The sequence below is a fragment of the Chanodichthys erythropterus genome, chromosome 12 (assembly GCF_024489055.1).
Source record: "Chanodichthys erythropterus isolate Z2021 chromosome 12, ASM2448905v1, whole genome shotgun sequence".
In the NCBI taxonomy this organism is placed as follows: Eukaryota; Metazoa; Chordata; class Actinopteri; order Cypriniformes; family Xenocyprididae; genus Chanodichthys; species Chanodichthys erythropterus.
In genome coordinates this window covers 6,240,799-6,312,887 of record NC_090232.1, presented here as the reverse complement: position 1 = coordinate 6,312,887, position 72,089 = coordinate 6,240,799, and the positions used below count along the sequence as shown (strand labels likewise).

At 37.1% G+C, this 72,089-nt stretch overlaps 3 protein-coding genes across 3 annotated transcripts; 1 reads left to right on the top strand and 2 right to left on the bottom strand.

Annotated features, from left to right (window-relative positions):
* Positions 1-16,541: 16,541 nt before the first annotated feature.
* LOC137032854 (uncharacterized) lies at positions 16,542-24,309 on the bottom strand. The gene is made up of 9 exons (XM_067404829.1): positions 23,770-24,309; positions 21,804-21,966; positions 20,865-21,057; positions 20,697-20,765; positions 20,403-20,501; positions 17,586-17,714; positions 17,219-17,435; positions 16,960-17,091; positions 16,542-16,774 (listed from the first exon to the last, which is right to left on the bottom strand). Exons 1-9 carry the CDS (start codon positions 23,876-23,878, stop codon positions 16,554-16,556), a joined length of 1,332 nt encoding a protein of 443 aa, XP_067260930.1. The 5' UTR covers positions 23,879-24,309; the 3' UTR covers positions 16,542-16,553.
* Positions 24,310-42,825: 18,516 nt separating this feature from the next.
* Positions 42,826-44,712, top strand: LOC137033180 (transcription factor Adf-1-like). Its single transcript, XM_067405375.1, has 3 exons — positions 42,826-43,257; positions 43,568-43,749; positions 43,933-44,712. Exons 1-3 carry the CDS (start codon positions 43,107-43,109, stop codon positions 44,407-44,409), a joined length of 810 nt encoding a protein of 269 aa, XP_067261476.1. The 5' UTR covers positions 42,826-43,106; the 3' UTR covers positions 44,410-44,712.
* A 43-nt stretch (positions 44,713-44,755) lies between these two features.
* On the bottom strand, positions 44,756-47,004 carry LOC137031611 (uncharacterized). Its single transcript, XM_067402677.1, has 3 exons — positions 46,662-47,004; positions 46,240-46,355; positions 44,756-45,559 (listed from the first exon to the last, which is right to left on the bottom strand). Exons 1-3 carry the CDS (start codon positions 47,002-47,004, stop codon positions 44,756-44,758), a joined length of 1,263 nt encoding a protein of 420 aa, XP_067258778.1.
* Between the last annotated feature and the right edge of the window lie 25,085 nt (positions 47,005-72,089).

The following is a 72,089-nucleotide window of genomic DNA, read 5'->3' as shown; positions in this document are numbered from 1 at the left end:
ATAGTAATGAGAATATCACAGGCAAATATATATATATATTTTTAAAAACTGACACAAGGAAAATGTAATGCAGTATATAAGGAATGAGAATTATCCTGAAAATGTCAAAAAAAAAAAATCTTGTAAAAATTGTATGTTATAATGAGAATGTCACAATGCAAGTGAATAAAGAAAGGAAGGAAGGAAGGAAGGAAGGAAGGAAGGAAGGAAGGAAGGAAGGAAGGAAGGAAGGAAGGAAGGAAGGAAGGAAGGAAGGAAGGAAGGAAGGAAGGAAGGAAGGAAGGAAGGAAGGAAGGAAGGAAGGAAGTTGTCATAATTGGGATTCTAAAGGACTTGATTTATAGTTTATAATTTATTTTTGTTTTCCTCTGGTCTTGGAGGTAAAATAAAATGTAAGAACCATCTGAGTTTCACCCATCACTTTTATTTGGTTAAACTATTACATTTTATGTGTTGATCCTTTTGTAATTTTCAATTCATAAAATTTAGGTAGTAAAAATACATTTATACACCCACAATAACGATTGAAAGCTTCATCATGCAATGCTTCGAGACACAACGTATTTTAATGTACTCTAGATGAATTGAGATTTAAGAGCGACGCCGGAAGGGAAGATTACCAGATAATTGTTTAAATTTCAGTCTGGGCTTCTTATATGAACCTTTTTTTTTTTTTTTTTTTTTTTTTTTAGCATTTCTGGAGCTCGACAGCCCTAGTAACCATCAGCTTTTATTATATGGAAAAGAGCAGACAGGAGATTCCAGCAAAATTTCTCATTTGGCGCTTTACAGAAGAGAGAAAGTCATAACCAGCCTAAACTTCTTCATTAAGCTTTATCAAATAAAGTACATACCATCAGTTTACCATAGTTACACCTCCCAAGAGTTTCATTTAACCATCTCTCTCCATGGCACTTCTTCTTTCTCTCTCTTTTACCATCAAACTCTCTCTTTAAAAAAAAAAATAAATAAATAAAAAAATACAAGAGCATATCTCAATGTGTCAGAGCCACAGTTGTGATGGCCAGCTAACTTACACCCAGTTATCATTAGCCAGTGCCTGTTAATGACTTCAAGTGTTAGAGGCCTGTCACTGCCTATATTTTTAATGGCCTTCAGCGGGATCCTCTCTACCTGTCACAGGGCTTCGTGACAGTGGTCTTCCTTCACTTCCTGACAGAAACACTTGCCGGATAGCACTCGGCGTTCCTCCTCATCACCAGTCTCATTGCCTTTCAATATAAACGCTGTCACTATTTTAACAAACAACACTGCACGTCTGACATTCACGTCAACTGCTCAAGTTACCCGCTTTAGCGTCGACTGTCACAGAAAACGTCGTAAGCTTCTAAAACTAGATAAAAAAAAGGTCATTTCCAACTCAAGACAGGCTTAAAAGCATGTTACACACCTCATTGAAAAGGTAAGACTCCCATCTGAGTGACAGATTTTCCCAAGGCAGAGTTTTAACATAAAACGCTCAACCTCAGGAATGAAACTATGATTCATTAAAGGAACAACATTTCAAAACGTATGCCAAACTATGAACTATGCCAAAAATTCAGATTCTTTGTTTGGTCAGAGAGAATGAACGCAAACTGAAATCACTGTAACTATATTATGCTGGCTGGTATTTACTGGATAAATGGCATTTACTACAGTATGTACTGTAGGGGAGACTGGGGCAAGATGTCACACTTTATATTATACTCAAGTAAATATTTCTCTGGGTGCTGGGTAGGTTTATTTAGAGACACAAACCATAAAGTCATGGCTCCAAAAAATATATATAATAATAAAAAAAAAAATCTCCACCATTATTGCCCATGGGGGGAAAAAAGATAGTTAATTTAAGACTTTGATCTTTTGGGCCAGCATGCCTCAATAGCAGGGTATGTTTACACACAATGTGAGTTGAATTATCACCATGGGAACCTGGATGCAATAGGCTATTTGATGGCTTTTCAGGAGCATTTAAGCAGGAAAACGATTATGAAACATAAAATAACTCAGCATGGATGTTAAAGGTAACTTTCAAATTTAATAAAAAATGAATTCTAAATTTAAAACTAATTTACAACCTGTTTCTTGAACTAGTGTTTGAAACATACAAAACCACTTCAAGAGAAACAAAGCTGTATAGTTACACAGTCATTGTGACAACTTGCCCCAGGCTTACATATGTGTTAACTTTTAAAGGATTAGTTCACTTTCAAATGAAAATTAGCCCAAGCCATACTAGGTGTATATGACTTTCTTCTTTCTGATGAACACATTTGGATAAATATTAATAAATATTCTGATGCACCCGAGCTTTATAATGATAGTGAACAGGGGTCACTAGTATGAGCTGAAGAAAGTGCTTCCATCCATATCCATCCATCATAAACATACTCCACATGGCTCTGGGGGGTTAATAAAGTCCTTCTGAAGCGAAGTGATGCGTTTGTGTAAAATAAATAAATAAATAAAATATTTATGAAGTAGAATATCTAGCTTCCGTTAGAGCGCCTTCCATATGCAACTTACAGAAAAAGTGTAAGTGACGCGATGCCATTTTGCACTTTCTTTGTAAGTTGAATATGGAAGGCGATCTGGCGGAAGCTTGATATTTCACCACTGTCCTCCATGATTCCTGTTCATTTCGAAAACAAAGCACTTGAATGCAACAAGCATGTAATCACAACTTCTGAAGTGGGAATTATGAAATTTCCTATAGCATGTAAAGGCAGCATTATTCCCCTATAACAACCACTGAAAACAGATAACACAGGCTCATCCGGGTTACTGAAGTCAGCAGAGCTATTCGCTTGCTAGGAACCTTTTTTCTTCGTCAAAGTTTTGCGTTTGGTGTGCTAATAAAATAAAAGACTGAAGACCCCTCTGCATCACGTCGGGGTCCTGATCACTCTGTCGGGGTTTATTCTGAGATAACAACCGGCTGGATGTACATTATCCCATACATAAACACCAACAGCATTAACGGGGAGGTTATGGATTAATATGAAATTAGATTCAGATCTTTTTTTTTTTTTCTGAAAAGGTTACGCAGGAACACCCATTCCATGAACATGGATAAAACATAAATAAATAAATAAAAAATAATAATAATAAAAACACCATAAAGCTGGAGTGCTTACTGTAAATGTAATTTGATAGAGTTTTCAGAAACAAAAAATGGTGGAATCACTCAAAATATATCTGTTGCAGATAAGATATGTTTTATTATTATTTAAAAAAAAAAAAATACACAGCCAGTTCAGACATTTGGAAGCAAACAAGAGCAAAGAGGTTCAGTGAAAGAGGGATGTAAACATATGGCAGATGTTTGTTCTTGCGGTTCCCCCTGAGCCGTACACAGAGTCCGGCCCTGTTAATGCCTCATGACGAAGACAGAGAAGAACACTAGCATACAATATTAACACTAGCTCAGCTGTGTGGCTTGATGAGAAAAGACGTGCCATTTTTGCCTTCCTGAACAAGGATAAGGACATTTGAGATTCACTTTTGGAAAAAAAGTTTGGGCAAACACCTGCTTCCTCATATTTGTGTTTAACATCAAATTGTCAACGTTATAAATGTGGATGTTTGAACAGATTGGTCACTGAATCTGGTGCCAAATTATGTCTAGTGAAATCACAGTCAAATAAATCTAATTAAAGTTCACTCAAAAATGGAAATTCTGTCATTTTTACTCACCAGTATGTTGTTCCAAACCCATATGCTGTTATTTTTTGTTATGAGAATAACACAGATGGGTAATTTCTGAGGAATCGTATGTAAAATTTTCAATGATGTCTGGTGCAAGCATCCATCCATCCATCCATCTACCAGTTTGTTCCATCCATCCATCCATCCATCCATCCATCCATCCATCCATCCATCCATCCATCCATCCATCCATCCATCCATCCATCCATCCATCCATCCACTTATTTTTTTGTTCCAGCTTGACAGCAATGGTCTTCTATAAAATAATACAAATAACAAATTTATATTTTAAACATTTTCAAAAAGCCTTGATAGTGAACAGATGACGTAATAAAAATAAATTATGCATGAAATGCACTTCAGCCCCCGCAGTGCTATTCTTATATCCATAAGCACAGCGCTATACTGTATGCGCTCATGGATATTTAAGAGCTTTTATAACTCTCCAATCACATTCGATCCATAAACATTGTGATGGAGCGCACCATTAGGCCCAGAGAAACAATTATTTTTAATTATGTAAATAGCTGAATCACCCAATAAAACCCAAAGAGGAATGGAAAAGGCAGCCAGGTCAGCAGATATTTTCAGAGGCGCTGTAAAGCTCACTCCTGCGAGTTGCGGCATCACAGCTTGATTTTTCACACTCACAATCTCGAGAGTTAATTGAAGTCAATAACATTCAGCCCCTGGAGTGGAATTTAAATGGTTTGTTGCAGGTGAGTACTTTAAACCCTATGATTCTTTGATTTATACTCTCTCGGTCTTGTGGAAGAAAAATTCTATGGAACAAAGCAAATCACACAAAGGACAGAGGTAATTGTGATCACAGCATTCTTGTACAACATTTCTACAGACACAGGGTAAATCAATATCAATTTGACAAGTTCAAGGAAAGACGAGTTGCTTTGCACTGTGCACACAGTGTGACAATACCACAACATACATTAAAGTTATTCATTCAGAAAAATGCACCATAAAAAACAAGCAATAATTAGTCACTAAAATGAAACCCTGCTGAAAAGACTGGGATTAATTTACAGGCTGCTCTACACTGGTTCAGTGCTGCAATAAGCAGGATAATCAAGTGATAAAGGACGAAAAGAAAGCTTTGGAGGCATTGGACTTGAACGGAGTGTTGAACTGAAAAAAAATAAAACACACCTTTTGAGCAACAATCTTTTGTGCGGTAGATAAATTACTTTACTGTCGCAGTAGGAAGCACTGTTGGGTGAAGTGTGTTGGAGTCGAGCTGGCAAATCTACTGAAAACTTTAAAACAGATCCAAACAGCCGTGAAAGCTACTTCTGCTACTCAAATAGAAATATAGAGGCAATAGACAATTTTTTTTTTTTTTTGGGTTTGTATTGTTTAAAAGGGAGATTCATGCAAGATTCACTTTTATAAGGTGTTTGAACACAGATGTGTGTGTAAACAACCACCCTATAATGGTAAAAATCAATCCACTCCTTTATTATAATCCCCATAAATCAAACTCCAAAAAATCCAAATGAACGGTTTCAGATTTCCCTCTACTCTTATGTAAGAGTATGGTGAAGCCCTGCCCCTGAGTGAGCTGTACACAGTCCGCCATGTTTATCTCCTCGCCAGAGCAAGTCAGAAATGTATTCTTATTAAAGCTACTAAAGTTATTCAATCAAGAGCAGTGAGTGATTTTCTTTTGTTGTTTGAGTCATATTAACAAGCATATACAGCAGTAGGTACTGTATATTACGCTGCTGTCACTTTAATACACAGATCTAATATACACATGCAGTTCCCATTCAGTCAGTCACGTTCGACGTACGTCGGACAGACCGACGAATAGGACTCTCGCTAGAGAGGCCAATCTACTTCGAGTGTAACTAAAACGAGCCAATGCACATTGGCATGCAATCATATGCATCAGCTGCTCGCCTCGCAGCGCGGGTATATAATGAGCAGCAGGTGCGTTGCATCTTCAGCTTTTCGCTTCGGAGCCGAACGGTGTTTGTTCCTGTTCTCTGCAAGCGAGTGTCTGCTAGAAGACGAGTCAAGCTTTTTGGTTGAACTTCTCTTTTTTTCCGAGTGCGGGCGAACAGCACAGCAGCGGGGTCGAAGTCCTCTCTTTTTCTGTTTTTGTTTCGTTTGCCGTTTTTGAGCAAATAGCTGTTTGACAGCGTCAGAAGGCTGTTCTCACGGCCGGTACGGTGCGCTGAAAAGCCGTTTTTACGGCTGGTAAGAGTGAGCACCTTCAAAGAGTGAGAAAGCACACGACAGGCTGCACACAATCCCTGTCTGTGTTGCGGTGGCCGTTCCCCTGCGTGCTTCAGCACTTCTAAAAGAGTAAAGTCCCTGAAAGAGCTTACACAAGTAGATTTGCGTCTTTTTAAAGACGACATCCTACTTGTGTTTCTGGATGCGGTCGTTCCTGTCCTCACTGACGGCCACGATCACCGTTTCACATGTCTGGGCGCGTGCTGAAATTATGTTCATGGGTGTTCATGTTTTCATATGAGAACATGATCACGTCGACACGCCGGTCATGACTCTTCTTTCTCCGGGAAGCTTGAGTCCCCTCTGTTGTTGGCCAGCTGCCACTTGTGTGTAAAAGCACAGCCGCGGGTCTGCCCGACACTCTGGGAGACCGTGGAGATCAACGAGAGCAAACCTCTCGCTCCTCTGCGTGTCGTGTGCCGTCAAGCTGCCAGGCTGCAGCGCGGGTTGTCACGGCAACCCAGCGCTCGCTCGGCGCTCTAGATGCGCGGTTCCCTTGCATAATCTCCATTGTAGCGCCCTCTCTGGTGCACCAGAAGAGGTCTACTTTGCTGATATGGCTTGGGTGACATGAGGTTGAGGGGTTCCTTCGGGGAACCAACCCCCTTGGGCCCCTCCCTCTCTAGCGCATTGCAAGCTGTGCAGTTTCTGGATTGAATTGCTGGTCCTTTTCATAGGGGAACCTAGCATTTCATTCAGAGCTCCAGCTGAGGGACAGACGTCGATTGCAGCATCGGAGAGAGTGCTGTTATGCTCTGGAAATGAGGGTGACGCTGCCCACTGTAATGGTGTGTGCTTATAGTGTCTCAGATTCTGAGTTTACAGCCATGCTTTCCTGGGTCTTCCAGATGTGCATGGAAAACTTGGCAGTATGGGGGTATATTGGTGCCATAAATATGGAATGCCAAAGGTGCCAGAATCTGCATAAGTTTTTCCTCTCTCACTACCCTCTTGGATGGGGTGGCTGTACACAGACCACACCCACCCTGCATGTGAGGCCAAGGCACTCTTTTTGCATGAGGGTAGTTCTGTGCTGGGGTTGAGCTGCGCTTGTTGACTAACCGTGATCAAAGTCACAGCGCAGGCCCTCAGCCAGACGATGTCCACCTCAGTGGTCCAGAAGTGCCCCCTGGCTTACCTTGTGAGGTGTGAGAGGTTGTCAAGCTAAATGCTTTCTCAATGCTCCCATCTTACGAGGTGGCCTTTTCGGTGACACTGTCGAGGACTGAGCCCAGCGGTTCTCCTCAGTTAGTAGCGGATCGGGGAGCTTCCCATGACAAACCATTGAGTTCCTCTTGGGCCGCCCCTCAGTCTGCTCGTCGCCAAGGGTGTCGTCCCCAGCAAGAAACTCCGGCCCAGCAGGCTCTGCTGTATCCATTGCGGGGAGATGACGCCTCCCGTCTCTGCAGCTGTTTAACTGGTTGGTGAGAATCACCCCTGAGACGGGTGACCCAGAGATGGGTGGGGCTGCTCTTCCACCCCTGGAGGAGGGCCAGGTGGTAAATCCTTTTATTGGGTTTGTTTCTGTTCCGCCACTGACCCAAGAGGCAGCGGTACCCAAATTTAAAAGAGCAGTTCCTCCATTTCCAGGTCTGAAGAGGGTTTGGAGAGCAGTGGGAGGTGAAAAACCTCACCACTCTCATCCCCCTCTTCTGTCGCCAGCGGACAGCAGCGAGCAGCGGGCAGCCAAAGCCTCGACTGCTCCCTCTGTCCATCCGTGGAGCCAGGTAAGTGTTGCCTAGCACACTGTGACGCTGCTTCGGGCCGCCTCACAAAGAGAGCCCCCTGAGCCGTGTCCCTGTGTTCCACCTCGCTGCCCTGCTTCGGGTACACCGGTGGTCCCTTTGGTCCTGCTTGTACGGTCTCTGTGAGCCGGGTTAGCGCTCCCCAGTCCGTCTCGCTGGCTCCTTCGGACCATCAGGGTCGGCTTTGCGATTCAGTTCGCCCGGCTTCCCCCCCAAGTTCAGGGACGTCCTCTTCACTACAGTGAAAGATGCCGATGCCCCTGTCCTGCGTGCGGAGATCGCAGTCCTACTGGCGAAGGACGCGATAGAGCCGGTCCCTCCAGCCGATTTGAGGTCGGGGTTTTACAGCCCCTACTTCATTGTACCCAAGAAAAGCGGCGGGTTACGACCGATCTTGGACCTGCGAGTTTTGAATTGGAGCCTCCACAAGCTACCATTCAAAATGCTCACGCAGAAACGCATTTTCGAGTGCATCCGTCCCCGAGATTGGTTTGCAGCGATTGACCTGAAGGACGCGTACTTCCATGTTTCAATTTTTCCACGACACAGGCCATTCCTGAAATTCGCGTTCGAAGGTCGCGCATATCAGTACAGAGTCCTACCCTTCGGGCTGGCCCTGTCTCCCCGCGTCTTCATGAAAGTCGTGGAGGGAGCCCTTGTTCCCATGAGAGAACAGGGTGTTCGCATTCTCAACTATCTCGACGACTGGCTCATTCTAGCACAGTCCTGGGATCAGTTGTGCAAACACAGGGATTTGGTGCTCAGACACCTCAGCCAGTTGGGGCTTCAGGTCAAGTGGGAAAAGAGCAAACTCGCCCCTGTGCAGAGGATCTCTTTTCTCGGTATGGAGTTGGATTCGGTCGAGCAGATAGCACGCCTCACAGAGGAACGTGCTCGGTCGGTGTTGAACTGCCTGAATACATTCAATGGCAGGACAGCGGTCCCACTGAAGTTCTTTCAGAGGCTCCTGGGGCATATGGCGGCTGCTGCGGCTGTAACACCGCTCGGTCTGCTTCATATGAGACTGGCTTCACGGCCGAGTCCCGAGATGGGCGTGGCAGCGCGGCACGTTCCGTTCGGGCAGGAGTGCCCCTAGAACAGGTGTCCCGGCATGCTGTGGTGTTCACAGATGCTTCTGCCACCGGCTGGGGTGCCACGTACAATGGGCATGCAGTGTCAGGGGTTTGGACGGGACCCCATCTGCATTGGCACATCAACTGCCTCGAGTTGCTGGCAGTACGCCTTGCTCTGAGGCCTGCTACGGGGCAAGCATGTACTGGTCCGTACGGACACTGCGACCGTTGTGTACATCAACCGTCAAGGTGGTCTACGCTCACGTCGCATGTCGCAACTCGCCCCCCATCTCCTCCTGTGGAGTCGGAAGCTTCTGAGGTCGCTTCGCGCCATTCATGTCCCCGGTGTGCTCAACCGTGTGGCCGACGAGCTATTACGAGCTGCGCTGCCAGGAGAATGGCGACTCCACCCCCAGGTGGTTCAGCTGATCTGGAGAGAGTTCGGAGAGGCTCAGGTAGACCTGTTTGCCTCACCAGAAACCTCCCACTGCCAGTTGTTTTATTCTCTGACCGAGGGGACACTTGGGACAGATGCACTGGCTCACAACTGGCCCCGGGGCCTGCGCAAATATGCGTTTCCCCCAGTGAGCCTACTTGCACAGACCCTGTGCTAAGTCAGGGAGGATGAGGAGCAGGTCTTGTTAGTTGCGCCTTACTGGCCCAACCGGACCTGGTTCCCAGAACTCTCACTCCTCGTGACAGCCCCTCCCTGGCCCATCCCTCTGAGGAAAGACCTTCTTTCTCAGAGACGGGGCACTCTTTGGCACCTGCGTCCAGACCTCTGGAAACTCCATGTCTGGTCCCTGGACGGGACGCGGAGGTTCTAGGTGACTTACCTCCTGAGGTACTTAACACCATCACTTCGGCATGTGCACTGTCTACGAGACGTGCTTACGCCTCAAAGTGGAACCTGTTCGTCGAATGGTGCTCTTCTCGCCGAGAAGATCCCCGAAGATGCTCGATCGGAGTCGTGCTTCCCTTCTTGCAGCAAGGGTTGGAGCGTAGGCTGTCCCCCTCCACCCTCAAAGTCCATACTGCTGCCATATCTGCTTACCACGACCACATAGATGGCAAATCTGTTGGTCAGCATGACCTGGTCATCAGGTTCCTTAGGGGGGCGAGACGGTTAAATCCTCCTCGTCCCCCCTCCATACCCTCTTGGGACCTTACTCTGGTGCTCAGAGCACTCCAGATTGCTCCCTTTGAGCCTTTGCTGTCAGCCGACTTAAAGATTCTGTCTATGAAGACTTTGCTGCTGGTGGCATTGGCGTCCATCAAGAGGGTAGGGGACCTGCAGTCATTTTCGGTCGACGAATCGTGCCTAGAGTTCGGGCCGGGTGACAGCCACGTGGTACTGAGACCCGGGCCTGGCTATGTGCCCAAGGTTCCTACCACTCCCTTCAGGGACCAGGTAGTGAGCCTGCAAGCGCTGCCCTCGGAGGAGGCAGACCCAGCCCTGGCTTTGCTCTGTCCAGTTCGCGCCTTGCGACTGTACATAGACAGAATTCGAAGCTTCAGGACCTCAGACCAGCTCTTTGTCTGTTACGGAGGCCAGCGGAAGGGAAAGGCTGTCTCCAAGCAGAGGATGGCCCACTGGATAGTGGATGCCATCGCCCTGGCTTACCATGCTCAGGGCGTGCCCTGCCCGCTCAGGTTGCATGCTCACTCCACGAGAGGTGTGGCATCCTCCTGGGCGCTGGCTCGTGGCGCCTCGCTAACAGACATTTGTAGAGCTGCGGGCTGGGCGACACCTAACACGTTCGCTAGATACTATAGCCTTCGTGTCGAGCCGGTCTCCTCCCGTGTTCTCGCCTCAGGTCAGAGGCACGGAGAGGCCCCGGCTTAGTGTCTGCTTGCTGCGCTACATGCGCGTTCTATTCTCCAGAGAGTCCCTACGGGCAGACCCTGTTGAGTCCTCCGGTTACCCTTCGGCAGCCGACGTGGCGGAGCGTCTGGCGCCAGGCCTATACTCCGTTGTATCCTTGAGAACCGGATTTAGGCTGGGTTCCATATGTGTGACCCTACGGGGATCCCATATGGCTTTTTCCACGGCTGTTCCTAAACGAAGCCCGTGTCTTTCCCTCTGGGAGAACCCATCTCTCACCGAGTGGAGTCACCCCAGTTCTTCCATATGTTGTACAACCTACAAGGTTAGTCCACATGTACTTATCCATATAACTGCTTCGGGGAAGGATATGGCTTCCGCAGCATTCCTTATCGCATGTAAGGCTACGCTTTCCCAGCGTTATCCAATTGTCGCATTGAGTGGGTTTTGGGAACAACAGTGATCGACCCTCTCTGTGTGAGCCTGGTCCCACCGTCCTTAGGCAAGGGGGTTCAGCTGGCTCACGACAGAGCGCTGGAAGAGGGCAGCTCCTGTGGCGCTTTGGTAGGGATTCCTATTCGTCGGTCTGTCCGACGTACGTCGAACGTGACCGACTGAATGGGAATGTCTCGGTTACATAGGTAACCCTCGTTCCCTGAAGGAGGGAACGGAGGCGTACGTCCCATCGCCACAGGCGTTGTCCTGCTGATGCTGCCGCCTGCTGGGTTTGGCTCCTCAGCGAAAACCTGAAGATGCAACGCACCTGCTGCTCATTATATACCCGCGCTGCGAGGCGAGCAGCTGATGCATATGATTGCATGCCAATGTGCATTGGCTCGTTTTAGTTACACTCGAAGTAGATTGGCCTCTCTAGCGAGATTCCTATTCGTCAGTCTGTCCGACGTACGTCTCCGTTCCCTCCTTCAGGGAACAAGGGTTACCTATGTAACCGAGACGTTTCTTTACTTGCTGTTTACACTCACAGACTTAACCGGCTGTGTTTTTGCAAACTTTGTTTTTTTTTTTTAATAACCTTGTGTGACAGCCAGCTTTCTTTGAGCGTGTGCTCAGAAAATGATAAATTAGAAATTTAACCTGATATAGCTTTAAAACGCATGCACATAATTAACTTTCATAATGATGAAGAACTGCAATGTCACGTGAGCGTGATCATGATAGAAATGATAATCAAAACCAAACAGAAGTTGTTAGTTTGTGGCAGAGAATCCTACGCATTAGTTGTACAGGCTCCACCCTCTTCTGGAAAGGGGATGGGGAGCAGCAGCTCATTTGCATTTAAAGACACGCACGAAAACAGCATATTTTTCCATCCACTCAAAAAAAAAAAAAAAAGAAAAAAAAAAAAGGCATTTACAACATGGTATAATACAGTAAATGATTTGTGTGGTATTTTGAGCTGAAACTTCACAGACACATTCTGGGGACAACTGAGACTTATATTACAACTTATAAAAGGGGCTTAAGTCCCTTTTAACTTTGCAACATACTTGTTGTCTCAGAGGCTGCATACAGTCGTACATTAGCTATGTTTCAATCCACCTTTTTTATGCACATTTTGGGTGATATATATATATATATATAATATTATATATATATTATATATATATATATATATATATATATATATATATATATATATATATATATATATATATATATATATATATATATATATATATATATAAACACAGCTGGATGCACATAACCTATGAAACACATTTACCCCAATCGTGTTGCACAGCACCTCAAATGCTTCAGCCAAAGTCTGTTATCAAATTGATTTGGTTTAATTCCCTCTAACGAAGTGTCTCATGTGATTGCATTCCCAAATACCAGCATCCAAACAAGACAACATGATAGTGTTTATTGCGTTTCATCTGCACACTCTGAGACGCAATTTAATTATGATGGAGAAAAAAAAAAGAGTTATAATTTCTTCTCCAATTGCAGCAAATTTTTTGCACCAATATCCCAGAAAGTGATAATTTTGTTCTCTTGAACACATGGGATGGAAACGCTGCTTTATTCGCAAATGTTTTATGAGATATACCAACTTTGCGCATAAGTTTAATTCTCAACTTTGGGTGGAAATAGCTACAGACTAGGTTTCATAAACTCAAACAGAAATCCCTCAACTTCCTTGTCATCGCAACATTTAATAGGCCAAAGATATTAATACTGTTACGGAACACAGACTCACAACAACGTAGAAATGAAAATGAGGCTTTAATGATCGTAGCAGGGAATGCAAACAGGCAGGTGAATAATATAGTCAAAACAGGATGGTAATATTGAATGAGAATACTGACAGTTCTTTGTTTTGTATAGAAGGTAGGAGGAGATTGTTGTTGTGAGCAGACAAGCACACACTTAGGTGGAGATAGAGTGTAGAAGTTCATTTTAATTTCCCAGTCTTTTCATCAAGATGAATTTGAACAACATGTACTATTTTTGAAGGACTGATCTAATGCTGTATATATGTTGAAAGCATCCTATTATTACAATTAAGTTTTAATAAACAGTTGTGCCCATAATTTCACCTCTTGAACAAATCTGTAAGATGTTTAGGCTTTTAAAAATGTTAAAGAAAAAAAAATGTTAATGGAAATTTAATTTTAATGTACCAGATCGATCTTTTCATCAAGATGAACTTGAACTACATGTCCTCTTTTCGAGGGATCGATGTAATGGCATTAAAAATGTATTTTAAACAGTAAATTATTTCTCAGTAAAGGCCCTATTACATCATATTCACATCTCTTTTTTGAAAACATCATTTGTAACGTGGCCTAAAAAAAAAAAAAAAAAAAAAAAAAAAAAATAATAATAATAATAATAATAATATCCATTCCATAGATTGATAGTCCTTCCTTTGATTTTATATCAGGTCAATGATATTTTCTATCACCTAACCCAACCCCTACTCCTAAACCTACTCATCACAGAAACATTTGCCAATCATTAGATTTAAATAAAAACCTATTTTGGCTGAGAGAAAAAAATTATAATAATAATAAAAAAAATAAAAAATAAAATAGTGAGGACCAGTCAATGTCCCCACTAGTGGGTTGTGAAAGTATTTCACAATGTAATTGAGGACTTTGGTCTTCACAAGTATAGTCAAAACAGGTACACTCTCGCACACACACACACACACACACACACACACACACACACACACACACACACACATACCTACTTAACTACAATGTGAGGACGTATGACTGGATACCCTACCTTTAGGGACTACCCTTTCTGAAGGGTCTAGAGACTAAAGAAAGACATCACTGCGCTTCTGGAGAAGCCCTTATTACAGATATCACTTGATTTTATCAATAAAACACTTCCTTAAAGACCTGACACTTTACCTTCACATTGGGGACAGTATTTTATATGTCCAATTTGGGGACATACACAAACTCTGATCTAGTCATCCTTTGAGGACTGTGGAGATACACAGACTCTGGTTAAGGTACACTTTCAGGACTTTGTTGTAACTTGTAATTTTGTAAGTTATTTATCCTAAGAAGACACAGAAGTGTAATATTACAATTCAAAGTTTCAATACTGGGTACTGGAATCAAGCTAGAGCAGAGAAACTAGTGTGAGAGACTAAACTGGGCTTTTTAACTTCTTCAAGAGCACTGAAAATGGGTAGCATACATTTTCATTTGATTTGCAGCTTGAGATCGAGTGCCTTTGGATTGCTCAGTTGGGAAATGACAATTAACATTCAGAAATATTATTGATTCGACTGTATTGACTATCAGAGAACAAAAGATGAACTGAATTAAGCTGAATAATGACATTATTGTCTTCTGCAGAACTGTTTTACAACTCAAATATAAGTCATGTCAATTGTTACAATTTGCAACAGTTATTTTAAGGTGTTTTGAAGTTAACTGTATAGTATAACACACTTTAGAAATAAAGTTGTCTTGACTTCAAGGCAGAGAACACTTCCCTGACCACTGCCTGCATCCCTCTAGCTAATTTAGCATTGACTGCAAATAATCATTACCCCAAAAACATCTTAAGATGTTTTCCTCACCAGAGTCATCTCTGGCTACTCACTGGGGCCTTAAGACATTAGGGATGTTTTCTGCAAAATGTAATAATAGTCAAAAAACTATATGAATAAAAATAGTGATACACACACTCCGATAAAATGACTCTTTGGGGACTCTAGTCATACACACACTACGATAAAATGACTCTTTGGGGACTCTAGTCATACACACACTCCGATAAAATGACTCTTTGGGGACTCTAGTGATACACACACTCCGATAAAATGACTCTTTGAGGACTCTAGTCATACACACACTACGATAAAATGACTCTTTGGGGACTCTAGTCATACACACACTCCGATAAAATGACTCTTTGGGGACTCTAGTGATACACACACTCCGATAAAATGACTCTTTGAGGACTCTAGTCATACACACACTCCGATAAAATGACTCTTTGGGGACTCTAGTCATACACACACTACGATAAAATGACTCTTTGGGGACTCTAGTGATACACACACTCCGATAAAATGACTCTTTGGGGACTCTAGTGATACACACAATCCGATAAAATGACTCTTTGGGGACTCTAGTGATACACACACTCCGATAAAATGACTCTTTGGGGACTCTAGTGATACACACAATCCGATAAAATGACTCTTTGGGGACTCTAGTGATACACACAATCCCATAAAATGACTCTTTGGGGACTCTAGTGATACACACAATCCCATAAAATGACTCTTTGGGGACTCTAGTGATACACACACTCCGATAAAATGACTCTTTGGGGACTCTAGTGATACACACACTCCGATAAAATGACTCTTTGGGGACTCTAGTGATACACACAATCCGATAAAATGACTCTTTGGGGACTCTAGTGATACACACACTCCGATAAAATGACTCTTTGGGGACTCTAGTGATACACACAATCCGATAAAATGACTCTTTGGGGACTCTAGTGATACACACAATCCCATAAAATGACTCTTTGGGGACTCTAGTGATACACACAATCCCATAAAATGACTCTTTGGGGACTCTAGTGATACACACAGTCCGATAAAATGACTCTTTGGGGACTCTAGTGATACACACACTCCGATAAAATGACTCTTTGGGGACTCTAGTGAGACAAACTGATTAAATGAGTCTTTAATATTAACAATATCAACACATTGTGGAGAATAACAGAAATTCAAAAAGATTAGAAAAAAAAACAATTTACAAAGGACAACGATGCAAATGCAAAACTGGCACTAACTTGGAGGCTTCCGTACTTCCTCCATTCATCAGTCTTTAAATTCTCTCTAACTTCCTCCTTTACCTTCACCCTCCTCCTTCCCTTTACATTCACTCGCTCTTTTCATCCCCTTTACATTCGCTCCTCCCTCTTTTCATCCCCTTTACATTCGCTCCTCCCTCTTTTCCACAACCTTTACATTCACTCCCTCTTTTCATCCCCTTTACATTCGCTCCTCCCTCTTTTCACAACCTTTACATTCACTCCTCCCTCTTTTCATCCCCTTTACATTCGCTCCTCCCTCTTTTCCACAACCCTTGGGATAAATGGTACAGATTAAAGAAAAGTATTTTTGATTAGTTTATGCAACATCGCAGTACAGTCTTCTGCTAACAACTTTAATGTACAGCATTTTCAATGAGCTGGTCACTAGTTGAGCCACTCTCTTCACACAAATAATACTTTTAACACTTTCCACATCATATTATATTTTTACAGTATTATTATTTTTTTTTATATATATATATATATATATATATATATATATATATATATATATATATATATATATATATATTTTTTTTTTTTTTTTTTTTTTTTTTTACAGTAAAGAAGTTATAAAAGGCACTGAAGTGTTTTTGTGTTTGTGCCTCCTCACAAACCACCCTTTCTTTTAAGAGTCGTGATCCTGTTCCGCACATAATTTTTCACACCAGTCCATGTTCGCTGCTTCAAAGCTTCTGGCTCTGCGTGAATGCATCTTTCACAGTCTTGCTTACCAGGAAATTTGCATGTCTTGATGAACTCCATCATGTGTCTCTCTACTGCTTTTACCTCATTGTCCTCCCATTTCTTTTTTGGAGCATTTGAAGAACCTATGGAATAATTAAAAATGTAATTCTCATAACAACTAAATCAGTGAGTATGACCAAATCATACATATGTCCTAATGTGTAGATTTTTCTGAATTTTGAAAAGCTTTTGGATGGCTATTGCTGCTTGGAGCTAATTTATGGTTATTTGATGATTATTGTGTGTGTAGTTTAGAGATTTTTCTTACCTTGATCCTCTTGTGAAACAGATTGATCAGATTGAACAGGTGGATCAGTCTCTGCTGGTGCTGTTGTCTGAGATACGTCACTGTAATCCTCCTCATCACTTGACATGGAATCACCTTGAGCCTCAAGTTGCTCTAAACAATTGATAAAAAAAATCAACAGTTTATTGATTATACTTAGCATCTGTAACATATGATAATGTACAGTTTTTGCAAATATATACAGCACAGACACACACAGACCATTCAAGTATACTCATACCATTTGGGTCAATTTCAATGTTGTCAAGTTTCTTTCCTTTGAAGTCAGACAGTGTTCCTTTCTCCATGGCCATTAGGACTTTACTCATTTTTGCCAACTGCAGTGTCCCCTCTGGTAACCGGTAATACGGTGACGGTGATGAGGTCATCACAGAGGTGGACACAGCACAGGGTGGTGATGAAGAGGATGCATCAGTTGTGGACGTGACTAAGGATGACTGTAACAGTTTGAAAATATAATTTGAATAAAAACAAGGTCTACAAGCAAAAGAACTAAGGAAACTATTAATTAATATTAAAATAATTAGCTGTTAATGGACTGAGGTGTTGATCACAGAGTATTGTGATGATGTTGACATATTACTCACCAAACAATCTTTTTGTGATAGCTGTTTAGCAATCGTATTGCATTCATTTTCAATTTCTGCCCTGTTAAAACGTTCATAGCAATCTTCATGATGTTTTCTTAATTTTGCCAGTCTTGATTGAAACCGCTTCTGTGGATATATAAAGAAGTATTTAGCATAAAGGGTTAGTTCACCCAAAAATGAAAATATTGTCAATAATTACTCACCCTCATGTCGTTCCACACCCGTAAGACCTTTGTTCATCTTCAGAACACAAATTAAGATATTTTAGATTAAATCCGATGGCTCAGTGAGGCCTCTATTCAAAGCAATAACATTTCCTCTTTCAAGATCCATTAATGTACTAAAAAACATATTTATATCAGTTCATGTGAGTTCAGTAGTTCTACTTTAATATTATAAAGCAACGAGAATACTTTTTGTGCGCCAAACAAACAAAATAACGACTTCGGCAATATAGTGATGGGCCGATTTCAAAACACTGCTTCGGAGCTTCACAAATCAAATCAGTGACTCGGCTCTCCTATCAAACGGCTAAACTGTTGAAATCATATGACTTTGGCGCTCCGAGTCACTGATTCAATAGGTTGTTTGCAATCACGTGGTTCTGGTGAAGCGCAAAATTCCGGTGGAGGGCAAGCAGTGAAAATTAGAATGGAAAAGATGGAGAAAAGTCCTTTCTGTGCTGGTTTAGAAAGGTTTAAACAGAAAATCACAACATATGTTGGCGATCCTTGTGTTATGAAGAGGAGAGACTTTTCCACTGAATTGAAAGACTTGATTGCCATCGCGGAGGCAGATATAGAGAATGTGAAGCTGCCGTCACGCCGCGTTCAGTTCTAGTCTGGTTTGTTTATATCGCGCTGCCTTTCTGCTAGTGAAGTCAAGTGCAGTATTTTAATTTTTGATTGTGAAAAATGTCGCCATTGTTGGTCATTTATGCTGAATCGAGAATTGTAATAGGAACTCACAGTATCGTTCGGGGAAAAAAAAAATGGACGGTAATACAATTTTCGCCTTGGTTGAGAAGGTGAGGAAAGACGACTTTTAGCAAATGTAATAATGTCACTAAATAAACCCACTGCCTTTCACTTAAAAAAAAAAAAAAAAAACAAACATACTTTTGAGTTTTGTATTTGGTTTTTGTGCAATAATTAATTAACATTATGTTTGCGAGTATGATCACTCGCTTGTGAATGATTGTAACTTGCACACAGCCACTTCAAAACTGTTCACAAGCTTCTATGGGTTTGATTTTGGTCATTTGTTGAAATAAATACAAAAATACAGCGTGTCGGTGTCCGTCCCCTGATCGTGACCCTCCGATTCTCCTTATGGGGAAAGTGAATATTTACAAAAATAACATTAAAACTAGTTACATTTACACGCTTCCAACAAAGAAATGCATCATCTTCTGTCAGCTTGTTAAATATTTATTTTATTTGGACATTTTCTACCATACGACGGCTGAAAGCAGCAGCGCGTGACACTATTCTCGTGGTAACCAGATCAACATTGTAAACAATTCTACAAAACTGAAGGGAAAACACCCAATTATAATTAAATAGGATAAAATATCTTCTCCTCCCTGCAAACGATAGCATGTAGAATGTTAATATTTAACCGAGTCAAAAACAAAAGGTAAGTATCCATATTAATTTCAGTATCAGCAGATGCAAAACGCTATAAAAAGGCGACAACTTTTAACGTTAAAAAATGAAAAGTTATAAAAAACGGTATAAGTTATGTAAACGATATAAACACCTTCTGGGTTCTCGATTTTAACGATTTGAGCAACTATAAACAATGCAAAACCTTTTGAGTTTTTGATAGGATTCCTATATAGAAACATCACTCCCTGCCCTCCAGACTCATTCGCGCTGCTGCTGTGACGTCATGTGCAAACAACCCATTCATAAAGCTCCAAAGCAGTGTTTTGAAATCGGCCCATCACTATATTGTTGAAAAGTCGTTATTTTGTTTTTTTGGTGCACAAAAATATTCTCGTCACTTTATAATATTAGGGTTGAATCACTGTACTCACATGAACTGATTTAAATTTGTTTTTAGTACCTTTATGGTTCTTGAGAGAGGAAATGTCATTGCTTTGAATAGAGGCCTCACTGAGCCATCAGATTTAATTAAAAATATCTTAATTTGTGTTCTGAAGATGAATGAAGGTCTTACAGGTGTGGAACGGCATGAGGGTGAGTAATTAATGACATTATTTGAACTAACCTTTTAAACAAACATAAAATGTACATTAACAATATTGAAAATAAAATTGTGACAATAACTAGGTAACTAGCAGAGGTGGGTAGTAAGGCGCTACATTTACATTCCATAACTTTTGGTGCTTGAGCGGTTAATAAACAGAACTGCATGTGTCTAAAGAACACTGTAGCTGGAGCTACTTCTCTCTGTTTATGTCTATGACGAGTCACACAGATACTGTGCTTCTCCGCAGTGGTTCCTTCCAGACCGGGAAGGAACCAATTTAACTTTACAATTCTGACAGAATATTATTTTGTACCATTTGGAGCGTTTACACAAAGTGTGCTGGATGAAGTGGACACGCACCTACAATCAACTAAAAACAAACCTTCTAATGCATCCCATGGTCTGCCAGCGATAAAGATCTTTTCTAGTTGAACACCTGTGCATCAGCTGTTAGTAGTTGCCTGTGTTGAATAGGGTGTTCAGTATTTTGGGGGCGGAGCAATGAAGGGAGGGGTGTGGTTGTTTGGGTGTCGATTTCAAATATCAACAGTTTTTCCCAGAAATCATCTAATAGTTGTTGCATTATGAGATAGTTACCGTTTTTCTTGATGTTCTTGCTTTGCCTGACTGCTTATGTGGACCACTGCTGTTCACCTCGTCCAATCCAGGTGAAGAAACAGGAGCAGCACAATGGGGCTAGATGCCAGAAAAGGAACCAGTGAATATAAAAATCAGAAATGTTTGTATAGAACAGAAAAACTAGTAATTACTCTAGCTGTCCTACAGTAACTTTATCTATCACTCCTTTCCTTCTGTTAACACCCAGACACACTACTCACAAAAGAGTCAATAATATAGAATAATGATACAGATGTTTTAAAGTGGACTTACCGATCTCTGCGGACCCAAACTGATGGATGGCTTTTTATCAGAGGATTCAGTTGATGCTTGATTCAAAGGCTTGAGAAATATGAGACCACAATCACATGGTAACTAATCAGATAGTAAAAGATTATCCTGAATTACTGATCAATCTTTCTATCATTTTCTTGATAGTACCTTGACTCGCCATGGCCAATCTGAGTATCCGTGATTGAAAGTGATTTCTTCCCCTGGTAGAATGTCTCGCACAGCAAAGAGACACAGGTGAGGTTTCCTGCTCACTTCAAGGGTTCTCATTTTGCAAGTAGGATTTCTGTGTTCGTCATTTACAAGTCTTCCCAAGGAACCGTCTTCTTTAGATGCATCTATGCTATAAAGACATAAAATTATTACTCAATACTTGTAATCTTATATATGCTAGACAAGTAGAGTTATTTTTAAGTGGAAACCCACCGCTCTGCATAAGTTGTATGTCTCGTTTTTAATCTACCCGATTCAGACCATCAGCTGATCATCAGGACACAGCTCTATGAACTCAACCGAGTGTGTCAGGTTAAGGAGACAAACAGAATCTGCAGAGAGGAGGGTCTGAGAACCACGGATCTATCGGACAGTGTATGGCAACATCCTCTCAGCAGACAAATGCATCTAACATTCACCATTTTGTTCTCTTTTGGGAATACGGTTAAAAACGAATATTGATGACTCAAAGAAACTGCACTCAGCACCCTTCAAGTCAGTTCATGGTTGATTTTAAGTATTAAGGGTGTGTTCACACTTGGTATGTTTGTTTAGATTAAAACGAACCCTGGTGCCATTGCTCTTTTATGGCACTTTCTCACTGTGCGGTACGACTCAACTTGGCTCGGTTTGTTCTTCCACTGCAGTTAGTACCGCTTCAAAGTGATTGGGATTATAGTCTGATCATTACAGTTGTGCTGCCACCTCGTCTACTGACCACGATAGAGGCATTTCTTTTTTCAAGTTGCATGTGATGGTCATTTAAAACAAGTCAATTAAAAAACACGAGACAGCAAACCCGCTAGAATTAAATCTTGCAGGTTTGCGATACAATATAGTGCCTCTACTACATCAATCCAACAGGTCTGTACTCACCACCAATTTCTGCCACACCACTGAAACTCAAACAGGAACGCGTTCTCGGCCTCAGTGTAGTGTTCAGCTCGGTCAAGACTCTCTTCTGAACTCAGAAGTTCACCTCTGTATTCAAGAGCAAAATCACCTCTGAAAAAAGCTCTAGTGGTGAAAACTCCACGCCCTGAAGAGGAGAAATGCATTAGATTCAGCAGTTTATTAAAAGTCAACTATCATTTTGATCATTACTTAAAGTTCTCTGCCATATGATGTACATTATATGTAAAAGGGAAATTACTGAATGAAAATAGTCAATAGCCAGGCAAATTTCTAAGTATGCTGTGCTTTTTATACATTACATTATACTTTAAAGTCTTAAAATTATATAGTTAAAATTTTTATACTCTTTCATACATAAGCAATATTATCTTGGCTTTATATAGTTTAGAATAGAGTGCTGCAGCGATGACGTATTTTTGCAGGTGATCCGGTAGTTCACACACCCCTGGTTCCCTCAACTAAAACCCTATATGTTGTTTTAACTGGCTTTTGTATTGCTGCAGAAACTAAGCTTAAGTTTGCCTATTAATACACCACAGTTGCAAAACTTCATCGTCCTCATGATTAAGCTTCAAGAAATCATCTAGAACATGTTTTTGTTATATTATTTTTAAAAGAAAATTCTGTGTTTAACATGCATCGCTTCTGGATAGTTTGTCTTTGTGGTGTATGGATGTTTATGGATGGTTTTTGGCTTTAGATAAAGAGTTTTTTTGTTGTTGTTGATAAATGTGCCTCCAGGAACTGTAAAACTTTAAAAATCCATCTCCCTGTGTAATAAGTATAATGTTTTGCATTCTTATAATGTATGTTTGAATGGTTGTGTACAGTGTACATCCCTAAATCTACCTCTAAACACAACGAGGCTGTGAAAGTGACTAGTGAGTAGATGACTTTATCTGTTCAGGTGACGATTTTTAATGTCCCAGACAAACCTCTGTCTCCCATTTAGACACTTGTTAGCAACTGCCTTTAAAGTAAAAGCTTTTTTTTTTTTTTTTTTAAATCACAAGAGGGTATTACTGATGTATATTGTGTCTTAGAAAAAAAAAAGTGAAAAAGCAGCCCTTACTTCAGGAATTTAACCAAAACCCAATAATAAAAAAAAAAAAATTAAAAAAAACATTGATCATGTACATGATCATGCACAACGATATACTGATAGCTGCAAAAAAAATAATCACCTTATTGAAGGTCTAACGGGTATGGAACGGCATGAGGGTGAGTAATAAATGACATTATTTGAACTAACCCTATTATAAAAATGATCCATTGTCCTGGTTTACATACAAACCAATAACCACCTAAAAGTTCAGTTCACCCAAAAATGAATTTCTGTCATTAATTACTCTCCCTCATGTCGTTTCACACCCGTAAGACCTTCATTCATCTTCAGAACACAAATTAAGATATTTTTGATCAAATTCAATGGCTCAGTGAGGCCTGCATTGAGAGCAAAATCATTTCCTTTTTCAGTGTTCAGAAAGCTACTAAAGACATATTTAAAACAGATCATGTGACTACAGCAGTTCAATACTTTTTGTGTGCCCAAAATCACCCATCACTAGATATTATTGAATAAAGTGGTTATTTTGTTTTTCTGTGCACAAAAAAATATTCTCATCACTTCATAACATTAAGGTTGAACCACTGTAGTCACATGACTGTTTTAAATATGTCTTTAGTAGCTTTAGAGGTCTCACCGAGCCATCAGATTTTATCAAAAATATCTTAATTTGTGTTCTGAAGATGAATGAAGGTCTTACAGGTGTGGAACAACATGAGGGTGAGTAATTAATGACAGAAACTTCAATTTTGAGTGAACTAACCCTTTAAACTACAAGACTTTATTTGTAAAGCAGGTTATTCTGCATTAATGACATCAAGACCAAACCATTCGTGTATCTGGTTAGTCATAAATACTTGCCTTTATATTTGCTGATGAACTGCTCTTGAAGCCCAGGCTTATCAGCTCTACGGGTCATGTGATCCTCTGCATCCTGCAGAGGTGTTTTACGCCTTTTGCTTTTCAGCATTATTTCTGGAAAAAAAGAAATAAAAAGAAATATAAGGTGAATGGATTAAATAAGCATTTTAAAAATCTTTTTGATCTTACTGGAATTGTTCACCCAAAAATGTACATAATTATTGTACTAATCCTGTACTAAAATTGTACAAACCTGTGTTGTGTTTTTCTGTGGAACACTAAAGTTTATTTTTAAATGTAATACAGAGCTCTATGCAATGACAGCACATGTGACCAGTCTGAAACAGGCATTTAGATAAAAAAAAACAGCAATATCATTGATGCCAAAAACCATTGTGACCAGATGATTGATGTCAATCCATATTCATATTAATTTAAAAGCTACAGATTTTCAGTCAGTAACCTGATAGATTCATATGGACTATTTTGTCTGCTTTGGAGCTTGACACACAGAATAAAAAATACTATAAAGTGTCTATGTACTGTCATTGTGCAAAAAAGCTCTGTGAAGATAAATAAAAAAACATGGATACTTTTGTGTTCCACTAAAAAAAAAAAAAGTGTAAATAATGTATTACATAAAATTAAAAATGACATCAAATAATAAAAAATGAAAATTAATTATTTCAAATTACAATGAGAAAAACAGGCTACCACTGATTAAATTGTAGAATCTAAAGAGATATTATATGAAATATAACAAAATTATATTTGCTGATCAATGCCTACAAATAAGCAATAAACTGTTTTTTTCCTTATTGCAAAAAAAAAATCAAATGAGAATCAAACTCAAATACAATCGAGAAATAAAACATTAACAGAAAATAATTTAACCACTAAAGTAAACATACATCTTACTAACTTTCATATTTCACAGTGTATTTTAGTTATCATGCATTTTCGGGACAACACTTGATCTCACCTCTCCAGCGTCCATTGATGGGGGTTGTCGTCTTTTTCGCGTCAAGCAATGCCATGTGATTGCATTTCCCGGGAAAACACATCCACAGCTGACGTGCGTGCATGACGTAGTTACGTATTTGGATTTCACGTTGAAATTGTGACTACATTTATTTGACCTAATAAATATTTTGGCAAACACCTAGATCTTTGTTTGATTTATTCACAGTACTGGTTCTTCAAACTTAAATAAAAAAATAAAAAATAAAATAAAAACGGAGGCGTACGTCTTTCTAATGGACAGAGCACATGATCACTTTTAAACGATCTCTTTGGAACACATATCTTAATTTTTACTAATTCTGTTTAATCAAATGTTTGAGTTAAAATCAGGGAGATGTGTGGATTATTTCGAGGCTCTAAAATAAACTTTAACGTGCACTTTATTAACAGCATTTTCTTTCAATTTTTTTTTTTAATTTATGGTATTTTATATTAAATATAAAGGAAGGAAAAGCTGCTAGATCTTGTAAAAGTGCTTTAAAAACGCATATCCACGACAGATTATTCCATCATTTGAGCAGCACTCGTGATCTCTCCTCAGAGCTCATCTCACTCTGCACTCAAGCTGCTGCGCTGCTGCTGTGGGGGATGGGCGGGAGGCGCGCGCGATCAGTGGCCGGTGGGGGAAGGGCGGCGAGTCACTCAGTGTCACTGTCTGCAGCTCTCAGCTAGGGCTAGGGTTAGGGTTAGGGTTAGTGTTAGGGGAGCAGGGGTTTCACATCCAGTGCCTTTTAAAATCAAAGTATGAACAAAATAAATCTGTAAACAAACATGTAAACGTCCCAGCTTGAGTCATGATTCTTTTAAACACTTTTTATACTAAACACTGTAACTGCTCTCTCTCTCTCTCTAAATATAAAACAATGTTTGCTGTAACTGCTCTCCTATTATATATTCTCATTCATATGCATCCTTAAGATGTAAACCAGTATGTGCATTTCTTAAAACAGTTCATACAAATAACAGCACACAATGGATTACATGCAATAGCCTGTAACCAGCTCATAATCCTTATATCAGTGTCATCAAAATGACAAGTCCTTGTATCATTGTTCACAAAGACACTCTGACAGTATTTTCAGAAGTAATATGGATACGATTTTGATGTCAGTGATTGAAAATACACAAGACTGCACTTTATCTGTATGGCGTACATTTCAACAGTATGAACACGTCACTCTAGACTGGATGAGACAGGATTCAGATATACTTTCTGGTGGTCTAGATGAATATGATCCTCAACTGGTTGGAACTGGAATAAGTACTTTGACTGTTGCGATCATCCCAATCGGACTTATGATAGCTGCCTGAATTATGCTCTGTTCACTGTTGGACAGAGGAGAACTGATAACAAAGAAATGTTTCAAGGGTACCCCAAACAAGTGACGAACCTGGCTGGAACATGCTTGTTCAATGAGCACTTGTCAGTGGTGTTGTCGATTACCTGAAAGTTTTCATCATCATTGTATGTGTGTTGTCTGCAGCAAGTTTCTGTATTTGGGTGAATATTTGCAGCAAGTGTGTTGTCAAACTGATCAAGATGTTTTGTTCATTTTTTCTGTTTGCATGTGTTTTCTTCAGTTGTGCGCGGTGATCTCTCTCAGCCACCGTAATATTTACTGTATAATGTAAAATGCAAGTAGACTGCAGTAACATAGCATTACATCAGTCTACAGTTTATGTAGTGAACAGTACATAGTGAACATTATCTGATTTCACACCTGTTCTGTCTACAAACACATCTCCCATCATTCGGCTATTTTGACCCGTCTCGGCCTTAAGGTCATGACTGAGAGCATGATCTACAACAGTGGCTCTTATTTCCATCAGAAACATCTCAGTCTTGGCCTCTTCTTCCTCTTCCTCTGTTCTCCTCCGTACCCTTCCACCACACATCCTTACTCCTTCTTCTGTCTGTTGACTCTGTTTGTGTCCTTGTTGTTCATTCATGTTCAGAGTGTGTAACATTGTGTTGTGCTCTGTCTGTGCCTCCCAAATGAGATGGCATCTGAGATATTTTAGAGAACTGTTGAACATTGCTTGAATTACATTCCCCTTCATTATTGAAATTCAAAATTCATCCCTGAAATTTAATAATTCAGGACAAAAAAAGTCTAAAAGAAATGTATAGAAAATATGCTTGACAGTTTATGACTAGTTCAACCATTTTGCATTTAATGGCTTATGAAAATAAAAACTATTCGACACCTAGTATATTTTGATGAACATGACATAAGCAAGTGATAATGTAGGAAACATCTGACACTTGTACATCAAATGCATGAATGTACCAAAGCATTTACAATTTGTTCAGGAGAATGAGAAACTGCATTTATGATGTGAACAAGAGACTATAATGTGGATGTTGAACAAGTAAGAATTTTAGTTGTGATTGGAGAAATGCACCAAAGTGCGAGAAACTGTTATATATAATATAATATAAAATATAAAATTATGATATTATATATAATATTAATTATTATAAATATCAAATATAAATATAAATTATTATATTATATATAAAATATAAAGAGAATGTTTGCTGTAACTGCTCCTATCTATATAATATTATATTTTTTTCACATATCTTTATTTATTATGTGAACAAGAGACTATAATGTGGATGTTGAACAAGTAAGAATTTTAGTTAACTGTTAACTGCTCCTATCTATATAATATTATAATATATTTTTTTCACATATCTTCATTTATGATGTGAACAAGAGACTATAATGTGGATGTTGAACAAGTAAGAATTTTAGTTGTGATTGGAGAAATGCACCAAAGTGAGAGAAACTGTTATATATAATATAATATAAAATATAAAATTATTATATTATATATAATATTAATTATTATAAATATCATATATAAATATAAATTATTATATTATATATAAAATATAAAGAGAATGTTTGCTGTAACTGCTCCTATCTATATAATATTATAATATATTTTTTTCACATATCTTTATTATTTATTTTTTATGTTACTATTTGTGTACTGTACTTGTCTCTTGTCTCTGATACTAATGGAGGAACAGCAGAACGCAAAGTAGGAGAAAACACTTAAAGCAAATAAAATCACTCATAAAAGCAAGCGATTTTGAAGGTTTTCAAATCTTTTTGTTGCTTGTGTATTTTATTAAATAAACTCATATGTATAAATCATCATACTTGACGGATTAAAACAGTTGTCCCTCCGCTTTTGGGAGGAAATATGTATGTTTCATATTCACATGACGTAATGTCTGTCATCCCCGCGTCAAACTCGTTCGTACATTAATAAACTGTAGTTACAGTACGCGGATATAGTCTCCGTTAGGCGGGGGCGGGGCAGCGCGATCTTTACACACACATTGATGCGAGAGCAAAACTCCGAGGATTAAAAGTTAATAATACATGCCAATATAAAGCATGAGAGCTCCTGCAAATGAGTCTATTTTTATTTAAACACAAATTATTGTGAATATTTCTCAAATTAAATGTGGATTATATGTCAATTCATTCATATTCATGATAGTTTTTGCCTCCGCCATCTTTATTGGTGACGTGTTGGTCTCTGATTGGTCAGATCACCAGTCCCGCGCTCGTAGTATCTTCCTGCGCTCTGATTGGTCAGAATCCCAAAAGTGTGTATCTTTCCGGAAGTGCAGTTCTCCTAGAGGGCGCTGTGTTATACACACTTTAGTGGGGGGGCATACACACTTTAAGTACACAAATCACATAAAAGTGAATTTTTGGGACAAATGAGATTTTAAGCCAGGAAACCATTTTAGAGCATGCTGAATGCCACTATATGGTCAAACAAATGAGGACATACAAAATGTCCCAAGTTTTTTTGGTGGTCCCCAGTTTACTGGTGTGTATCCTGGTGAATGTACCCAAAAGTGACATAAGTAGGCACACACACACACACACACACACACACACACACACACACACACACACACACACACACACACACACACACACACACACACGCACACACACGCACACACACACACACACATTACAGAGATCTGCATTGTATAGTATGCATTGTATATTACAAGTATACAGTATTATACTTGTATATTATACTGAGGACAGGTTTGCGTCCACTTTCCGTGTCTTTGGGTGACACAAGAGTTTCCAAGTTTGTTTTGGAGCAGATGGATAGCGGACTCATTCCATCCCAAGTGTTGCTTAATTTCTGAATGAATAAACTCAAGTCAAAGCATTTGCACCATGAGTGAGTTTTACATTGACAAATGAGTGAGGAACCCAGTGCCCTGCAGATGAGACTGCTATAAACGCACCACTGACACCAGCCCACTTATTCCACAAGATTCATGGATATGGGACAAGGTCTTCTGTTTATTTTTAGACTTACAAGAAGATCTTTCCAAACCTGAAGCTAGCTGTCACAGATTACATTGCCTAGTTCCCTATAAACGCACATATATTTTTAAAGGATCGTGTGCGAAGGATACATAGATGAGCATGGACTGGTGGGTTTAAAATAGCCCAGTTTTATATTCATACTGTTGCATCACTTCGGTGTTCCTCAAAATAACAAGTTTACAATGAAGACAATAGGGAATCATTAGAGAGCTCGACTACTGCTGGATTTTATGTGGTGTGTCCAGCTGCTGAGAAGTAATTGTAGTAGATTTGGTGACATAAATAACAATTTTATTGTCACAGGGAAAAAAAGCCAAACAATTTATAACTTAAACAGAGCTAAAATGTTTTGTAAGACTCTAAGGCTATGTTCAGACTACCAGTCCAAATCCGATTTCTGTGCATGTCCTATTGAAACCAAATCAGATTTAACAAGTGTGAATAGCAAAAAATCACATGAAATTCGATTTTTACAAATCCGTTTCAAGCTACATTCATATGTGGTTTTAAATCCTATTCAAATCACATTTCAGTCTGACTGCTCTGATAGAATTTTGCATACTTTATGGGACTTTTTCATGCCACGTAAAACATAAACGGCATTGTTATAGGAAACATCCTGAAAGTCGCTGCAGAAACAAGGAAGCACAAAATGACAATATAACAAAGACATGTTTTTAAGCCAGTGGAAATGACAGCATGGAATAAAGCAGCTCATACCAGCCTCTTACGTTTCTGCCGCTGCTTCAGAAGACAAAGTAGTCCAGCGCGGCGGCTACACAATGTCATGTTGTAAATAAGACAACATCTGTATTGCAAACCCCATGTTGTGGTTGTTGTTGTTGTTGTTTTTTGGCATATGCCTACCAACACAACATCATAGAAACCAATGCAGATATTCCGTAAATCGAAATGAACACACAAATCAGATCTAAACAGCTGCAATACACAATGTGGACATCAACAATTTTAGATCAGATTCCAAATGGATATACAAATAATCGGATTTGGACTGACAGTGTGAACGTAGCCTAACTGTCAAATTTCCAGACAGAACTAAACTGAACTAGCAATAATGATTCATTGCACATTATTTGAAGTTATACTGTACAATAAAGTCAGAAATACATGTCGGCATTTACATAGTTCAGAACTGGCATCATTGATAAAATGAGGGTCGGCACACAAAAACATAGCCGAGGAAAAAAAAAAAAAAAAAAAAAAAAAAAAAAGCTTTGTTCTCCAAAAGAGTTTCTTTGAAATCTCCAAAAGATTTTGAATATAAAAAATCCATTAACTTTTGTTCTTTGTGAAAAATGAATATTATCTGCAAATTATCTGGTGACGATTAAAAACTGTAACATAAAATAAAATAAAATAAAAATATAGCTGCAAGCAGCGATGACAGGCCCAAGCCCGGTTGCACCACCAACCTGATGGCTTCAGGGCAACTGTGCATGGCAGGCAATAGGCATTTAAAATGGGTAAACATAAAAGGACTATGTCAAAGTCATTTGAATACACCACATTTACTGCAGCAGTTGGTGCCCAATTGACCACAAACCACAACAGCCACATCAATGAGATCAATTTTTTTTTCATGTCATAGAATATCATAGGTCAATTTCAAATGAGTGCAGAATATCATCCTGTGCCAAGCCCAGGTCCCAGCCTCTGCGGCGTCCTAATGGCTGCAGATTCCAATGTGTGTTCCAATTTTCAAGAGTTTTTGAGCACATTAAGGTTTTTCTCCTTAGAAAAAAACAATAGGGCCTTGCACCTTAGTGGCTTGCGCCCTAATAACAAAAGATCACTAGCGCTATGAATATACATCAGTTCAACCCTATGTATGAACATTTGGGAAAGTCAAAACGGCAAGTTACACATATAGCTAAACTTAATAGTTTAAGTTAGTCCACTGTTGGCACTATCAGAAAAATACTTAGGTAATGAATGGCAATGACAGATACCTTTCATTTCAATGTACCAACGCATTATGAAGATATGCTTGCTTAATTGTTTTGGGCCGCCATTGTTCACAGAGTAGTGAAAAAAAGTCAAATTCTAAGATGGCGGCCAATCTATTTATCAACAATTTAAAACCAAGTGTTGGTTTCTTGAGTATTACCAGTAGAGTCCAAATTAAATTTCCAAGAGTTACAAGCATATAAAAGTGATATTTCATCAGAGCTTGAGAAGGATTGTTCCCCAACAGTGGATAAAAAAAAAAGAAGAAAAAAACGTTCCAACTGTTTTATTTACTGTGAGAAGAAGAATAAAATCAACAAACATAATAGGCGCTACACATATTCAGTGGCTCCAAATATAACTAGTTTTACTGGTACTGCAAATGAAACAACTTCAAACAGCATAAACCCTCTCAACGTCTTATTCAGTTTAATGAGGCGTTGTTTTAACCGGAATCGCTTACCTTCGGTGTAATACATACATGCTTTGTGTTTATCACATCTTGTGAATGTTTCCCATTCGCCCATGCAGTTGAACCTCATGCAGCACTGTATACAAACCGGCTCTAAAATTAGTATCAGATGCTCAAGCTCGACCAATAAGCTCATTGTATCTGGATGACTTCCAGACCCTTTCTCCTTTATGGTGCTTATACTGATCGTATAAATTCTAGTGCGAACCGTAACTCAGAGCTAAAGTCTGAAACTAAAAACAGACCAGACTTGGCAGCTATGGAGTGCTGATGGTCTACAGACCCCGCTAAACCTTAAACAATCAGAAAGTTCAACCCTGGAGCACCAAGAAAACACACAAACCAGGCTGTTGGGCTGCTTTTCTAGTAAGGTTTCTCTTCAAACTGATCTGAAATCAGTCCTTCAGCTTGTTTTATGATAGTATTTATGTCTCAGGCAGGATGTGGTGGTACCAAAGCAGCTGAGAAACACTGGCTCCAATCCAGAGTTCCAGAGAAAACCAGAGTGTTATTTGAACTGCATGTGATGTGTTTGCATAATCATACTGTAACGCAATATGATAATTTGAACTAATGGGGAGATGCACATTAAGTGGTGTTTAATAAGTGGGGCTTGCTATGGCAAGCGTCTCAATTACTATTGCTCATAATTGGGGTTAGGGACATGTTATTTGCCCTACACTATTGGTGTCATGGATGTGTGCTATCATCTTGTGGCTTGGTGGACAAATCAACTGGGAAAAAATCCCTTAGACTTGCACTAAAGGAAGGATTTGAGACCAGAAAAATCACAGAGGCTTGTGGTTGGATCTTTTAACCACTCACAAAACCCAAACACTCAACCAGAAAAACCTCAAACAATCAAAACACTACAGAGTCATTGTGGCCTTTTAAAAATCTAATTCATAATAATGATCATTATTCGCATGCACAGTGAATGTTTAATCATGCCCTTTTTTTATTAAACTACACAACAATTAAATCAAAATAATGATGTAAAAAACAATTAAAAAAATTGCGAAATCTTCTGACCAGATAGAACACTCTAGCAACCACCCTAGCAACACACTAACAACAACTCTGAACTCTTTAGCAACCACATGGCAACCTGGCAACCAACCACAACACCCTACAAGTATAGAATCATTACAAACATCACTTATGTTTTCTTCTGAAAATGTGAAATTCTACTTCCGAATAATTACATTATCTGGTCAAAATATCATCCTTGTTTTGGAGTTTTAAATGCTATATTAATATTAAAATATATATTTATAGTCTGCCTGTGGTGAAAATCAAGTTTTTAATGTTGCTCATGTCTGTGGTGTTTTTAATATGCTTTAAGCGAAACCATGTGCATGTTAGAAGGCAGCTGTCTGACTAGCGAACGGGAACATGGTTTGTGTAACATCAGCAACACATTATTAGCTGTTTGATAATGTAGTCAAGCAAAAGGGTAATTATATTAATTACTGTTATGTGTCTGACGTTGAAAAGAGCGATACCATTGTGTAGTGTTTACCTCAGTAGGTTCACCAAGTGGATCTCTTGAGCTCATGCAAGTGAGTGGAGGCGGGGCTAATTAGTATATTCAAATATCATATTATAAATGAGGCAAGGGTGTAAAGTTTCATTCAAGCTATTTTAAGGCATGAGGCATAACGCTTTTTTTTTTTTTTTTAAATATACAGTGTAACAATATTAAGCTGCACAATTGTTTTCAAGATCGATAATAATAAGAAATGTTTTTGAGCAGCAGATCAGAATATTAGAATGATTTCTGAAGGATCATGTGACTGAAGACTGGAGTATTGATGCTGAAAATTCAGCTTTGAAACACAGGAATACATTACATTTTAAAATATATTCAACTAGAAAGCAGTTATTTTAAATTGTAATAATATTTAACTTTTTTTTCCTGCTCCTACTGTATTTCTGATTAAATAATTGCAGCCTTGGTGAGTATAAGAGTCTTCTTTCAAAAACATTGAAACGCAACCCAAACTTTTGAATTGTAGTGTATATTTAATATGACCTTATTAATAATAAATAATAATAAAAAAAAAAGACAACAAGTTTAAACTGCAAATTTTCTAAACATTTTCTCTATGAACGATCTGAATAGATCAAAGCAGGTGATTCTGAATTAAAGTCTTGAGTGCCCCAAAAACAAAGGACACCACTACTTTTCACAGCACATTTTTATCTCATTACTTGCATCCTATTTTCATCCTTCAATTGAAGTGGTGACCAGTCCAATAGGAAAATGACAGTAAACACTGTCAGCGTCATGTCACATTTTTGGTAACCGCGTCTAAGATCTTTTCGGTGCCATACTGGCATTTCCTGTGAACAGAGCGCCCTATTCATGAGATATTCACTTTGAAAAATTCAAAAGGCTCGTCTTGATGTCAGCTGGGTGATGTAAGTGGATCAGTCTTATCAGATCATTGCTTCAGCCAGACAATGAACATGCCCTGTAATTCAAAATCAATGAGTCATTGAGGCTTGAAAATCTGATGCTGGTCCAAGACAGCCGAGGATGAGCACTGCCTAATAGACCGAACTGCAAATGATTGTTGGATATTTATTAGTGCAGTATATTTGAAAAGAAAGTTAGTATAGAATGAATTATGCATGTCATCCAGGCTTTCGGTGACCTTTTTCAAAGAACTCCAGGTGCTGTGGGAGACGAAATGTGTTGCATGACACGCAAAAGCCACGCCGAGACAACCTGAACTCTCTGACAGGGGTCAGTTTTGGACGTTGCTGCTTCTACATGGGGGATAAACACATACGAGATGAGACAGTGGTAGCTAGATCTTTCTGTGTGTGTGTGTGTGCACAAGGCTTTGTTGACCTCTGTTGACACAAAGATCCTTGTATGATATACCACTTCAAGGGCACTTTGATGCCAAAGTTTGACAAGTGCACATTTCTGCAACTTTTTGCATTAATTCCCCAGCCAGGATCTGAGTGACCATGGCTTGTCGTGAATATCAATGTCAAGCCTGTCAGACAAAGCAAAGACGAGCCAGTGGGATGTTGGCTGATGCAACCTGGTGCCAATATAATTCACCATCTAATTGATACCGCAAGTTCTGCTCCAATCGGAGAGAACCTCAGGGATATATTTACACATTAATTTCACTGTTCAACATGGGAATATATTAAAGTAATACAGCCAAGAGAGGCTGCACGTTACAGTAATTTTCACATGGTTAAGTGGTGTACTATGCTAACTGGTAAATTCAAACCCAACTTCAAGAGGCTTATCGCTTGTATGAAATGATAGCGACAGCAATACTGAACTAAAAAAAATCACAATAAAAATGTATCTCCAAATAATTCATCAGTCTTAAGCAAGAATGTGAATGCAAATGCTTCTAGCCATTAAAGTATGAACAATTTCACGATGGAACACAAGTAGGCATTGCATTCTCAGAGGCATGGCAGGGATTAGCATTAGTCTTTTTCCATGGTTAGTTCGGGCTTGACATTAAATGTTCACCCAAAATTGAAAATTATGTCATTAATTACTCACCCTCATGCTGTTCCAAACCCATAAGGCTTTCGTTTATCTTCTGGACACAAATGAAGATCTTTTTGATGAAATTTGAGAGCTTTCTGTCCCTCCATAGACAGCTACGTGACTGAAATTTGACGCTTCAAAAAGTTCATAAAGAGAAAGTAAAACTAATCTATATGAATTAAGTCCATTTAGTCAAAATTTTCTGAAGAGACTTGATCACTATATATGATGAACAGATTTAATTTAGGCTTTTATTAACTTTTAAACATTGATCAGCGAACATAAACAAACATAAACAATCAAACCTGCTTGAAGTGTGAGAACAAACCGCTTCCAGATACTCAAACGTGCTGCATAACACGAGAATGAACCTCATTGGTTCCCCCTTTTTTAAGCAAACATGCGTTTACCATAAATGTTGTGTGAGTTGATAAATGTTTATATGTGAATAAAAGCCTAAATTAAATCTGTTCATCATATAAAGCGATTCGTATGGATTAGATTTAAGTTCTCTTTATGAACTTTTTGAAGCGTCAAAGTTTCAGTTACGTAGTTTCATAGGTTTGGAACAACATGAGGGTGAGTAAATGATGACAGGATTTAAATTTTTGAGTGAACTAATATATATTATATATGTATATATATATATATATATATTTTTTTTTTTTTTTTTTTTTTTTTTCAATTGTCTTTTAAAAAGGCATCTGGAATAATAAACTAAATGCAATGTAGTGTTGTTTTTGATACATATCAATACTGAAATATTTGAAATGCTTGCAATACTCATTTTCTGAATAATAGATACAATACCAGCTGAGTTTTCTCTCTCTCTCATCGACTGTGAGTTGACACACAAACCCGCCTTCCCTCACTCACTTGTTTCATTTGCTCCAGATGAATATTGTTTGTGTTACAGGGCTTGAATTTCAGCATGGAATTGCTTGTATTGCACATAATTTTACACATTCCTGCAGATTTCGTGCTCACACCCAAAGTGTGTGCACATAAAGCCACCTCTCAGTATTAAATTGAGTTCTTTTTCACTGCTTATTGCGCTTAAACAGTCAAATAGACACAAAATAATGTCAAAATGCCGGTCTTGGCGAGTATTCACATAAACACAGTCAGTTATGTTTTCATTCATGAAGTGTTGAGAAAGAAAAAGCATGTGTAACAGTATAATGGATATGAGAGTCTGGTCTTAAAGTGACAGCAGCCTAATATACCTGCTGCTAAATTATGAGATAAAATGAAAAATACTATATGGCAGTTTTTCCCCATGGTATCAATGTCAAAACTGGCCAGTAAATATGCTCAGAGGCTAGTAAATTTGGAAAACCACTAGCCACAGTGGCAAAAAAATAAAAAATAAAATAAAATAAATAAATAAATAAATAAATAAATCATAATAATAGTAATAATAATAATAATAATAATAATAATAAAGACTGGAGTAATGATGCTGAAAATTCAGCTTTACATCACAGGGTTAATTTACATTTTAAAATATATTCAAAGAAAACAGAATGGTAGTGTTCAGTTCAACTGACGTGTGATCACATTGGCTATTTTACGTTGCTTTCAAACAAGGCTTATCCACAATCAGATTATAAAGTTCATTCTATCTATTTAAACAGTATAATGACATATAGCAGTCAATACCCAAGACATACACTTCCAAATGTCACTTGTCTGTTCTAATTCATAATGCATAAATCTAGCAGGTACATTATACTCTACATTTGCCATGCAGATCTACTGAGGGAAAGTCTTGCACAATACAATTTGCAAGCTTTGTCTACTCTTATGCCACCATTACATTCAACCATAACAGCAGGAAAGCTATTCGTTTAAGTGAAAACTCCTCAGCAGGACCAATATTTCATGTATTACAAGAAAAAAAAAAAATTGAAAGGGTCCATTTCTTCTCCATCTCCGAACTAAAAGGAAAAGTTTCTCACATTGGCGTCTTGAGTCTACACATGTGGTCATAATTGATTCACAGCATCTGATAGCTTTGGTCATACTAGAGACTTCCTCAGGGGAAAACACATTAGTGCATTCATTTCATTCTCAGATCTGTCCATTCATCCAACCTGTCGCAACTGTAAGCACATGCTAGGTATTGGATATATTTAAATTCAAAAACGTCTACTCTATTATCCTGTGATTGATCTTGGTACTAATTAGCTGTGCATGAACGGAGTGAGTTACTGTGTATCTGCACCAAAGTGTGACAGCTATTATTAATGCAGGAAATGTTAAATCAAAGCCAATTACCTGCAGAATGAGGGCAGACTTATTTTTAAGCAGAAGTTTACCTCATGCATACAAAAGATCTAGAGATTTACTCAGTCGAAAAAGTAAAATGAGTGTGAGCTCTGCAAAACGATCTCTGTTCAAAGACTGCATTACTAATTGTTGACTCAAGATAACTCCTTGAAACAAATTAATTTATGCAAAGTAGATTTTTTGAAGGGGGATAGGACTAAGTGAACAAAAATAGATAAATAAATGAAACCAGTTTCTAAAACTCTGGCTCAGCATCCTTGATATAAAATGAATTATTCAGCCAAACCTGCGGATGGATGGATGGATGGATGGATGGATGGATGAATGGATGGATGGATGGATGGATGGATGGATGGATGGATGGATGGATGGTTACACTCTAAAAAATGCTGGGTTAAAAGCAACCCAAGTTGGGTTAAAAATGGACAAACCCAGCGATTGGGTTGTTTTTGACCCAGCTGTTGGGTTGAATCTTAAACCCAACCTGCTGGGTAGATGTATTTAACTCGGCTAATGTTTAAAAATTACTTTATTGATCATTTCAAATGAACCCAAAATAGGTTGGAAATTAACATTTATTAATATGTTTAATTAATAATAATTAAATAATAAACATGTATTAAATTGCTTTTTATTGAATATTCACTTTTTGATATTATTGTTGCCTCTAGTAATTATGTGTCTGAATTTTAATTTCCAACATATTTTGGGCTCATTTTAAGCCAGCCATGTAGTCATTTTTAAACAATAGTTGAGTTAAATAAAAATACCCAGCAGGTTGGGTCAAACAACCCAATCACTGGGTTTGTCCATATTTAACCCAACTTGGATTGTTTTTAACCCAGCATTTTTTAGAGTGTAATGACTGACCAATTTGGAAAACATGATGTTGGTGTGAATTACATTTCTATATGTTCCTCTTAAAGCTACCATATAAAGACTTGAAATATATTGCATGTCATATATGCCATACTATATATGGTTTTTGGTCATCGTTTGGAAGAGTTGCATAATGATCCTTCTTTTTTTTTTGTTTTTTTTTTGTTTTTTTTTGTTCTACAGGAAAAAAATAACCAGCATACAGGGTGAGTAAATAATGACAGAATTTCATTTTTGGATAACCTAGTCCTGTAAGTCAAGTCGAGTCGCCTTTATTTATATAGCACTTTATACAATACAGATTGTTTCAAATCAGCTTTAAAGGGGGTTAAAAAAATAAAATAAAAAAATGATTCAATGATGCAAACAGAGTAAAATTCTGCTGTAAAGAAGCTATAAAAAGTGTTGATTCAGTTCTGTTCAATGACTGTAAAGATCATAGCAGCTCTGTGGAAAATATGATGTCTCATCTAATAGTGTAGGTACAGTCAAATCAATAATATTCTTGAATATTAAGTGTCCCCAACTAAGCTAGCCAGGGGCAACAGTGGCAAGGAACCCAAACCCCATCAGTGACAGAAAAAACCTTGGGAGAAACCAGACTCAGTCAAGATACCAGTCCTCCTCTGTCCAAACGAACCAACATGGTGATTGAGTCCACAAAGACCTGCGTTGTTTTTTTTTGTTTGTTTTTTTTGCATTAAGCTGTTATTGTTTTGTGATAAGGGGTATTGATATGTGGTGTTTAGTGCGAAGGCAAACAGTGATAACATTTAGTCATGCCACACTAGTGTGTACTGCATGCTAAACTCCAGTTTGCCAAGATAAAGCACGATAGAGTTCAAAAGTTAGTGTTTATTATGAGATTTTGAGGCTGTTTTGTTGGTGTCAGGACTATGGCGCAGCGGCGGAGGGGGTGACTCATATTTTTGTGATGGATCCCACCGCTTCACAGTAGTAGAAGGGCTTGGCTTGCAAAACAAGCGACAGTGTGCTGAGTGAAAGAGACATGTTTATTGATGTCGAGCATCCTGAGAGGTAAGTGACAAAAAGATCTCAAGGGAGCGAACTGCTGAGTGTGTGTGTGGTGGCTTACTGAAGTTGCCCTAAATAATCGGGATTTCACGGAAGCAAGACAACTGCCTTCATTGTATAGTTATTGCTTCACCCAGACTGTAATACACTAATGTCAAAAAAATAAAAAAAGAGAAAATACTTTCTGTACACTAAAGGGAATGTAATGTTGCTGTGAAGGCATTATGGATACTTGTTCTCCTACAGAATCCAATGTGCCCAGTTTCACTTTCAGATGCTTTATCATTCAACACATAGCTCCATAGAGGTTTAGTGTAATCCAAACCCAGTCAATACTAATAACATCAAAGCTTTCAGTTTGATCACAGGAGTCCATCATCTCTATGTCTACTATTGCCCAGTATTTATCTTGATTTTCATGTACAACTGTACAAGTGTAAATTTCACATCAAAAGGAACTGCTGTGTGTTTCAGCGAGTAGTCATGTTCTTTAAAATTTCTTCATATTGTGAATTTAATATTAGGCTACCACAATGGAGACCAGTTTGTTCTTCTACTGTATATTCTCAAAAGTAAAGAAGCATTGAACTGTTATCTCTAACCAATATTCTTTTTTGCAGTACTGGGTCAGTAATTCTATTTCATGGGTAAGATGTCGATATATATATATATATATATATATATATATATATATATATATATATATATATATATATATATATATATATATATATATATATATATATATATAATTTCACTCAGAAATACAAGTAAACTTAAAGTATTAGATCACTTTCAAATTAAAATTAGCCCAAGCTTTACTGACCTCCAAGCCATCCTGTATATGACTCTCTTCTTTCTGATGAAAACAATCAGAGAAATATTAATAAATATCCTGATGCATTTGAGCTTTATTATGGCAGTGAAGGGGACAAATGAGTATGAGCTGAAGAAAGTGCATCCATCCACACCCACTCATTATAAACGTGTACTCCACATGGCTCCGGGGGGTTAATAAAGTCCTTCTGAAGCAAAGTGATGCGTTTGTCTAAAAAAATATCCATACTTAACAAGTTATGAAGTAAAATATCTAGCTTCCGGCAGACCGCCTTCCAAGAAAGTGTAAAACTCTTGAAGTTCAAAAAGCTTATGCTACGTCCTACGCCTTTCTCAAATCTCATCAGCTGAGAGCCATAATAAAAGCACTCCTATCTTTTCCCCTCCGCTTGAAGCGACTGTCATGGCGGCTGAGCAAATCCGCCATATTTTTACAAATACTACACTTGTTGTACCAAAAACTGTAGTTTTAAGAGTTTTTAGGCAAGCATGTAGTTGTTTAGACCTGAAATATGTGACTCATATTTAATCATAGCACCTATTTTACAATTTGTTTAGACGTTTTTTTAGAGATGCGAGCTCCAGGCCGTCAACAGCCGTTCATGCTCATGTACCCGCCGAGAACAGCTTCATCTCAGCCAGTGCTTCGGGGATTTGCCGCTGTCTCTTATAGTGGTTAAACATGAGATATAATTTATTTGGGTACATAAAATGGAAACATAAAAGGCAATCTTTGGTCTTATTAATCCATTAATTGTTCCTGAGCAAATTGAATTGGGCTATGTTAAATTAAAAAATGTATTGTTAATTTACTTATTAAGGCTATATTTAACTTAAATCCTGTAGACCACTGCTTTTGTATGCTTGAATTAATTGTAAAATTGATTATTTCCTATTTTCATTTATAATGGCTATTGTTGTTAATTTAAAGGTGCCATCGAACGTTTTTTTTACAAGATGTAATATAAGTGTAAGGTGTCCCTTGAATGTGTCTGTGAAGTTTCAGCTCAAAATACCCCATAGATTTTTTTTAAATTATATTTTTTAACTGCCTATTTTGGGGCATCATTAACCATGCACCGATTCAGGGGCTGCTGGCCTTTTAAATCCATGCTCCAGTCGCAAGATATATATATATATATATATATATATATATATATATATATATATATATATTATATATTATATATTATATATTATATATATATATATATATATATATATATATATATATATATATATTTATATATATATATATTAACGTTGTCTCAAAAATCTGCATTCAATGAATATATAGAAATAGCAACTGCAGAACCCAGATTTTTGTTTGCATATTGAGTGATTAGTCTTACTTGCATATATTTATATACATATGCCTACTATTTATAGCTGTCTGTATAGCAGTCTTGGAGCCAACAGAAAAAAAGAAAAAAAAAAAAATTGCAGCATTTTATGTACAAAGACACCAAGTCTGAATCTTCAACACTATTCATTTGCTGCCTTGCAAGCACTGCCATTTCCTTCAGGAAATGCAAATGTACTTGGCCATATCTTTGTCTTTCCTTATGGTAAAATAAACCACCCACAATATCTAAGCTGCTTGTGTTGGTGACGTTTTGGGAATGATAATTCACTGTGGTTATTAGAAAATCTGAAATATAGTAGCCTATATCATAACTGTCCCCGAAGAGTAAAGATAATGGTCATTCATAATAAAGGTAGTGTGAAATGTTAATATCCTTTCTGGCGATGCTGTGCCATTTGCTGCAGTCTGTTTCGATTAACTTTGTTAAGGCATATATTTCCAGCTAATAATTGTCATTTTTATCTGTATTTTAGAAGGATTTATCAGACATTATATCTGATGTAACAACAGTAACAGCCATCTGCCTGGCGTGTATGGCTTAAGAACTGCAGTTTAATTGGGAATGCCATGGGAATGCAAATCCTGCTAGAGGCAATTCCTCTCACGACGCCTGCTTCTCCCTTAAGCAAGTCACTTAATTCATGTCCGCTCCAGGAATGCTCCTGGCCCCTGTGCACTGACCGCCCTCCTTCTGCATAAAAAAGGGGGAGAGAAAAAAACTGCTTCTGCCAAATGCGGAACTAATGTTGACATCCGCTAAACCTGGAATATGTAAAAACGTGGAATACTTTTCCTCCTCTTTCTGCCGAAGTCTTCCGTATCATCAGCCAATTCATTTAAAGTTCGGCTTGTTCGTCTTACAGCTGCAGGAGAAATGCGGGTTCTGTTATCAAAAACTCATAATATACAAATGAATTCCCTGAATATCAGTGTCATTCAGTTCTTTCCCCTCATTCCAATCACACTGACAGGCGAACGGCGCTGATCTCGCATTGTACTTACTTAACAGTGCGGGGATCAAGTCCCTCAAGGCGTGTTCTTTAACCGACTTCGTACAAAGTAGAAATGCTATGCGTTCGTGGCTATACCAATGACATTACGCACACAACATGAAGCAACATGTTAGGGTATTTTGCCGAATGCTATAACAACTTGAAGGCGATGATGGGAAAATAAACAACCATGATGCTCGGGTTGCGTTCTTGCATGGCTGCATTCCACTGTCACTTTGTTTCAGATCATATATAAAGGCCGGAACACACCAAGCCGACGGTCGGCCGTCGGGCAGTTTTTCTTCGTCGGCCGACTAAGTTTCCTCGGTGTGTTCTGCACCGTCGGCTGAAGTTGGTCCTCGTCGGCTTTGTTTCGGCCGATTCGAAATGTTGAATCGGCGTTGGACCTCGTCGGGCCGTCGGGCCATATGATCATTCTGATTGGCTGTTCAGCTAGCGAACCAGTGCATGAGAAAAGAAAAACGGAAGTGACGAAGCAAGTAAACGACGAAGTCAAGAGGGAACACACATTGTTTACCTTAGGTACGTGAAAGACATGGCTATCTGGAACGAGGCAAGTGAAGACGAATTGATCAACATGATCCAGGAAAGGCCGGGTTTGTATGACATTACGGAAAAATGTTATGTCAACCGTGTGCTGAAAGCTGAACTGTGGCGTGAGATCGAAAATAAACTCGTCATATCAGGTAAGATTTCCTTTTTGGCAATTGAGAAAGCTTGTTTGTAATTGTTCAATAGTCCATAGTAAAACTAATATAACCATTTTAGTGTTTTGTGTGTACCAAACTAAGTTTGTTTATGGAAACAGACAGTAATTAATATGTGCTGTGCTAGCATCTCATATTTCATAATAATATTAAAGTTAATCAAATTGTTAATAATATAATTAACAATACAGCAAAAAGTAACATTTGTTGGCATAACAAATACTCATTAAAGTGACAAAATAAGCAGCCATAACACTTAATGCTTACAAAATTTTACTTTGTCCCTCAGAAAAAGAGCTCAAGAAGCGGTGGGATTCATTGCGAACCCAATACATGCGTTATAAGAAACAAGGACCCTCAGGAAGTTCTGGAGCTCAGAAGACTGGCAGGCAGCAATGGATCCTGAACCGCCTGCAGTTTCTAGAGCCTCACACAAAAAGGAAGGAGAGCACTTCAAATCTAATGATCATGGTAAATAAACAAATATATTTATATTTATTTATTTATTTATTGTTTAATTTCAGAATAAAATAAACATTTTGCTTTTTGTAAGATGGCAAGTGCTTCTTTAAAAGAGTCTATTCACAAGTAACTCCGCATATTAAGTCAAGCCATTACATTAACTTGTCACATTTGTATCTTATGTTTTTTAAGGAACCTGCGGCTGATAGTGATTCCTGTTCACCCTCAGATGGTACCAACAGTGACACCTGGACTGGCACCCATGAAGACCCCAGCTTCAGTGATGCTGACCTACGGTCAAGTACACCCTTGGCTGAATCCACCATCTGTGGAACTGAGTCCACAGCCATGAGAAAGGACCATTTGCAAAGCTCCAACATAAAACCAAAGCCTCCAGGGAAGCGCAGGAAGATGCAAGACGAATCCTCCAGCGAGGAATCCACAAACTTGATGCGCACCATCGGCAAAACTCTGGAAAAGTTGGCATCACAGGAAAACACCAATGATGCCATCTCAGCTTACTGCAAAAATCTTGAACACAGAATGCGGAATTTGCCACCACATCTACTGCCACATTTCCAGCATGAGGTTGATAATTGCATTTTCAAATATTCAGTGGGCCACAACCATGCACTGGATGCATCTTCCAATCAGTATACACACTTGTAATTTTTTATGTAGCAAAATTGTAAACAGATATTGTAGCATTTAGTAAATATGTCACGCTTAGTTGTACGTTATATTAGAGTACTTATGCAAAGTTTATATTTCTGTACATTTTATTTATTTTAAATACCAACTGTTGATATTTTTCTGTAAATTACCTTAATGCTATTTTTGCACATTTGAAAATAAAACACTGACTTTGTGTAAAAGGTACTTCACTGTTCTTTATGTAAAAAAAAAATCACAAAACACAATGATGTAAAAATATAAACTTTATTTTGCAAATTCACACCATTGTTATAAAACATAAACCAAGGTCAAGGGGGAAAGAAACAAGTTTGCTACATGCTTATATTTTGCCCCACTGAAAGGGCACTGCACCGGTGTCCGAATTAAAGTACTGGCACAGTTTATCCCTGAGCTGTTTGGCGTGTGTTGTACTGTTGGTTGTGCGTGGCAGAGAGGCCTGCTGTAGGCCAGGGTCTTCTCTCCATCTTCCAGGGACAGTGTCATGATCTTGTTCTTCCTGGTCGATTCCTGCCATGTACACTTCACAGCACTCTTTGCGCAGAAAGTTGTGCAGAGCACAGCAAGACAAAACAATGTCCTCCACTTTGGCAGTGCTTTGAATATTAATGGTGGTTAGTAGGACGCGAAAACGATTTGCCAGGATGCCAAATGCATTTTCAACCACCCTTCGAGCTCGCGAAAGTCTGTAATTGAATATGCGTTGCTCTACAGACAGCTTGCGGTTCGGGTATGGCTTCATGAGGTATTCCTTTAAGGGGAATGCCTCATCAGCCACAATGCAGTAAGGGGCCAGCTGGTCTGATTCAGGAAGTGGTGCAGGTGCAGGAATGTTGGATGTTCTTTTCTCCAAGGCATCCTGCAATGAGCATCCCCCAAACACTCCACCATCTGAAATGCGCCCGTTGCAGCCCACATCAACATACAGAAATCTGTAGTTGCTGTCTACCAGTGCCATAAGCACTATTGAGAATGTATGCTTGTAGTTGAAGAATTTAGATCCAGATCCTGGAGGGGGACGAATGTTAATGTGCTTTCCATCCAGAGCACCCAGGCAATTTGGGAAATGCCACTGATTCTGGAATCCAACGGCTACTTGCTGCCACTCTTCCACTGTGTCTGGGCACTAAAAAACAATATAATTAAAAGAAATTAGTTTAACTCGTCAGACCATTAATAACTCAGTGATTTTGACATTCTTGAATTAACCCTGCAAAGCCCACTTCTGCAGAATTACAACATCACTTTCAAAAATTTAAAAAAAAATGCCTGCAAATGTTTTTCTCTCAAGATCACATTTACATAGTTAATGGGTTCTATTGTTCGTCCTCACAATGCTATTGGGTTGAAGAAGTGTTTATAGGTCAGCATTAGGCTCTTTATGTTTTGGATTTTGGGGGGAGATGCCTGTTGCATTGTTCAGGGACAGGTATGAATGGTCTTGAATATGAACCTGTAAGTGCTCTGGGGGGATGAATGTGTTCTTTTAGTATGATAAGTAGAGAGCATAATAGGCCAGCCAGACTGTATTGTTTGAATGTAGTAGTGGAATTTTATTTGCATTGAAATTATAATTTGATGGATAATACTTAGATCTCTGCCCTCGACACATGGTCTACCATCCTGTCTATTCTTTCAGTTTATCTACTACAATATAAGACCCTAAAATTACCCTAATTAAAATGTAAAAAAACTGAAAAATCTTTAATTTCTACATCAGAGGCCTCCTAAAACAATATCTGAGAGATCAAAAAAATTGCTCATTTTTGGGCTAAAACAAAAAACATTAAACAGATACATGTATACCTTTAGGTATTTCTCTTTTAAGACTTGGTAGATTGCTGCACAGGTTTCAGGAACAAATTGCTGAATTGTGGACATTCCCACCCGGAATTGGTAAGAAAGGCTCTTGAAGCTTTCTCCTGCAAAGATTACAAACACATAACTCCACTATTAATTTTCCACACCTTTTACAGAGTCAAATCTAACACTTTTAATGCATTTGTACTACACTACATTAAAGCAAATATTTTTTTTATCAGTTATTAAAGACATTGTGCTACAAACAACCATAATAATGTTTTATACATTGTGTCTTTTTAAAGTAGGCTACAACTGGATACAAAATAATAAAATTCTTTTCACTTTTATAATGCTTCATAATACACCAAAATAAACACAACTGAAAAGGTGTTTTAATGAAATGTTCAAACAACGAATAACCTTACCTGTTGCCAAGAACCGTAGTGTAATCATCAGACGTTCCCCCACGGAGATACAATCCCGGTAGTTCGTGTTTGTTCTCTGTATGATTGGACTAATAAGTTCTTTTAACATGTGAAATTGAGTGGGAAAAAGCCGAGCGAAATTTTTAAAACCACAAGTTTCCTGTAACTCGAGCTCTCGACACAGGTTCGGGAAAGCACCTTGGGCCTGTCTCTGGAGTATCCATGGTTTCACCCATTTAGTGCGCTTTCTCCGTATTTTTCTCATCCGCTTCTTCTTTTCCTCTTCCACAAGCAAAAGACCAAGGGCTGACAAAGCCAGTGCCATTTGCAACGTGTCGGACATTTTTGAAATAACACGAATCCGTATGTGATGAGCGAGAACTGGTTTTTCATGCACCTTTGTTTATGTTTTGTATCCCTGTAGCTCTTCCGGTCTCCCTAGCAACGAACCATAGCAACGAACACAAACTACTGCCACCTGCTGGCATGGAAAGGCATTTCATCTCACGCAGGCGCAGAACGGACGTGCTATTTGGCCGTCGGCTGTCGAACGTCGGCTTGGTGTGTCAGGGCAACTTTGGACCCAGACGCTGCCGACGCCAGCCGACGCCAGCCGACCCCGCAGTCTGCTTTCGTCGCCACTAGTTCGTCGCCGTCGGCTTGGTGTGTTCCGGCCTTAAGCCTGAACTTTTCAATAATACATGGGTTATCACATTTTATGAGGATTCTATATGTGGTGAAGAATGTATGGAAGCTTTTTACCGCAATTGAATAAAAAAGGTAATTGCGACTTTTTATCTCACAATTTTTTTTCTCGAAATTGTGAGTTCACATCTCACAATCTGACTTTTTTTTAATCAGAATTGCGTGATATAAACAGTTCTGAGAAAAAAGTCTGAATTGCGAGATGTAAACTTTCAATTGCGAGAAAAAAATCAGAAATGCGAGAAAAAGTCAGAATTGTGAGATATGACTCACAATTGCGAGTTTTCCCCTCAGAATTGGACTTTATAACTAGCAATTCTGAGAAAAAAGTCAGAATTGCGAGATACTTGCTATTGTGAGAAAAAAAAAAAATAAACGTCAGAATTGCAAGATATAATCTCACAATTGCAAGAAAAAATGTCACAACTCACAATTATCTTTTTAAATAATTTTATTCCATGGTGGAAAAAGCTTCGATAAGAATGTAAAATCTACAATTAATAAAATTTGGAATTCATTCATATATATATATATATATATATATATATATATATATATATATATATATATATATATATATGGAGGATAAGGTCTGTTTTGCACATGCTAAATCCACAGTGCATACGTATCTCAGGGGTCAAAGGATTCACACAGCCCACATGAGCAGCATGAAGCTGTAAAAAACGCACGCTATAAACCTATTTAACAATGCAACCATTTGCAATTCAGGCTTTTATGAAGTTACATCAAACTGTATGACAAAATATATCTGCGATTCAGGTAACAGTGACATGCGGTCACAAAGAAGTTGCTATTCAGTAAATATGACTGAATCCAGATGACCTCAAAAGTTTGCAGTTTTCAATAATACATGGGTGATCACATTTTATGAGGATCCTATATGTGGTGAAGAATGTCTACAGTTTGGCTTCAGTTCTGTGCAGATTAATTAACATTTGAATGTAAATGTGACACCCCTCCTCATGTAAATTAGATTTAATGATGATAAAGTCTTTAATAACTCTAATAACTCCCCGAAAACCATGTTATAATTTATGGCCATTATTAAAGGAAATACTCAATATAGTGAATAAATGCACAAAAAACTAAATAATTTGTCCTGGTGTATTTAATTTTTCACTGCATTTTGTGATTTACTCTTCTCTGTTGGAAGTTTCATATTTTTTAGTAGCTTCTGCAGCCAAGTCTCCACCAGATGGCAAAAACTATAATTCAACGGATTTCATCTTGGAACCCAATATCTCTAGGACATGTTTGTTTTTCTTATTTATCTTTTTTTAAACAGACCATCTGAAGTTGGAACGAGATTTGTGTATTTGTTCTTTGTTTTTTTTTCAACCTATCTTTTCTCTTCTGATAGCACCAGTGACCTTATCTCAAAACTGACATTTAAGAATTTTCTTGGTCACTATGAAATATTCTTCAATATTCTGCACTCTAGCGAATACTTGGAAATGCAACCACAAAGGACACCCATGTAAACAACTAGCAATGCACTTAGAGACCACCCAGAACACATATAGCATCAAAAAAGAAAACTCATAACATGTTAACAAATACTGGGAAAGTTATCAAGCCTACTCCTGAGATACTAAATAAATCTTTCTGATGTTTCTTTCTGATAAGCTTTGCTCTTCAACCCAAGAGCGGTGTTTTTTTTTCTTCTTCTTTCTGACCTAAATCATGACAAATAAACTGCCATTATAGATGTAATGTATTCGCCCTGATTTTTTCCCTCTTGTTTGCCACCATAGTTTGTCTCTAAGCTTTGTGTATCTCTTTTGAATTTAACTTGTGTTCTTGCCATTGGCATGTATTAAATTCTTCCTGTCATATTTTAGCCATCACTGACAAGCTGCCGTCTAACTGTGACAGCCCATCATCCTGGACATCATCGGTCAAATGCACTGTCCTGAGGATACTGACCACAGTCCAGTGGTAGCATACTGACCACCAGTGGCAAAATGCAGCGGTTTAACTCTCCTCAGTTGCTGACAGATGGACAGGATCGATAAGAAAAAAGCCTCTGTGCATGTACTATTTCATAATTACAGCCTTTGAAATGGACAGGAGCGTGAATATTGCAGTCATTCCGAAGGAAGGAGAAAGTGTAATGTCATGTAATGGAAAAATTAATTAAAAACATTCTTATTCTGGCAAACCGCAACCGATTGCTTATGCGGTGGACAGATACTGTATCTGACAAGGAAAGACAATCCACTAAAATTCTTTCCCTAGGCATCATTATGACTCATGAGTCCACTGCTGAGTTAGTTAACAGTCCACTTGAGCTTGAACATCTTGTTACTTACATGCCATTTATCAGACACTTTTCATCCAAAGCGACACACAGTGCACTAATTGCAAGAACAGTTCATCTAGATTTAAGTGTCTTCAGTGGTAATAGACCAGGACTGTTATATCAGTACGTCTTTAGTGTCTGAACAATTACTGCTAAATGAATAAATGTAAAATGCATTTTGTATTCTCATTTTAATGAGCTAATACAAAGAAATGTTTAGTGAAGTAGTTCTTGAACCATAACTTTCCACAAATACAGTACACTTTGGTGTCCTATGGCCCTTTTTAAAGCATTGCTGGTAAAAATCCAATGTTTCTTGTTATGCAAGTTAGGATAACACTTTATTTTACTGTGTTCTTGTGACATGTTACATGTAGTTACTGTAGTAATAAGTATAAATGATGCATATTTACATGCGACTAACCCTAATCAAACCCTAATCCTAAAAAATACTCCTGAATATATAGTACCGGTCAAAAGAAACATTACTATATTGATTTTTTTTTTCGAAAGAAGTCTCTTATGCTCCTCAAGGCTGCATTTATTTAATCAAAAATACAGAAAAACAAACAAACAAAAAACGGTAATATTGTGAAATATTATTGTTTAAAATAATGGTTTTCTATTTTAATATACTTTAAAATATAATTTATTTCTGTGATGCAAAGCTGAATTTTCATTACTCCAGTCTTCATTGATCTTCAGAAATCATTCTAATATGCTGATTTATTATCAATGTTGGAAACAGTTGTGCTGATTGATATTTTTTTTAATAACCTGCAATACTTTTTTTTTCAGGATTCTTTGATGAATGAAAAGTTTAAAAAGAACAGTATTTATTTAAAATATAAATCTGTTTTGTTTTCTAACAATATACACTACCGATCAAAAGTTTGGATTGATTGATTTGATTGATTGATTGATTTGATTGATTTGATTGATTGATTGATTGATTGATTGATTGATTGATTGATTGATTGATTGATTGATTGATTGATTGATTGATTGATTGATTGATTGATTGATTGATTGATTGATTGATTGATTGATTGATTCATTCATTCATTCATTCATTCATTCATTCATTCATTCATTGAACTAATTCAATAAACTAATACTTTCATTCATTAATGATGTGTTAAATATTTTAAAAGAGAGAGTAAAGATTTAAATAGTTAGTAAATATTGCTATTTTTAATAAATGTTGTTCTTTTAAACTTTTTATTCATCAATTCTGAATCCTGAAAAAAATATCACAGGTTCCAAAAAAATATTAGGCAGCATAACTGTTGCCAACATTGATAATAACTGAGTATCAAATCAGCATATTAGAATTATTTTTGAAGGATCATGTGATGCTGAAGACTGGAGTAATGATGCTGAAAATTCAGCTTTGCATCACAGAAATAAATTATATTTTAAAGTATATTAAAGTAGAAAACCATTATTTTAAATTGTAATAATATTTCACAATATTAGAGATTTTTCTGTTTTTTTCATTAAATAAATGCAGGCTGGATGAGCATAAAAAAAAAATCATCTTTCAAAAACATTAAAAATAGTAATGTTTCCAAACTGTTGACCGGTACTGTACATGTAGATACTGTAGTAATTATTATGTTGTTTCGTAGTAATTATTATTACCAGTACTTAATGTATAATGTAACAAACTTAACTGTAACATAAAAAAAAAAAAAAATAAAGTGTAGTTAGATTAGATAGTAGATAGTTTTAAACACACTGTATGTCTGTATCCCCCTTAAAACAGTGATTTTGAAATCTTTTTTTGGAAATAATTTAATAATTGTAATAAGCAAGGACATATTAAATCGATCAAAAGTGACAGTAAAGACATTTACATTATTACAAAAGATTTGTACTGTTTCTATTTCTGACCAAATACAAACTTTTTCACAAAGGTTAATAAAGGTCTCCAATAGCTGGGGTAAAACAAACAAACAAACAAACAAAAAAATAATAATTTTCTTCTTCTTTTGTACCCTAGTTGTGAAAATCACACATTATAAGCAGGATAAGCTGCTCAATGTCTAAATTTAACTATGTACACTTGGCAGCTACAGCACATTTTACTGTACATGAGTATCTTGAACTATTGTTTGCAAGAGTACAATAAGCTGGCCTTTAAAGATAGCACCGTTTATCCGAAGAAAATGTGAGAATAGCGAGCATAAGAACATGCACAACCCTACTGCACTTGCCAAAAGCAAACTGTGAGTCTGTTTAATGAATTTTGGCTCAGTGTAAGATTCATCTGTTTGAATGGGTGCTTGGCAAGATGATTTGGCCGAATCGCAATATGGACGCCTTGGACGTGTAAAATAATAATAGTAGCACAAAACAGGTCTGTAGGTCTGATCTGACATCTGTAGTTCTTCTGTGTGCTGCACAAAGCAGTCTGGTGTCACGTAACCTGCTCTCGCATAGCCAGACGTTGGACTATTGGCATAAGTTGTTGCCCATATTTGCACCGTATCCAGGCCAGCAACCACAACAGACCCATAAAAAATAAAAACCTGTAATTCCATTTAAATAATGTGATTAGAACTAAAATTTGATATCCTTTTAAATGATTAGCCCTTTTCTTATATTGTTGTGTAATTGACACTAATCTCCAGAATACATTTCAAAAATATGATGCGAGTAATCCAAAACTGGGTAAATGACGTGATTTATAACCTTCCAAGTTTTACTACTATATTGCAACTTAATTATACATATATATTGCAATAGAAGTAAAATACACTTTTAGACTGTTAGGGTTAGTAGAATAAGTTGACATGTAGTTGCAAAGTTACTTATAGCACCAAAATAAAGCGTAAGAAGATATTAAGCAGACACTCTACTGATACTCTAATGACTCCTGGTTGACATGTAGTTGCAAAGTTATTTATAGTTTGTATAACATCTAAAGTAGACCATCAAAAAATATTCTCTGTACATTGGTTTCTTGCCAAGTGCATACAATGCAACTTCCCTTTACAACCTTTCAAGGTTATTTAGTAACCATATGCAATGAGGTGTAAAACGACATCAAGCGATCTGCAACATAAATCATGGCATTAACGCTTGTCTTCATACAAACTACACAAGTTCCAAAGGATGGCAGGTGGCACAAAACAAAAGACAGTGGGATCAAAGTGTGCTTTGAAGGACAGAAATGCTTTCGGGCTGAGATTTTATTTGAAATTCATACCAGTGACATGAGATTCAGAGAATATCCCTCAAGCTTATGACCTCCCACGCAGAGATATCCACAATTAGAGAATAATACACCTGATCCAGCTGTCATATGCGATGTGATATCTTCAAATGTTCTGTAAGACGTTCTGACCTTCAGAAATTCAATGGGTGTCCATGATCATGTCAAAATAACAGAAGAACTAAGAACTTACAGATAATTTATAGCACCTGCTGTTCAATAAAGAAGTCCAAAATGGTTCTCTTAATGTTATTAATATTTAAAATCCCTGAATCAGGCTAACCTTGAAACATTGCTTTGATGATAATTTGATCATTTTGTTTCACTACATGTGCATAAAGCTCTCATTAAGAAACAGCTCAGTTGTTTTTCCTAGACAGCAATGATATTAAATGTAGAACTAATTTTGGATTAAATTTTCTCATGAGACCACACAAAAAACATCTGTCTCAGTTATGTTTTTAGAATTCGTCAACTGTCACATTTGGTTTTGATTTATGTATATGCCTTTTACATAATCCTCTATGGTGCGATCACCTTGACAGAGGGGCAAGGGAAACACATGACAAACAGGAAACATGACCATGACTCAACGTCAAAATAAAAGACCTGAAAACAAGAACATGAACAAAACTACAAAACAAGACGTGAAAACATAAACACGAACCAAAACCAAAAGTGACAAAAAAAATAAAAAAATAAAAAAATAAAACATAAACGTCAATCAAAATCAAATGTGACAAAAAAAATAAATAAATAAAATAAAACATAAACATGAACCAAAATCAAATGTGATAAAATACAAGACATGGAGACATGAAGACAAAGGTGAACCAAAACCAAACGAAATAAGACCTGAAAAGAAGAACATGATCAAAACTACAAAACAGACATAAACTACAAAAAAAAAAAAAAAAACAAACAAACAAAAAAAAAAAACCCACATGTAAACGAAAACCAAACGTGATATAAAAAAGACATGGAAACATAAATGTGAACCAAAACAAAATTTGACATAAAAAGACATGAAAACATAAAAGTGTACCAAAATCGAATGTGACAAAATAATTGACCTGAAAACAAGTACATGAACAAAACTACAAGAAAGACATGAAGACATAAAGGTGAATCAAAACCAAACATGACAAAATAAAAGACATGAAAACAAGAACATGAACAAAACTACAAAAAATACATGAAAACATGAAAACATGAACATGAACCAAAACCGTATAAAAATAAAAGACATGAAAACAAGAACATGAACAAAACTACAAAAAATACATGACAAATGAAAACAAGAACATGAACAAAACTACAAGAAAGATACTAAAAAATAAATGTGAACCAAAGCCAAACATGACAAAATAAAAGACCTGAAAACAAGAACATGAACAAAACTACAAAAAAGACATGGAAACATAAACGTGAACCAAAACAAAATTTGACATAAAAAGACATGAAAACATAAAAGTGTACCAAAATCAAATGTGACAAAATAATTGACCTGAAAACAAGTACATGAACAAAACTAAAAAAAAAACATGAAAACATGAATGTGAACCAAAACCAAATGTGACAAAATAAAAGACCTGAAAACAAGAATGTGAACAAAACTACAAAAAAGATATGAAAACATAAATGTGAACCAAAACTAAATGTGACAAAATAAAAGACCTGAAAACAAGAACATAAACAAAACTACAAGAAAGATACTAAAAAATAAATGTGAACCAAAACCAAACATGACAAAATAAAAAACATGAAAACAAGAACATGAACAAAACTACAAAAAATACATGGAAACATAAACGTGAACCAAAACAAAATTTGACATAAAAAGACATGAAAACATAAAAGTGTACCACGTAAACCAAAATCAACTGTCACAGAATAAAAGATTTGAAAAGAAGAACAACAACAAAACTAAAAAAAAAAAAAAAGACATGAAACCATAAACGGGAACCAAAACTAAATGTGACTAAATAAAAGACCTGAAAACAAGAGCATGAACAAAACTACAAAAAATAATGAAAACATAAATGTGAGCCAAACATGCCAAAATAAAAGTCTTGAAAACAAGAACATAAACAAAGCCACAAAAAAGACATGAAAACATAAACGTGAACCAAAACCAGAGAACTCAATTATATCTCCTGAGCTGTGAAAGAGCAACCTTTGAGCAATAAAGTTTTCCTCATGGGCCTTGAGCTTCTATACTATCATAACCCTGACTTTGTCCTCATTTCAAAAGTTATTGTTCTTAAATGTGTTAAGTCAGCATAAACATGGTCCAGTGCTATACTTCAAGAAACCTATAGATTAAACGCTTGAAACAACACTGTCTGCAGCTTGAAGCTTTGTGTATTAAACTCTCTGTAGAAAATATATTGTCCACAACAGTTTAAACCTGGCTGCACATGATAAATGTCTCGCCAGTGATTATATTTTGCTGACAATGCAATCATTTCAGCTGAGCTTTGTTATGACCTGATCAAGTTCTTGTGGCCGTGTCCCTGAATTATAGAGCTACACGCAGACCAAAACACCTTGGGTTATTCTGCAAGGAAACTAGAAACCACTGCGGAGGACTGACTCACTCATCCACTGCGTGAACATCATATTTTGTGTCCCAAATTCAAAGGTTCATTTATGGTGACGTTTGGCATTATGACTGTTGAAAATGGGGAATACAAACTGGGTCAATAAAGCCGCTGACTCACAGTAAGAGACAGGGAAAACAATGTGCCAAAAACAAAAAAAAAAGTGTTCCACAATGAGAATAGAGAAACAAATTGCATGTGCACTTGATGATTATGTAGTCTCCTAAACAACAGGGCACCGTCATCAGTGGTGGAAATGTGTGATAACAGCATTATGAAACGCTTCAATTTTAAAGGGATACTTCACACAAAAATGAAAATTAAGTCATTATTTATTCATCCTCTTGTTGTTTCCAACCAGCATGACCATCCTTCATAAAACACAAAAACACAAACCGAAAAAAATAATGGAAAGAATATCCACAAGGCACATTTCCAGGCATTTTTCTCTTCCAAAAAGGAAAAGGGTAAAGACAGTTCACATCAGTCGTCATCAATACCTGCGACGAAGAGGAAGATTATCACTGAATGATGATTCACTAATAGAAACAAGTTTGTGGTTGGTAAGAATTAGAAATTACAAAACTATATTATTTAGAAAATTAAAGAATTATAAATATTAATTCAATTTAAAATCCATTTTAACATTTGAAATATAGCTGAATTTTCAGCATATATTTTCAGACTATTTTTAACACTGTTTTTACTACTTTTCTGGACATTGAATGTGGTAATTATGTTGCTTTCAATAGAGAATTATAAGAAAAGAAAAGAAAAGAAAAGAAAAGAAAAGAAAAGAAAAGAAAAGAAAAGAAAAGAAAAGAAAAGAAAAGAAAAGAAAAAAGAAAAAAAAAACTCTCAGATTTCATCAAAATGGCTTAGCTTGTGTTCCGAAGATGAACAAAGGTCTTACGGGATAATAAATGGCAGAAATTTCATTTTTGGGTTGAACTATCCCTTTAAAGATTCATTTCACTGAAACATGACATATGGAGAAACAGCTTGGATATTCTTTCAGTTTTCCCCTTTTGTTTTATATGGAAAGAAAAAAGTCATACAGGCTTGAAACAACATGAGAATGAGTTTTTTTTTATTATTTTATTTATTTTTTTATTTTTTTGGGGTCAATAATCCCTTAAACAGGTCATTCATCTTTGGGCTGTTTTCCAGAGAGTGTATTGTGCTGAATTTTTTTTTTTTTTTTTTTTTTTTCTGTGCTAAGGACAATAAGTTGGTCAGAGGTTTTTTTTTTTTTTTTTTTTTTTTTTTTTGCAAGCCTTGCACAAAAGTCCTCAGGTTGGCCTTTTTTCCCCTCTTCAACAGAGTGTGACATTACCCAAGGCCTCTGCTCATATTCCCAATGTAAACTAAAGTTGAAACTTTGCCTAATGACCTCAGGGATCACTGAGTGGCCTGATCTTCTTCAAAGCAGTAATGTATCATGTCACTGTTGTTTTTTAGCCTCTCCAGCCAACTTTACCTTTGCTTTCTACACAGTCTGACTAGCAAGCACATTTTATCCTGCTTTATGCTGTTTTCTTTTAAATTCACATGCAGTCGCAGCTGAATGCATGGATGAATCTCAAGAAACATCTCCAGGATATTTACTTCATACATACATATACAGTATATATATATATATGTATATATTTGTATATATTTCTTAAAGAAAATTAAGTACATTTCTATGACTATTAGAACTAACATTTCTACCCAAAATACATTGAAATATGACCTTCATATTTTTTTTTTTTTTTTTTGTGAGATTCACCAGCATCAAAATGTAATAAATAATTTACACTCAACTCAATTTTTCAGTGTAGAACTGTGTGCTTCTGTTTACCTGCTCACACCAGAGCATCTAACACATGCACATGTACATGGAACATGGGGATCATAACAATATATCTAAAGTCACATGTAGACAGTAATAGGATGGACGTGCAGCGTCATATTTTTATCAACAACAAGCAGAAAAAAATACAATATAGTGAATAATGGTTCTTTGTTTCAATGATAAAGTCTATCGCATGTCTCTGAAAAAAAAGAAAAAAAAAAACTCTGTTCATCTAAATGTCATTTATAATAAGAAACTGCAGCATACAATTTATGTAGATGGGGACGTCCCACAACAACCTGCTGCACTGTGTTTATATGATCAAAAATCCCATATTCATCTATATATATATATATATATATATATATATATATATATTGTGTGATATGATTTTAGTTTGAACTTCCCCCACTCTGGGTAACGGAGCAGGAACATGGTATAAGACTGTATATAATGTGCACTAGTGAACACATTTAGCACATATCGTGATTTCACAGGTCACAGGTGTTCGGCTTAAAGACCCAACCGTGCAAGTGAAGCAAAAGTGAACATAAGTAGCTCAAACTGCAATCTACACAATTTCAAATGTAACATAGAATAGTAGAAATGTTGGCGAAATGTGTACACATATACACATTAACATATGTATGTGTACGTAAATATATATATATATATATATATATATATATATATATATATATATATATATATATATATATATATATATATATATATATGGAAAGCAATTAATAATTTTATTGAGCACTTTAAATTGATCGAAAGTGACAGTAAAGACACACACACACACACACAATTTCAAATAAATGCACTTCTTATGAACTTTCTATTCATTAAAGAACCCTGAAAAAAAAATGTATCTGTCTCCAATATGAAGCAGCAAAACTCTTTTCAACATTTACAATAATAATACATATTTATTGAACACCAAATCAGCATATTTTAATAATTTCTGAAGGATCATGTGATTGTAGTAATGATGTGGAAATTCAGCTTTGACATCACAGGAATAAATTACATTTTAAAATATTTTATATTTAAAAAAGAAAACAGTTATTTTAAACTTAATATGTAATATTATTATTCTGATAAAAAAAAAAAAAAATGCAACCTGGATTAGCATAATTGATGTCTTAAACTGTATATTCAATCCCCTTACCCTAAACCAACCCATCACAAAGAAACAAAAAAGATCAAAACCAAAAAATGTTCCCACAAGGTCAAAAATTACTTTCCTTGTGGGGACATTTGTTCCTCACAACATAGCAATTACCAGGACCACACACACACACACACACACACACACACACACACACACACACACACACACACACACACACACACACACACACACACACACACACACACACACACACACACACACACACACACACACACACACACACACACACACACAAACACACAGTATGCTTGTACATTTGACTAGTTTCAAAATTCAGATGGCAATGCCACTGCAGAATGACCCAAATACATATATGTTTACAGAGAGCAAATTAGTTCAGCATTTCTCTGAGAACTGCACCTAAGATCAAAGTCTACAGCTCTGGGGGTATTTTACTAGGTGTGTGTGAGTAACCTTTTTTATGTGTTACAATATGTACCGCAGCATAGCATCGGGGCTATGTTCATTATTGCACGTTTTATTTGTCCACACCATTGAGCACAAACAGTCTGCCTCATAAAAAGAATAGATCTGGCTGGAGAGAAGGTGATGCAATGTACGGCTGGAATAGAAAGTGAAGCATGGGCTATTCTGGTTCAAGCCTTGAGGGCTCGCTTGTAATATAATACAACTCAATTCTATAATTCTAAATCAAGATGAGACTCTAAAACTGCTTTTTTAATACCACAGTGATAAAGTAAACCGCTTTGTACACTCAAAAAATACATTTCTTCGATTTGAATTTCTTGATTATATGTAATTATCAGCTATGGCCAAATTAAACAAGCTGTGTTCGTAAGAATGTTTTATTTGAACATTTATATTTAATAAGTTAACATTAATATTTAAATTCCTTTCATAAAAGAAAAAAAAGTGTTTTGTCTTTTAAAATAAAAAATAAAAAAATAATAGAGTAGGCTGACTTCTTCCTTATTTAATAATTCAAGCAATTGATCTCCCATGAGCAAAAGTGCCCAAAAGCACAGCAAGAACTGCCAAAATCCGCACACGAATAGTCTTTTATATCCAACTGATTTGAAGACCTCAAAGGTAGAAAACTTTCAAAAGTGATTTATTTGTTATGTTCATTTAGTTTCCTCCACACACTACACGCAGTAAGCAAACCGAACACTTAATAATTTAACAGTGTTCAGTATTCTCTTGGTTCCCTCTTCTTCAGCACCGTGGAACTTTGAATACAATTAGCATGAAAGAACGACTCTAAAGGGCTTAAGTTGCACACAGTCTGTTATTTTGAAGATACAAATCAAAGAAATAACCCCCTGCCTGACAGGGCCCAAAAAACAGCATTTGAATAGTCGTTGCAAATTATTTCCTATTCTGCAGCGGCGCATTCCAGAAAAATACAATGTAGGGGCGATATATACACATTATGCTGCATTTAATTACAAAGTGAATAAAATCAATTAAATGCATAACCAAAAACATCAAGTCAAACAACACAGGCGAGGATACTGTGGAAAACTGTGCCTCGGAATACATTACAAAACTAGATTTTTACATATTCTAAAGGATGACTGCCATGCAAAACCCAATGACATGATTATAAAGTGTTGCTGCTATGTGATTGCTAAGGTATTTTGAGTGATTTTTAGCATGCTGCTAGGATATTCTGAGTGATTTCTTACTGTGCCAAGCCAAAAAAAAGTCCACCTCTTAGATTCAAGTCCTTGCTTCAGTGTATATGTAAAATGACTAAAAAAGCCCAGCTAACAAAAATATGTTCTTAGTATGATTTGCTAACGCTCCCATTAAGTTATGAAAATGTTATGTACTCTGAATATTCAAAACATAAAGATTTCTTTCTTTCTTTCTCTTTCTTTCTTTCTTTCTTTCTTTCTTTCTTTCTTTCTTTCTTTCTTTCTTTCTTTCTTTCTTTCTTTCTTTCTTTCTTTCTTTCTTTCTTTCTTTCTTTCTTTCTTTCTTTTTGTGCGCCACTGTAACATGAACCCCTGTAGTCACATGAACTGTTTTAAATATGTCTTTACTAGCTTTCTGGGCATCTGAAAGTGTAAATTGTCTTGCTGGCAATGCAGGCCATCAGATTTTATCAAAAATATCTTAATTTCTGTTCCGAAGATGAATGAAGATCTCACGAGTGTGGAATTACATGAGGGTGAATAATTAATGACAGAAGTTTCATTTTTGGGTGAACTAGACCTTTAATCTTTGTTAATGTTATTTAATAAAAAAATACCATTGTTCATTCTTCATGTTCAAGTTCAGAATGCATCAAATACAACGTTTTCATAATTTATTAAAGGAAATGTTGAAATTAACATTATGATTAATAATGCTGTATTGTTCATTCTTAGTTCATGTTAACTAAAGTAGTTAAATAATGAAACCTGACTGTAAAGTGTTAGCATCAGCAGCATTTTTAAACATTTTCACAAAACTTTCATGGCCCCCAGAATATTTTGTTGTATTAATATTTAAACATGCAATTTAAAGAGAAAGAGAGAGAGTAAGAGAGAGAGAGAGAGCTGAGAACTACATCCAGATCAGATTCAGAACGATGATCAAAACATGATCAACACCCCCAAAGTATACAACTCGCACAGTTGTATGTCTTTGTGGGTTCATTTTATTTGATATTATGGAAAATTCTGTCAATGGCGGGAAAAGTGTAAAAAAAAAAACCTTTTACAAACATTCCACATTATTGGAACGTTACTTTGTAATGTTCTTTGAACATTCTGAAACAAGAAGTAACATTTAAAATATTTCAGACAAACATCATATCAAGGTATCCACAAATATGCTAATAATGATAAATGTTTTTTGAGCAGCAAATCAGCATATTAGAATGATTTCTGGAGGATCATGTGACACTGAAGACTGGAGTAATGATGCTGAAAATTCAGCTTTTTATCGTTCAACATGTAAAAAAAAAAAACAAAGTCTGATCAATGACCCGCATGATTTGAGGCATCATTCATGTCCGGTGAGGTACGAGCCACAGTACACACTATAATTTAATACTTAGGGTTAGGGGTTTTCTACAAACATTTGCCATGGCAGACACACTAATAAAAGACAATCACAGAGTACAGCTCAACCTGCGGCCCCTCAGGAAGGGCACTAGGCACAGATACAATATGCTGTCAAGATTGATTTATTCATCTACTATAGAAAAATGACTCCAGAGTTATTGCTTCATTTTAGATCTGTGCATTTTCCAGTTGCATAGTTTTGGAGGGCACTCAAAAATATATGAAGAGTTTGGCTCCAAAACGCGATAAATGCCATAAAAAAAAAAAAAAAAAAAAAAAGTTTCCGCTAAAATCAGTATTGTTTCTGGTTGGTATTGAAAAGTCATTTATTAATCTTGCACAAAATGCGATATCCGTCGTGTTATTCTGTCATGTTTTCTGCATTTCTTTCCAAAACGCGACAAACGCCAGTCTCCTTTTTCTGCAGAACAAGATATATCCACTCAACCAATCACAGCACTCCATTCCACGCACTGTAAACATTGAAAGCAGTTTTTAATACCGGTGTACTCGTCAAACGTGTTTATTTAACCGTGCGGTGGTGCCAGATACTCTTTAATCTGTAATGACAAATCATTTATAACATTAATAAGATGACTCATTGAATTCATTTTGGGAGCGACAGCTGAATGTATCTTTAGTAAAATATCTGTATATAAGATAAATATGGGCAGAGTTTAGACTCTGTCATACATGTGAATCAACTTTGTTGAGTATTTTCAATTTGAAAAATAACTTTTATATTGATGGATTAATTGCATTTTGAAAAAAAAAAAAGTGTCATGGATTTATTGCATTTTTGGGGAAAAAAAAATGTTTTTATAATAAACTTTTTAAAATCAAATGTTAAAATTTGATTTGAATTTTTAATGTTTTTATAACCAAAAGATACTATGTGAAAGTTTGAAACAGAAAATAGTGTTTTTCTTCTGTTCTTGGTAAAGAAAACACCTTTTTACTCAAATCAATCAAAATGTTATTGCGTTTTGGAACCAAACTCTTCATATACTCCTTACATTTTACTTTGGGCCCATTAAAATCTCCTGGCCCAAGACCAACGGGATTGACCTCATTAAATAAACATGAAGGTCACCGCCGGTTCTTGTTTTTTTGTTATTTCAAATGCATCGTTATCATTTATCTTATGGTTGCATTGCTTCTCAATAGATTTTCACAAGCTGATTTAGTGCACCTCCATATTAAGCGGCTTTGTATTTAGGGATGTTTATGCTGTTATTGGGAACAGTGCTGACCATGTGCACTCTTTGGAAGTCTAAATGACTTGTTTTCCTCTCTTTTAAAAGCTTAGAGATAATCTGAGTGCAAATGCTTTGATGACGGTTCGCTCCATATGGACAAAACCTTACCACCCACGGCAAAACCCTGAGCTAAGCAGATTCATTGGACGGCTCAAGCACAATTCACTGCAAGGAGATTAGCTTGGACGTTTCGCCAAAATTCGAACCTTTCCTCTTTCGATCAAGGAAACCGTCTCGCATATTCTTCCAGAATGTTATTTTATGTGTGAATGTAGCTGAGAATCTGAAGACTTCAACAGAACCCTCAGGGTGTCAGCCCACATTGTGAGGAAAACTTTGACTGACATGAATTTGAGGAAAAATATCCTGCTGTTTTCTGTTTCTGACAGTTTTGCTGAAGAGTAGAATTAATTAACTTTAACATCCAAAGATGATTACAATGTGAATATCTCATTTTAAATCCATTATATTCAATAGGACATAGATGTACTTATATATAAGATTATAATATGTTGATATAAAAACAATGCACAATGAAGCAATGAAGAGAGGCATTTAATTTTTGACATGGCATTGACATTTTTGACATTGCATTTAATTTTTGACACACATATACAGTGTGTGTGTATATATATATATATATATATATATATATATATATATATATATATATATATATATATATATACACATACACTGTATAGTTGTTTATCATTTTCAAATAATTATCATGCCTCCACGTTGTAATGAATCCAATGCAATCCAATCCTTTGAATAAATAAACAGACAGACGTGCGTGCTGGAGAGATGCTACTAATGTGGTTTAACTTTCAGTTAAACAGTGTACATTGTGCATTAGAGACAAAAACACAGCCTGCAGTGCTTTGTAAACATTTATTATGTTGTAGAATAACAGTTTTTATTCCTGGATCCATATCAAAGTGTCTAACAATACGAGTGCTCGCCTAGCATCTGGCTTATCTTTACGTAATGATGATAAAATCCATTACCTGCTTACATATCGTGTCCAGACACCGATCTTTGATCACTGATTAGATGCTATGGAAAATGTTGGAACAAACATTCTTTAATTATTCATGTATAAAAATTACAATTAACCACAGCCTGTTCTTTAAATGTTGTTTGAGATAAAGCTCACATCAACATTGTGTTCCTCTAAGTAAACAACTCTAATGTCACGTAAAACAGTCCACTGCTTTAAAAGGTGGTTTGTGGACATGCTGTTAGTGAAATATGGGCAGCCATCAGCAACAGAACTCAACACTTAATTAGTGACACGCAGACCACCGGGCACGACCACCACTTCAACAAGCATGTTTATATCAGCCTTGCACCATATCAAAAGTGTCTAAACAGTCTGTCCAGGACAACAAAATCTTCCACACAACCTCACACAGTCAAACAGAACTTACAGAGAACTGCTACACAAACAACTAACTGCAGATAGACCAAAAAAACTTGTATTGGAAATATGTACTTAAAATTCAACCTTAAAAGGAATAAAAATGACCATTCACAGGAGAAGCGATTATCGTTGATCATCTCCTAAACATATTAAGATCTGGGAAAGCAAACAATCAGTTCTTGTAATCGTGTTGGATGCAGGAGAAATGGACAGAAATAAAGATCTGAGTGACTTTGACACGGGCCATATCGTTACGCTGGATCTCTGAAACGGCAAGGCCTGTGTTTTGCTCCTGGTCAGCAGTGGTGAGAATTTACCAACAGTGGTTCGAGGAGGAAACCGGGGACAGGCTCATCGATGCACGAGGGCAATAAAGGCTATCCTGTCTGGTCCGAACCAACAGAAGGTCTACTGTGGCACAAGTCGTACAAAATTTTATCGATGGTTATGGGAGGAATGTGTCATAACACATAGTGCAAAGGCTGTGTAGCTGCAGTTCAGTACCCTGTACACCGTCGAAAGCCCCTACAATGGGCATGCAAGAGTCGAAACTTGACCTTGGAGCAGTGGAAGAAGGTCGCCTAGTCCGATGAGCACTGTTTTCTTTCACATAACGTGGAAGGCTATATACATGTGTGCCATTTACCTGGGGATGTGATGGCAGCAGAATGCATTGTGGGATGACAACAAGCCAGTGGAGGGAGTGTGATGCTCTAGGTAACGTTCTGCTGGGAAACCCCAGGTCCGGCCATTCACGTGGGCGTAAATTTGAAGCATGCCACCTCCCTAAACATTGTTTCAGACCAGACACACCACTTCATGACAATGGTTTTCCCTGGTATCCTCTTTCTCTGGTATCCTGACACACTGCACACATTGATCTGGAGTGGTTTGAGAAACATGATGAAGAGTTACTCTGACCCAAGATATTCCCAAGATATCAGTCCAATTGAGCATCTATGGGATGTGTTGGACCAACTAGTTGGATCCATGGGAGCTCCACTTCACAACCTACAGGACTTCAAGGATTTGCTGCTGACGTCTTGTTGCCAGATATCACAGAGTCCATGCCTCGGGGGCTGACAGTGTTTTGGTTGCTAATGGAGGACCAACAACATATTAGGCAGGTGATCATAATGCTTTGGCTAATCAATGGATGGATGGACGGACAGACAGACAAACAGATAGATAGATTTATTGCCGCACACTTCACGACTAACGAAATTAGCTCCCTTTTGCATCTTCTCAAATATAAATTGTCAAGGCTTAAACTTTCTTGATGATGCAGTGCTGGCACATCAACTGTGCTGAGCATTGTTCATGTTTGTTTATGTGCATTCACGTTCATCCACTTTCATGCATTGTTAGAACTCATAAAAAATGTTACCTGCAAACTGGTGAGTGACACTGTTTCATAAACTCGCCAAAGCCGATTTTTAGTTACATTTGGTTCTTGGCAGGTGTTAAGGCAATGGATGGATGGATGGTCAATACTACTTAAAACAATCACAAACTCTTGCTTCAAAATTTGAATGCACAAACACGCATTCAGTAAAACATAACAAAAGAAAGTTGTGTCAGCCTGCCAGGTTTCGTCCACTGGTCATTGGCAGAGCTTCACACATACTAAATGTGTGGCTCAGATTGCAGTCAAACATTTTGCTAAAAGAGCTGCCGAGCCACTTAGGGCTGTTGTGTGCAAATGGATTGCAGAAAAAAAAGGATACCTCAAGGCTTTCAGAATTGTATACAGATGCACCCTAACCAATTGTTATCTACTCCAAACTAATCATGCACTTGAAATTGTTCCCCGGTAAGTGAGGTTGCCGGCCCATTCACGTTTCTTGTTAAATTAGTACACGTTGTTTTTCGCAACAACATGCTGTATGCAGGCATACGGTTGGGTTGTAAATGAAGTTGTTTATGCAATGTCCTTGTTCCAAGCCATTTGTGTCCTTTAATGAATGCGACAGATGCAACACCTCTTAATTTTAAATGTGAACATTTGGTTTTTGGGTTTAGGCAAAAAAATCAATCAAAAACATTAATACCCTTAGCATCATGCCTACGGACATACAAATATGTCTTGGATTTTTAATTGTAAAGCAGATTAGCGATCCAAAATGCATCATATTTTAATCCGTGACCTCTTTATAACATCTGGTTGGATGTTTACTTTTCACCCCTACTGTAAATATGAGCAGCTTTCAAATTTTCATGGCAGCTGTCAAAATTGTAAAGCAATTCTGGTGTCAGACAAGCACAAAACACAGCCTCTTGCATCCTCACATTTTGTTGAACCTGACACTCCATGAGCATTATTTCTGGTATTTTCTTATATATAAAAAAAAAAAAAAACAGGTATTTGAGGCTTAAATTAAATGATCGCCCTCAGACAGAAGCTTGCAAGATGTCGAGAGGTCTGTAACAGATTCTCATTACTCTAAACTTCTCGTAATAATTCAGTTTCACTGTTTTATGCCTCTCTCACCCAATCTGTAAAAGTATCATTCCTAACTGCATATAACAACCTGGCACACATTAGCTCAATGCTATTATCCCTCTCTGAATTGTGAGCTGTAATTTTGGCTGAGAGGAATGGAAATTCATCATTTCTATGCGCATCTCCCATGGTGATGAATAATAATTTTCTCTATCTTTCTGCTTTTCTTCAATTGAGATAAGAAAGGAGATATGTTATCAACAAACAGGCCTTATACCATAACTAAAACTGAAGTAATGGCCACAAGGTTTCATCTCAGAACTCAAAAGTGTAATAAAATTGACAGTGACAATGGTTGCTAAGGCTTAGCTATGAGGTCGCTAAGGTATTCTGGGCTGTTACTACTGTATGTTATTGATTTCTAGCCCAAATCAAAACTAATCTAATCTCCATGTCTGAGAGGATATTATTGTCTCTAGATATGGCTTATGTTTTATTGTCCAAAAATTCTAGTATGCACTTCCTCAAAGTCACTGATTTATGAGCTGAAGTTTCATACGTAAAAGGAAAAAAGGTTTTCCTTTTAAGTATGTGGAATGGTAATAGAGGTTCTTGCCTCAGCAAAGAACACTCGAAGTAACTTCTTTAAGAGCACAAAGTGTTTACTCTGGTGGTGCTTTAAAACACATGCCAATGATCCTTTTGTTTTAGAAGCTATGGATCAGCAGACAATTGATCTGCACATGATTAAAGAGCCTCAGAACAGGCTTTTGGCTTGTAGCAATTTACTCTTATAAAAGTTCAGTACGTCGCAGTTCTCAGAAGCAGAACTACACAAATTTGTTCACAGAGCCCATTGCCTGCTGATAATAAACCAGGCGTGACTGGCTCATTCGACCATTTCCATATCTTTTTGTAGATCCCTGGAGTCAATTAATTTATGCTGCTGTTGAAGATGTATTTTAATTAAGGTTAGGGCTCTATTAGTATTTAAAAAAAAAAAAAAAAAATGCCCCCCCCCCCCATCCTTAAATTAAAAGATTTGTTCTAATAGACTAGTTCACTCCTCAATCCCCCCCCCCCCTTTATTTACTCACCCCATGTTGTTCCAAACCCTTCTGCTGTTATTTAGTTCTTTTTTTTCTTTTTCAATGGAAGATAAATGTAGGCATTTTTGAATCGTTCTCTCCACAAAATGACCGTTTGTGACCATTCTGTCAAGCTCAAAAAAGGACAAAAACACCATGAAAGCAAAAACAGACAATATAACTGAGGCTTCTTCCTCACAAATGCAAGGTACAGTTGATGTGTTTTTATTTTATTTGTTTTTCCCCTAGACATGGTCATTGTGAACTGCCAGTGTAACGTAAAAGCTGAATGTAAACAAAAGGGGAAAAAAAGAAAGAAAAAAAAAAAGTTAAAAATCTATTAAATATAAACTACCATTCAAAAGTTTGGATTTTTTTAAAGAAGACTCTCTAAGGCTTGCTCACCAAGCCTGCATTTATTAGATCAAAATGATAATAAACATCTTAATATTGTGAAATGTTATTAGACATTTTTTTATTTGAATATATTTTAAAATGTAATTTATTCAGGTGATGCAAGGCTGAATTTTTAGCACCATTACTGCAGTCTTCAGTGTCACATGATCCTTCAGAAATCATTCTGCTTTCTTTGATTAATAGAAAGTTCAAACAAACAGGATGTAACGACAGACAAATGGATGGATGGATGGATGGATGGATGGATGGATGGATGGATGGATGAATGGATGGATGGATGGATGGATGGATGGATGGATGGATGGATGGATGGATGGATGGATGGAATGACCCACAGACAGACAGATGGACGGACAGACGGACGGAATGACCCACAGACAAATAGACAGACGGACGGACGGACAAATAGACAGACAGACATTGCTGCCTATATAGCATGTTCCAAATGAGTCACTTATGTGGTCCCGTTTCAGTTCGGATGGTTCAAGGCCAATCTATGTGGGCCATAGACAGCTAACTAGATTTTAAACAGTGCTTGTTTTTGAAATAGAACAAACTGCACAAATTGCATCTTCAATGACACTTCATAGCTCAGATTATTGGGAGGGTTTAAAAGGAGAGCGTATTAATATTTCACATGCTCTGTGAATTAGGTTAATCTCCCCTCCTATTCCCGCATGCGGGACTCCAAGTTTCTTTCATTCCTCTTCAATCCTGTCTCAGATTCACAATGAGAGGGCTGAGCTTCAGCTGCTAAGGGAAACCATGGCAGATGTGTTGGAGGAGGTGGGAGCGGAGAGAAACCAAGGTTGGGATTACAAAGCATGACATCTGGAGCTGATAACAAGATATACCCACATCTACCTCGGCTGGCTTCACACATGCACTTACATATACATTCAGAGACACAAAGAACTGTTTTATGATTCACATGAATGACTCCTGAGTGCAGTCCTGAGTGCTGTTATGAACAATGAGGTTCATAACTCGGGTTTAACTCAGTGCAGAAGTTGAGGGAAAAAAAATAAAAATAATAAATAAAATAAAGTAAAATAAAATTTTATCTATAACTGTTCAAAGTATTTCAGTTGAAGGGGAAGTAAAAATATAAAATCAATAATAATATAAAAAATATATAATAATATAATATTAATATAATATAAAATATAAGAATATAAATCATAAAAATGTAAATATAAAAATGTAATATAAAATATTATGGACCAAACTGCATGCAGAAGTTAAAATAAAATAGAATAATAGAATAATAATAATAAAAAAAAGATGCAAATAAAAAAAATAAATAAATAAATAAAGTAAAATAAAATAAACCTGTTATATATTTTTATTCCTATGGTAAAAACTCACCAAACTTTGCATGCATGAAGGTGCTTTTTCTAATTGCATTTTATGTAATTATGGGTTGGACGGGATGTATAGTTGCCGAGAAACAAGTGGTTATATGTGAGATATTAAAAATCAGTCAGCTCTACTGCCTCATTTGAGATTTAACAGAAGAAATGTCTTCAGGAGGAACAAATTTGCCTCAAGTACAAGTTCTATCATGAAAAAAGTTATAGCATTTTAGGCAAAACCTTTATAAATTGTATTTTTATGAACCACTCATCCATAGCATTTTATGTCACTTTAGAGATGGCATTATATAATCTTCTAAAATGTAATATTTGTTGAGTTTATAGTGGATCTACAATTAAAATCAGTGCAACTCAATAGACTGAATTCAATACTTATGCAAACAGCTGTTATAAACTAATGAACCAATGTTGAAAAATAAAAAGGAAGAAAGGAAAGTAGAACGCCTACACTTGCACGCTTCATTTGTGCAATTTTCAGAAAGTAATAAAGATGGCATTTGTTATTGCAATGGTAAAACTACTGTGATTTGATACACATACATGCTAAATCTAACAATATTTCTTGGAGCAGTATAGGCAAAGTAATATATGAAGTGAGAGGTATGAGTTGTTGAGCTCTAATATTTCAGATGAAAGTCAACCATATGGCAAGCAATCATTTTTCTATGATTATCATAGAAGTCCATTTCATCCTATACCCCCTGTATATATAAATCCATTCAATTATCTTTAATATATAGATTCACATTGTGACAGCATGCCTGGATAGCAGACAATAGCCTGTGCAATACCATGTTTAAGCTTTAATCTAAGCCACAGAAGATGACATTCAAAAACATGTGGAAGTTATATGCACAATCGAAAACATTAAATGCCTGACAAAAGACCAAACTGTTTTCAAATCATAACAATGGGACTAAACACTTTAAATCGAAACCCTCCCCCCTTCCCCTGTTTGTCATGATTCTTAATTGCATATTCTTTTTCGGCGAAAAACTCGACACAATAGAACTGAGATAAAGTATCCAGACCTTCATGAAATCCTCCCTCCCGACACATGAATTAGCATAATAAAGCGAGCAGGTGTGCCACCAGTTACAAAACAAGCCTGGTTACAATCTTGTGCACAGTGATGCTGTTGACATTGCTAGAACTCTCCATTAAAAAGTTCAAGTCAGCACTAGCTGTGGAGGTAAACATGAAAGTTAATTACAGCAATTAAGCAGTTTTGCCGCACTGCGGAATGCACCAAAATATTTTCCCCAGGCAATTTTGTCCCGCAACAAACAATTGGTTTTTGAGGGTGTGTGAAGGAAACAGACAATGCGGGTCCCCTGTGACGTGTGGTAACTCAGTCCAAAATGATCCTTGTCCCGGAGGTTGAAAAGAAACCAGGTTTTTACCAGCTACTACAAATCTAGTGTTCTGGGTCAGTGCTTGAATCATCAGAGATGCACTGACCACAGCTTTGGCCCGTACAGATAACATTCAGATTTCACCTTTACGCTGGAGGAGGTTTCTGAGAAATCTTCTCTTTGTTTGAAAAGAACAGGCTGAAACTAAACTAGCCACATATAGGTTTACAATCTCTCTCTCCAAGGCATGAATTGGAATTACTTTTTTGGACAACAGAACAAAAAAAACAAACAAAAACAATTACAAGATTTGATGGTAGACGTATTAGTTCATGCATAAGTTGTCATCTACCAGTGAAAACAATTTATTTATTGTAAATTGATCAAATTAATGCATCCTTGGTGAATAATTTTTTCATTCATTTAAAAGCAAGTCATATTGTTCTACTCATTTTTGCATTAACTAACATTAACTTATAGAACCTTATAAAATATTACCAAGCCAACACTTAGGCTACGTTCACACTGCGAGCCTTAATGCTCAATTCCGATTTTTGCTCAGATCTTTTTTGTTGTTTTTTTTGTATAGCTAAAATAACAATCACATTGTTATTTTAAATGAGCTAGGCCAATAATAGATTTTGCGATATCACGGAATCTAGATATGTTTTGTCAAGTTGCTAGATTTGTCAGCTTTTGAAAAAAAAAAAGTCTCAAAAGAGGCGAAATAGCGCTGTCCAAAAACTAACCAAATCGCATTCCGAGGGTAAAAATCGCGTTAGTGTGGTTGCGTCAACCCATGGCAACAGTGAAAAGTAACCCAATTCTGCAGGAAAATCGCAGACTTGGCAACACACACAGCGCGTTGTCATATGGAAGTAAACACGGAGGGCATTGTAGTTAGTGATTACTCGTTTATTTATAGTGCGATATGCCGCGGAAGCCAGCGAAATTATGCGAACGCAATATGAAAAATAAAGACAATAATGTGACACAGAGAAGAGTTTTGAATCTTTTATGATACGAGCCCTCATGATTTGCTTGAAAAACAATAGAGCTGTTTCTGTAATAGCTATTTACGAGTTCTGATATATCACTGCCCTTCTACTGATGACCTTTCGCAATGGAGTACTTGCACCAGAGATTGTATATTATAGC

Excerpts from the sequence above, each read along its gene's own strand:
- LOC137031611 (XM_067402677.1), bottom strand. The coding sequence starts at position 47,004 with ATGTCCGACACGTTGCAAATGGCACTGGCTTTGTCAGCCCTTGGTCTT. Across the intron at positions 46,356-46,661 it reads ACTACGGTTCTTGGCAACAG|GAGAAAGCTTCAAGAGCCTT; the intron begins GTAAGGTTATTC and ends TAATCTTTGCAG. Across the intron at positions 45,560-46,239 it reads TAAAAGAGAAATACCTAAAG|TGCCCAGACACAGTGGAAGA; the intron begins GTATACATGTAT and ends ATTGTTTTTTAG.
- LOC137033180 (XM_067405375.1), top strand. The coding sequence starts at position 43,107 with ATGGCTATCTGGAACGAGGCAAGTGAAGACGAATTGATCAACATGATC. Across the intron at positions 43,258-43,567 it reads AAATAAACTCGTCATATCAG|AAAAAGAGCTCAAGAAGCGG; the intron begins GTAAGATTTCCT and ends TTTGTCCCTCAG. Across the intron at positions 43,750-43,932 it reads CTTCAAATCTAATGATCATG|GAACCTGCGGCTGATAGTGA; the intron begins GTAAATAAACAA and ends ATGTTTTTTAAG.
- LOC137032854 (XM_067404829.1), bottom strand. The coding sequence starts at position 23,878 with ATGCTGAAAAGCAAAAGGCGTAAAACACCTCTGCAGGATGCAGAGGAT. Across the intron at positions 20,766-20,864 it reads ATTGGCCATGGCGAGTCAAG|CCTTTGAATCAAGCATCAAC; the intron begins GTACTATCAAGA and ends ATATTTCTCAAG. Across the intron at positions 20,502-20,696 it reads GTTTGGGTCCGCAGAGATCG|CCCCATTGTGCTGCTCCTGT; the intron begins GTAAGTCCACTT and ends TCTGGCATCTAG.